Source organism: Dromiciops gliroides, chromosome 6 (assembly GCF_019393635.1).
Source record: "Dromiciops gliroides isolate mDroGli1 chromosome 6, mDroGli1.pri, whole genome shotgun sequence".
Taxonomy (NCBI): Eukaryota; Metazoa; Chordata; class Mammalia; order Microbiotheria; family Microbiotheriidae; genus Dromiciops; species Dromiciops gliroides.
This window is the reverse complement of record NC_057866.1, coordinates 244,125,106-244,192,434: the sequence shown is the minus strand read 5'-3', so window position 1 is coordinate 244,192,434 and position 67,329 is coordinate 244,125,106. Positions and strand designations below refer to the sequence as shown.

The 67,329-nt window shown below is 40.4% G+C and overlaps 2 protein-coding genes across 2 annotated transcripts; one reads left to right on the top strand and one right to left on the bottom strand.

Moving 5' to 3' along the window:
• Positions 1-15,464: 15,464 nt before the first annotated feature.
• Positions 15,465-30,089, top strand: TRMT10A (tRNA methyltransferase 10A). The gene is given in 14 exon segments (XM_043972344.1): positions 15,465-15,704; positions 15,789-15,894; positions 15,951-16,086; positions 16,393-16,555; positions 17,665-17,698; positions 17,701-17,750; positions 17,752-17,808; positions 17,810-17,823; positions 19,242-19,404; positions 21,392-21,463; positions 23,579-23,653; positions 26,982-27,131; positions 28,760-28,865; positions 29,504-30,089. Coding segments are annotated over 14 exon segments (1,602 nt in total). The 3' UTR covers positions 29,740-30,089.
• A 9,593-nt stretch (positions 30,090-39,682) lies between these two features.
• C6H4orf17 (chromosome 6 C4orf17 homolog) lies at positions 39,683-61,090 on the bottom strand. The gene is made up of 8 exons (XM_043972343.1): positions 60,964-61,090; positions 55,354-55,542; positions 51,144-51,208; positions 48,032-48,169; positions 45,422-45,503; positions 44,474-44,669; positions 42,692-42,735; positions 39,683-39,897 (listed from the first exon to the last, which is right to left on the bottom strand). Exons 1-8 carry the CDS (start codon positions 61,088-61,090, stop codon positions 39,683-39,685), a joined length of 1,056 nt encoding a protein of 351 aa, XP_043828278.1.
• Positions 61,091-67,329: the final 6,239 nt, after the last annotated feature.

Genomic DNA, 67,329 nt, shown 5'->3' with positions numbered 1-67,329 from the left:
GCAAATTGGTTTGGCAGACTAAAAACTCCAAGAAAGCCCGGGTTCTTTTCAATGAATGTCAGAATTCCAAGTGTGTTTCACATCTCCCTTCCACCCCCGCCCCTTTGCCAGTTCTGCCTTTCATATCCATTTTGGAGAAAGGCTTTATGTGAGATTTTTTGTTTGTCCATTTAAAGCTAAAAATATGCCTCTCTTCCCTCCCGATGATTTTGTTATTTAAAATCATGGGGGAAGCACAAACTTACCTTAACAGGATGCTGAGTCATGAGGTGAAGAAGCAAAGGCAAACAGAACAGCAAGAAGAATCATCGTTGACTCTGGTCTGGTCCGCAGCAGTGCATGGAGCTCAGGGCAGGCCGGCCTGCACCCACCAGGGAGCTGCTCTGATTGCAGCAAGCAGGGGACAATCCTTAGCACCTTTGACAATCGGGTTTATCTTCAGGCAAAGGGCAGATTCCAAATTCCATCCTCAGGGCCTAAGTTCAATAAAGTGCTCTCATACATCATAAGCCTGGGGAGGTGGGGGTAGGTGTTGCAGGTTTTACCCTCTTTTATGGGCTTCACTCTTTCTCTTTTCATTGGGGGAACTAGGCCAAAGCAATCTTGCTCTAGAGCAGCGCTTCTTAAACTTTTTCCACTTGTGACCCCTTTTTGCCCGAGAATTTTCTATATGACCCCAGGTATATAGGTATATAAAATAGGTACACATAACCTTTTACTGCTGCCAAATTTTTGCGACCCCCACATTCAGTTACAGGACCCCATGTGGGGGTGAGATCCAGTTTAAGAAGCTTTGCTCTAGAGCAAGAGTCCTTCACTTTTTTGCTCTCCCAGACTCCTTTAGAAGTCCAGAATTATGTGTTTATGTGAAAAAAAAATATATATATAGTATTACAAAGTCAATTAGTCAGTCAACAGGCACTTATTAAGCACTTACTGTGTGTCAGGCACTAGGAATACAAAGAAAGAGGCAAAAGACTGTCTTTCTCTCAAGGAGCTAACATCCTAATGGGGGAGACAACATGCAAATGTTTGAACTACACATACATATACACATAAATGTATATGCATCCGCATATATGTTGTACATGCACACACATGAATATGTGTGTATATATATATGTATATGTATATATGTGTATATATATATATATATATATATATATATATATATATATATAAAATTAATTGGGAATAATAAACCCAGGGAAGGCACTAGCAGTAAGAAGCTCAAAGGCTTCTTATAAAAGGAGGGATTTTAGCTGGGCCTTGAAGGGAGACAGGAGGCAGAGAAGAAGAGGGAGAGAGTTACATGTTGGCAGATCAGGCAGTGAAAATTCTCACAAACCAATTATATTGAAATATAATTATATGTGTGTATGTGTGTGCATATACATGTATAAAGGTCATGTATGTATGTGTGTTTATGTATTTAGGTCACAGATGCCAAGGTAACCACCCTAGAGAGAAAAAGGTGCCAATACAGTGAAAGAAAGAGCAGTTCCAAAGGCAGCCAGAGTAGGCTTCAGGAAATCTAGGCATAAAAAGTAATTCTCAATGAATCCACTTCAGTCATTTGGAGGAAATCACAGAGTTAGAGCTGGAAACAACCTCAAAGGCCATCAAGTTCAAGCTCCTTATTTTACACATGAGGAAACTGAGGCACAGAAAAGTTAAGTAAATTTCCCAGGGTCAGAAAGTATTTGAGGAAGGATCTGGCTCAGGTCTTCCTGACTCCTGCTCTACTGCCCTTTCCGTGACACCTCTTAAATGCCTGATGGGAAGGGGGATGGGGGAAGGGAAGAAGAGAGACGGAAAATAGGGGAAAGAAGAGGGAAAGAAAGGGGAAGGGATAAGAGGACTGGGAAAGTACAGAGAGAGGAAAGAGGGGAAATGAAAGAGAGAGTCCCTCATATCTTTGAGATATTGGCTGTAATATGAGTTCCACAATTTTAGGAGAAGTCTTAATTATACAATAGTGGGGTGCTATATCTATGGGAAAAAATTACACCACACATGCACGAAACACAACATGTCATGGATGTGGCTGGTGCCTCTGACTAAAAGGATCCCAGTGCCTCTTCAATTCTCTTTTCTGCAATCAGTGTATAGGAGAATGCCAAAAATGACCATTTGTCCAAAGGCAGAGGTAAATTACCTAGGCAACACACCTAGGGCTCCTGGGAACGTCCAGCATGACTTTTACCATCCTAAGCTGGGCCAGGGAGCCTAGCATCTGCCTTGATTAGTACCGGGTGAGGCAAAACTATATACTTTCCTCCCCCTCTTCCTTCTTCCTGTCCCCTGTAATGATCTGTGATTTCAACTCTATTCTACCATCATTCAAGACTCAACTTGGATGCTATCTCCCCTTGAAGGACTTCTTGATCTCTGGGGGCCCCATCCTAATTAGAAGTGATTCTCCCTCTAAGAAAATGTCGTAATACTTGGCTTATATCTCTCTTGTGATCCTTAAATTTTCTTCTTTACAGATTTAAAATTATTCATGTCCTTGCCTTCCTCTACTATTCTCCTTTGAGGTTTCATTTATCTTTGTAACCCTCCTAGGATCTTGCTCAATACGTGTTTTAAAAGATGAATGAATGAATGGAGAGAGGCTGATATCAATACAAAGATCCAACCCAAAGAAAGCACAGTGCTTGGACCCTGGCCTACTGAGTCATAGGTGACTCTGAGGGACAAAGGTTTTAAAGTTCCAAGAAAAGATGATGAAAATGTTTTGTTTTAAGTTTCTTGTAAGCAAGGACGAAACCAAAAGACTACTCAGAGTTCCCAAATACAAAAAAACAGGGAGAAAAAAATATACCCACACACATAACATATATACATACACACATACACACACACACACACACACACATATATATATAGACACTTACACACGCACATACATACAAACAGATTTCAAGAGCAATCTTCATTAGCTACTTGACCCCATTTTCTAGAATCTCAATCTTAGAACTAGAGGGGTCTCCACATCAATCAGTCACCCCAGGCACAATCTGGAGCTCTAACTGGCAGATGCCCAGAATAACCAGGACAAAGGATGGAAATGAAATAGAAGATATTGTTCAAAATCTCATAAAAGAAGAATATGAACCTAACTATCTCCAAATGTATTATATGTAAGACTAAAAGAAGACTGGAAAATTTGCTTTCAAGTTTCACATACATCCAGCCTCAGACACTTGACACTTACTAGCTGTATGATCCTGGGCAAGTCACTTAACCCCAGTTACCTCACCAAAAAAAATTATTTTTTAAATAAATATAAGGTTTCATAATACAATTTGTAGGTGTAGACGCCAAGTACAACCATTGCCGGTCCAACTACTCTAATGTCTAAGGTCATGAGGTTAAGCAAAAAGGCTGAACCTTCAAAAATAATGCTCCTACTGAAATATACAGTGATAAAAATGTTCTCCCTCGCACAGCAAGACCATAGAGGGTATAGAACTAACCTCGGAGCTGGGAAGACCTGAATTAAAGTGTGACTGTAAGACGCTGGCAGTTACTTAAGCTCTCATTGCTATGTACAACTCTCTAAGTATTTACCCCGTTGGTAGAGGAAGAATCCTCAATTTGGGAGTTCCCTTTACCAATGAAATCACAGATTCAGTCCCTAACCCTTCCCCAATGAATTATAGGGCTGGGTGGTTGTTAAATTGGATCACATTTTTATGGTGAAGTTATTTCATATTCTTGAATTGCATAACACTAGGCTGGATACTAGACATTCTGGGGGGCATAGGACTTTGTAAAATGGTTTCACTTACTGAAAAAACCTGAATCGTTCTCATGACTATCTCAGGAGCATTATGCTTTAATGTACTTCATGGTTAGACTATGTGGTATATAATACGTGTCCCTCTGTTTAAAGTACTCTCACTTGTCATACATTTCCAGAGTCCAACAAAATGAAGGCATACCCTTATTGCCTAATAAAAACTAATGATGTGTCTTTGAACATTTGCTCTTCAATAAAAATTCCTAGTTAGTCATTCCTCTGATGAGAGTATTTCAAAATGGATATGAGAATTTTCCCAACCGCTCTCTTTGATGGCAATAAATGTTGTAGTCACCTATCCTGGTTTTGCAAAGGGGGTGGGTAGGACGGTTTTTGAGTTCACAAGAAAGCCAATGACAAAAGAAGAATAAAAAAAATGGGGAGCTTTGCCAATCAGAGAGTCCAGTGCTCTGTGATCTCAGATGCAGTTAATTCAACTGGTTTAAATATCCTAATTCCAGATGAGCCTTCTTGGCCAGAAAGACCCCTTTGGGATCCCTGTAAACGCTTGCATAAACTCCACAACAAAATTTAAGATAAATGTTTGCATCTGATGAAATCATAGAGACAAATCCCAGTGTGGGAGTTGTTCCCCTTCCTTCCCAATAAATATGTCCACTTATATTATAAAGTTTTCACTTACTTAGCATATTTACTGTCATAAGAGCCCTAACAGATCTGGGCTTTATGACAAGAGGCCATTCCTTTAATGAGGTCAAGACCAATCCAAAGGCAAAATAATCCAAAGGAGCAGAGACAACTTTTTGTCTGCCATTGAATTAAAATGCTAGGAAGTACAGGGGTGGGGACCATGAGAAATGAGAACCAAAGACAGCATGCCAGAAGGGATGATACATTTAAGAAATGAACATATGCTGCTGCTCTACTGATAGACACAAAGTTGGACAGCTCATGAAACCACATGGGCCTGGGTAGTAGACTTCCTGGGGGAATTGGAATTCGCCCATATTTGGGGAAATGAATGGTAGAAGTCAGTCATGTCTCATCCAGCTGGCTCTGACATATGTCCTTAGAGTTATCACTGAAGGGGTACCAAGAACCCACACATGTGTGAGACATTGATCTCTGTGTGAAGTCCAGCACAGTGTTTCTGTACTGAGCAGCTCCTGAAGACAGGAGGGGCCGATCATCCCTCTTTGGAGGTGATGGATCACCCAGGTGTAGCTTGTCGGAGTACTTGCCCAATGCCCAGGTGCTATAGACTAGACTTTCCTTATCCCCAAACTGCAAGACAATTTTCTTCAATTACAAAAGGAGCAATGTTTATTTCAAGTTACTCACTCTCCTGCTTATCGTGCTTTCCAGGAGCTCAATGTTCCCAGGAGACACCTAATAAATCTTACACAATGCCATTAGGCCTGGGTATATAGGAATCTCCCCAAATTCACTGGTCCATGCAGGTATGATGTTAAGTGCCCAGAAGAGCCTGAAATCAGAATAATCTCCCCATTCACAGTGAAATTTCTTTTAAAAATCTGTCTATGGGGCAGCTAGGTGGTACAGTGGATAGAGCACCAGTCCTGGAGTCAGGAGGACCTGAGTTCAAATCTGACCTCAGACACTTAACACTTACTAGCTGTGTGACCCTGGGTAAGTCACTTAACCCCAATTGCCTCACCAAAATAAATAAATAGATAGATAGATGGATGGATGGATGGATGGATAGATAGATAGACAGATAGATAATCTGTCTATGGATAGTCCTACCACCCCCTTGCTAAATTTCTGGAAATGTGGCTCTTCCCTTTACCATTCTACTGAAATTGTTCCCTCAAAGGTCACCCATGAGCTTCTAATAGTCCAATCCAAAGATATGTTTTCCAGTCCTCATCCTCCTTAACTTCTCCGCAGCACCCCCAGTTACTCTGTGAACCAGTGACAATGGCTTCCTCGAACAAGAGATTTCATCTCCTAACTCTGGGCACTTACACTGGCCATCTCCAGAATCTGGAACTCTCCTCCTCCTCGTCTCTCCCTCCTGGCTTTGCTGCTGCATCCTTCAAGTCCCAGCTAAAATCCTACCTCCTCCAAGGAACGTTCCCAAGCCCCCTTAACGCTAGCTACTTTCCCTCTGTCGATCATCAACAACTTTCTAGCCTGTATGTGGCTATTTGCACGTTGTGTGAGCTCCTTGAGAAGAAGGAAAGTCTTTTGCCTTTCTTTGTATACCCAGTGCTCAGCACCGTGTAGAGTACATTGGAGGCATCTAATAAAGCTTTCTGGTTGACTGATCACTCCTTTCCTCTTCTTTGGACTTCTGAAGAACCTTCCTGCTGGTTCTCTTCCTGCCTTGTAGAGCTGCTCCTCACAGATGTCACAGGCAGTGAGGTCCCTTAAGGATCTATTCTAGTCCCTCATCTTTGTTTGTTTGTTTGTTTGTTTTCAGTGAGGCACATGGGGTTAAGTGACTTGCCCAGGGTCACACAGCTAGTACGGTTAAGTGTCTGAGGCCGGATCGTGAACTCAGGTACCCCTGACTCCAGGGCTGGTGCTCTATCCACTGTGCCACCCAGCTGCCCCCTCTAGTCCCTCATCTTACAGAGAAGTAAGCTAAGGTTTGGAAAAGGGAAACAACTTCTGGGAGCTGGGACATGAGCCCAAGTTTTTTGACTCTAAGTTCTGGGTTCTAAATCCCTAGATTCCAAGGGCCTTTGGATAGATTTCAGTAAATCTGTGAAGTTGGATAGGAAAAATTACATCTTTATTTCAACATAATTGATTCCTTTGGTAATACTATGTATTTTTTTTTTGAGGCAATTGGGGTTAAGTGACTTGTCCAGGGTCACACAGCTAGTAAGTATCTGAGGGCAGGTTTGAACTCAGATCCTTCTGACTTCCAGGCTGGTGCTCTCTCCACTGTGCCATTTAACTGCCCCTCTATGTATTTTATTGTATGCACTACAAACAGTGTTCTGAGAAAGGGTCTATGGCTTTCATCGCCAGAGGGGTCCATGCCATAAAAAGTTCAGAACTCCTCCGTCCCATCTCTCTCTGTTAGACTCTGCTGCTCCTGGCTCCTCTGCTGGTCCCTCTTCCTCGGCCCTGTAAGCTGGGTGTGTCTCCACTGCTTTGCCTTTAGCCTCTTCTCTTTGCACCTTCTCCTTTGGTGAACTCCCAGCTTGATGTGTGACTCTGGCCCGCTTCGTGCTTTAGACCACATCTCCAAAGGTCCCATGGGCCACCTCTGCCTAGATGTACCCTGTACCTCACACTCAACATGCACCAGAGTGGAGAGACCTCTGACCTTAGACTCCAAAGGCCACTCTGTGTGACCTCAAGTCTCTTTATCCCCCATCCTGCCATTTTTCTTCATCTGTAAAGTGAGGGGTGGAACAAAATGACCTTTTAAAGGTTCCTTCAGTCTCTAACTTCTCTAGTTTATGTCCCAAAACCAAGCTCATTATCTTCTTTGAAAAGTCTGTTCCTCTTGATTTCATTGTTGGTTGGCAGTACCATCACTCACCTCATCTTCATGTCTGAGGCCTTGTGTTGTCTTTGGCTTTTTTCTATCTCTCACCTCTCATATCCAAACAGTCCCCAACCAGTTTATTTCTTCCTCCATCCTGCCGATCTCGCCACCTCCACCCTGGTCCAGGCCTTAAGGACACTGGCCTGGGACTCATCATTCTAACATTTCTTTGTCTCTCCAAACTCTCCTCACCACACATCTATTTGCCCCAGGTAGGGATTGCTTAGATCACTCTTTGGCACAAATCCTTTCAGTGACAACACAATGCCCACCAAGTAAAGGTCAGACTCCTTTTACTCCCTTTCACACACTGTGCTCTAGTCCAGGGGTTCTTAACCTTTTTTGTGTGTTCAGTGCTGCTGAAGAGGTTAGTCTGGTAAGCCTATGAACCCCTTCTTGGAATAATGTTTTTAAATGCATATAGTATATAGGATTACAAAGGAAACCAATTATATCAAAATAGTTATCGTAATATTAAGAAAGCAAATGTACAGACCCCAGGTACAGAACCTGCTCTTCTTAAACATGAGTACTCACAATCCTCTATTCTGTGCTCTTTTTCACCCTGTTGTCTTTGCCCTGAGTGACCTCTCCCTTTTCCCCTCCCCTCAACGTGCCTACTGAATTCCTTCCCAGCCTTTAAAAGCTAAAACACCACCTCATTCTGCTGAACTGGAATTCTACCTCCTTCTATAACCGACACCTTTGAACTTGGGAAAGAGATAATTTTAAAAAATTATTAAGCATTGACTATGTGCCAGTCACTGTGCCAAGTGTAGGCAGTCCAAATAAAAGCAAACGAAACATTCCCTTCCCTTGAGGAACATAAGACTGACAGGAGGAGACAGCACCTCGAGGGGCAGTGGAAGCCAGGGAGGCACACAAGATGGTAAGTGGAGACACAGGACAACTGACTGACCGGTACTTAGTAGGAATGGTAACCGTGTGGATTTCCTTGCTCTCCTCAGTTACAGTTGGGAAGGGGGTGGGGAATGGGGTGGAAATGCAGGGAGCATGACACAGACAGGGACAGAAAGTGACCATGGTGGTCCTGAGACAGGGTAAGATAACAGTGAAATGCTCACCAATCAAAGTCCAGTGTCACAGGAGTGGGGCCTTTAGTTTCTGACAGAACTGGAGGCTAGAGAGCAGGTAGAGAATAGCCAAGAAGGAGGCACCAACAAGATTCACAGGCATGGCCCTTGATAGATTTGCAAGGCTTTATTTTTGAGGTGAAAACTGTTCTAAGGTACAAATGAAAAATACATCTCCCTGACTTTTTCAACAGGAAGACCTTGGAAAAGTCCAGGGGTTCATTTAACTTTGTTCACACAAAGTCAAAAGAAAATACATCGTATGAAGTCACTGCAATGAGATTCCCTTTCATATTACCTAGTACCAAAGACTGTTTCTTAGACCACTATGCTATAGAGAGCTTTGTTAACAGCGAGTGAAATATCTAAAGATGGCTGACTCACTCTAAAGTACATTTTTCCTCCTGTTCTTATCACTAGAGGTTGGCAGGAGTAAAACGTTTTGCCAGGTTAGAAGATTAATGAACTTTAGCCTATCAAAAGAGTTAACCTTGGACAGGACTATATCATAAACCCAGAAATGGATCAAGAAAACCAGGTATATGATGCCGAATTGGGATAAAGGGAAGCAGAGAAGGATTGGGAATATGGAATCAAGATCTTTTCTGCCATCTTGTTCTGAAGGTGAATTTGGTCTTATTTTATAACATGCAAGTTTAGCCTACTTTTTTGTAACAGCTATCTCTCTCCAAAGGTTTATATTAAATTTTGTAAATTAAAATCCTATTTCCAAGACTATGAAGGCATTTTTGTGTTTCAAGTCATCCAGGTTCTCACAATGGTTTTTTTGAGGGTAGACACTAAGACTTTGTCATTGAGGTGGACACTGCAAGAAGGCAGTCAGAGAGCATCCCTACACTGACAGCTGACACAACTCCATCTTTTCAGTCCTCTCAGGCTGCCTGGTGAAGAAAAGGCAAGAACAGAGGGCTTCTTGCTGTGTCAGGAATGAAAGACACTGGAATCCCAGAGACTAGGAGATTGGAATCCATAGTCTCCATCATTTATTCCTTGCTTTGCCAAAATACAGCTACTATGTAAGCAAGCAATTCTCAAAGAACAATTGAAACTACTAATAACCACATGAAAAATCTCTCCATATCACTGAGAGAAAAATGTAAATTAAGACAACTTTCTACCATATAAACCACCAAACTGGCAAATACACAAAGACGGAAATAGCGTTGGAAGAGCTGTGGAAAGAGAGGCACACTAATATGCTGTTGGCGGAGCCGTGCATTTGTCTGATTGTTCTGGAAAACATTCTGGAATTCCCCCCCCAAAAGTCGCTAAAATGTCCATTCTTTGACTCAGAAATCCCTGCTAGGCAGTGGTCCTAAGGGAGGACCAAGACAGCGTGATAGGATCACTATCTAGCAGAATTCTCCCCACCTTCTGTTCTTAGATAGTGTCTGGCACATAGTAGGTGCTTAATAAATGTTTATTGATGGACTGATTGATCAGTCGGGACGAGATGAATGTAATTATTGGACTATATGAAAATGATGAATGTGAAGGATTCAGAGCAACATGGGAAGACATAAAGTAAGCAGAACTAAGAAAACAATATAACAATGACTATGACAATGCAAAAGGTAGAAGAACAAAACTGGAAGGTTTTCTAACTAACAGTGTTTCTTAATTCTGTTTGTTATAACATACAAGATGGTAAAGTTTATGATAGGTAGGTGACAGATAGAGAGACAGACCTAGATATACAAAGACAGAAAGACAGACCAACCTTTTTTTAAACCACTATGTGTTAGACACTGAGCTAAGACACTGGGGATACAAATATAAGAAAATAAGATAACCCTTCCTCTTCATGAGCTTATGGTGAATGGGTAGGGGAGAGGAGGAGAGTACTTGGCAGTTGGGTAGGGAGGTGAGTCCAAGTCCAGAGAAAGAACTGAGTTAGGAGTAAAGTGAGGACGGAAATGTCTAGGACCTCTGAAAATGTAAATCCAGACTGGGATCTCACTAATCAGGAAGGTGGACTTCAAGGGACAGCCTGCAAAGACACAGAGATGGAAAACAAAAAGAACACAATGTTGCATAGAGATAAATGGCAATGTCTAGTGTAAACCTAAAAAGGGATCAACAAAGTATGTTTTTGGAAAGGTACTCATTGTAGATACGAATAGAGGACAGGGTTGATATTTATTTCTTCTACCACCAAGGAAATATTTTCAACACAAAATACTCATTAGCGTGTATTAACCTCTATTGTACTTAGGAGATTAATAGTTAAAATGCCAAAATGTGAATTATTTGGGGGGCTACCGCTTGGCCATCCACTCTCACCTTGACACTCTACTTTTGAAGCAATTCCCTGAACATCTGCATTTTCTGGCAAGCCAGGGAATGACTTTGGATTGTCTTCCCTTTGATGCTCATCCTTTCCTCCATGAGGAGTTGTAGTCGCTGCTGGGAATATTACCTGACTCTGCCCAATGACCCCAGACCTCTTGAGTCTATGAGGCATTGGCCAAGGCTGGAAATGTCCATCTCAGGATTGTTCTTCAATCACCTGTGCTAATGGAAACAAACACAAAGTAAAATCGGCAGCCAGGCCTTAAGAAATCGTCTCAGAGGGGCAGCTAGGTGGCACAGCGGATAGAACCCTGCAGTCAGGAGGACCTGAGTTCAAAATCCGGCTTCAGACACTTAACATTTACTAGCTGTGTGACCCTGGGCAAGTCACTTAACCCCATTGCCTCACTAAAAAAAAAAAAAAAGAATCAGTCTCAGAAACATTAGGCAAGCATATGCTTTGGCTACCAAGAATGAGTGATCACTTTAGCTGCCCAGAGTGAGAGGATGTGGAGGGGCTGGAGGAAGGACATTAGTCCAGGAGAGAACTGAGTTCCAAGCCACACATTTAGAAGTGAGGAATAAGAGTGTGAGGGTGGGTGTTGTTTCTCCCTTTAAAGTACAGTGATCGAGCAGCTCTTGCTGCTCAGTGGCCAGTCCTCTTTGACATAGTCCTCTGTCATAGGAAGCAGATGGAGGTGGCTTGTGGGAACCAAGCAGAAATCTCTGATTGCCTCTGTCTTATCAAAGAATTCAAAAGAAATAGCCAGAACAAAGGTATATATAGCCAGAAGGGACCCCAAGGACAGCAGACGTGGCCCCAGAAGAGGCCTAGATGCAAGCATGCTCCCTAGAAAGGCTGGTCACTTGTATCTATAAAATTAGGATGATACTGCTACTGAGAAAGAGCTGGGAAGTCATAGCAATTGGGGTCAAACCTTGACCTGAATTCTTATTACCTGTGTGGTCTTGGGCAAGTCACTTAACTTTCCTAGACTTCAGTTTTCTCATCTGTAAAACGAGAGGGTTAAACTGGAAGGCCTCTGAGGTCTCTTCCCATTCTAGATCTGTGATGATATCATCCAACCTCTCAGGGGTGTTGTGAAGATCGAATTTACTTAATGTATATAAAGCACTCTGTGACAAGATATAAATGAAAGTTATAAAAAAAAAAGGAAGAAGAGAAACCTTAAAAGATAAAAGATAAAATCTTGAAAACAAGAAATTAATTAATCAATAAGTATTTAAGCACCTGTCATTTGCTAAACACTGTGCTAGGTCTGGAGATAGCAATACAAAAGCAAAACAGAGAAATAAAAAGGGTATCCGATTCTGGAAAGAAATGCACCGTTCTCCACAAAATAGATCCCACATGGGCGCTAGAAACTATCAGTTTTCCTCATGCAGCTGAGCAGCTGTCAAAGGGAAACAGCTTTGGGCCACTACAATTCCAGCCTGAATTCAGTGACCTAGATGTGAAGGGCTGCGTGTCTGATTACTAATCCTTCTTCAGCAATCTCTGTGCTGATCAAAGAAGCAGTTGAAGGAAGCAGCCTACTAAGTGACCAGGAGTAAATCTAGGCCTGTGATGCCACCTATCAGTTAAATGACTACATGCAAAACTACATCACCTCTGCCTTTCTTCCTTTCCTAATTCAGCAATGTGTCTAATCAAATTTACTCCAAATTAAAACACAAAGTCTAAATTCAGAAGACCGTGCTATTTCTTACCTGTGATACAGCGAGAAAGTTTCAGTCAGAACTAAAGATAATAATATAATCAGTCATTCCTGAAATCTTGCACAATCACCCAGGAGGAAAAAAACTCCACCAATATACAGATAAGCAATATTAACCATAAGAGGAAGTAGTATAAACTATGAATTGCTCAAAAATGATAACCTCTTCAGAACAGGGTGTCCCCAAAGTCTTAGTGAAGTTTTCTTTTTTTTTTTTTTTAGTGAGGCAATTGGGGTTAAGTGACTTGCCCAGGGTCACACAGCTAGTAAGTGTGAAGTGTCTGAGGCTGGATTTAAACTCAGGTCCTCCTGAATCCAGGGCCAGTGCTTTATCCACTGTGCCACCTAGCTGTCCCCTTAGTGAAGTTTTAATCATTTAAAACTTCCCCCTTCTTTTTCTTTAAGCTTTCTTTCATGGGGGGTGGGGGAGCCCAGGGCAATGAGGGTTAAGTGACTTGACCAGGGTCACACAGCTAGTGTCAAGTGTCTGAGGCTGGATTTGAAAGAATCCAGGGCCAATGCTTTATCCACTGCACCACCTAGCTGCCCCTTTAAGCTTTCTTAAAACTGCAGTATGACTTTTGGAACATACTATTTTAAAAAATTAAATATATTTATAAGCATATATATGTATATATACATATATAAGTGTAAAGAGAGGAGGGGAGAGAGACAAAGAGCAGTGAAAGACAGAGACAGAGAGATAGAGATGGAGGGGGGGAAGGACAGAGACTCAGACACTTATTAGTTGTGTGACCCTGGGCAAGTCACTATACCACTGTCTGCCTCAGTTTCCTCATCTATAAAATGAGAATAATAGCACTTACCTCCCAGGGATGATGTGAAGATAAAATGAGACAATATCTATAACGCATTTTGCAAACTTCAAAGTCCTATATATACTAGTCAGCAATTATTACCTATTAGGTAGCACTTTTGCACAGACTGGCCCCCAGGAACTATTTCCTCCTCTTTTCTGCTAAGAGAATCCCTAGTCTCTTTTAAGACACTGCCCAAAAGTTACCCCCTACTGGAAATCCTGTCCTCTTCACCAGTGGCCAGTACCTTCTCTACAGAAATTACTTTGTATCTACATTATATAGATGTGTGTGTATGTGTATATATATCTATTTTTATATATATTTTTTCACATATAATATTTAATTTTCATTGTACATGTTGTTTTTCTCCAATAGAAGGTGACCTTCTTGAGGGTAGGAATACCTGTAGTTTTTGTCACTGTATCCTCAGCAGCTATCACAGTACCTGGCTTATAGTAGGAGCTTAATGAATGCTTGTTGAATGAGTGGGGCTTCAATAAATGTGGTTGACTGATATTCACATTCGTGGATGCCCATACCTGTAAATGAATGCAGGCATCCACATTTGAAGCTAGGAGAATACAGATCTCTAAGACCTGGGTTCAAATGCTGGCTCTGCTTTCCATGGGTGTGACCCTCATCAGTTTTACCTCTTCAGGGCTTCAACTTCCTAGTCTGTGAAGTGAGTGAATTTGACCCAGTGATCTGTAAGGACCCTTCTAGCCCTAAATCAACTCCTGACTTTAAATCTAGTGTCCCTTCTACTCCGTGAGCAGGAATGGTGGCAGGAATAAGCTAAGGTCAGGAAGCTGGATTTGAATGCTGACTCTGTCAGTAACTCAGTTTATAGGAATCCATAGAGCATGAGGCATGCTCAGACAGGTAGACATTCCAACCCCATAGTGAATGGGAATGCTATGGTTATTTAATATAGCATGTGCAAACTTTGAGCCAGCATAACTGAATTAAATCTGAATCTGAATGCAGTGTTAGTGGGACATACATGGGCTCATGGCACAGATGACTTGTGTCAAGCTGTTATATTTTGAATTAGAAGCCTGTGAATTCAACAAATAAATATCTGTGCATGTTATGTTGGGGACACAGTGCTGGCTAATGGAGAGTTTCCTGGCTTCCAAGCCAAGACCTAGGTTTGAGCCCCAACTCTGACATGCTGGTTGTGACCCCTTTAGTTAGTGCCTTTCCTAAGACTTTCCTCATCTGGGAATTCTTTGTATGAAAGATTATTATCCTTTATATCAAAAGTTATTTTTGTTAATCATTTATGGTATAATTAATAAAATCATATATAAATGTCATACATATTTTTTTTGTCTTTTTGCAGGGCAATTGGGGTTAAGTGACTTGCCCAGGGTCACACAGCTAGTAAGTGTTAAGTGTCTGAGGCCGGATTTGAACTCAGGTCCTCCTGAATCCAGGGCCGGTGCTTTATCCACTGCGCCACCTAGCTGCCCCTGATACATATTATGTAATAAATTATATGGTGTAATAATTTATTTCAATAAAACACTACCTAAGAAAACTGTGTGCTGATGCTGATAAGATTTGATGAAGAACTTGGGCAGGTCAATTCTTTTTTGTTATTAAAAACCAAACCATGACCACGTGGCACGACAGTGACGTCACATCCCAAGGTGTCTCATTTCTGAAATGGGTTTAATGACGCAACTTAAAAACCGAAATTGCTAAGGAAACCGAAGGCGTGATTATCATTTTTTTGTTTTGTTTTGTTTTAGTGAGGGAATTGGGGTTAAGTGACTTGCCCAAGGTCACACAGCTAGTAAGTGTCAAGTGTCTGAGGCTGGATTTGAACTCAGGTACTCCTGACTCCAGGGCCGGTGCTCTATCCACTGTGCCACCTAGCTGCCCTATCATTTTTTTTTTTTTTTTGCCCCTTGAAAAGCACAGTGGAGAAAGAGGCCTTTTGGAATCAGAGGACTCGGGTTCAAATGCGGGTCTATGCCAAGGAAGCTTAAACCTTTTCCACTCGCGACCCTTTTCCCCCCGAGACATTTTTACGTGACGCCCGGTATCCTTGCCAAATATTTAAACCCGCACAGTTCAGAGTAACGACCCAGGGTTACCACATCCCAAAAGCACCCGCCTACTCCGGGGCAGTAACCCTAATACACAGTTCGAGACACGCCCTCTCAGTCTTCAATCCCTGCCCCACCGCGCATGCGCACAAAGAGCTTCCGGGGAGGCAGGCGGAGGATGGACGAAAACTGGCGCACGGTGACGACGTCACACACACGCGCCCAGAGCGCCCGTCGCAGCCGTTCTGCGTCAAATTGCCGCCCGTGGCCTCCGAGGCTTCTGCCTCTGGGAGTTGAAGTCCCTTCGGAAAGTGAACTGGAGGGGAAGCGAAACTCAGCGTTAAGCGATCTGTGGGTCAGAAGCGGCTGCCGCTTCGCTCAGGTAAGGTGACTCACAGCCAAGGCAGGGGAAGGGGCGAGTACCCTCTGCTCAGCTGTGCTCTGCTGCTGCTGGCGCTTACCACAGGCCCGGGGCTTCCGGGAGGCGGGCGAGGCTCCGCGGGGGGAGGGGCCGACAGTGGAGACACGTGGCTTTGGAGAACTCGTGGTTACTCTCACCCCGCCTTCGGAACGTAACGTGCTCTGAGGCTCCACCCCCTACGTAAAGGAGGTGGTTTTTTTTTTAAAGGGCGTGCATTTAATCTCGCCCCGCCCCCGGAACAAACGGTGCTCCGCGACCCCACCCCTGATTTAGGGCGGGATTTCTGCTACTTTTTGCCCCACCCCCCTTACGGTACAAGAACCTCGAGGCCTCTACGTCCTGAGTAAGAGGCTCGAGTCCGCCAATGGGAGGCTAGCCTTAGAGGCCAACGTGCTTCCACCTTTCCCTTTGGCACTTTGCACAGGGGCGCCACCCTGGCGCAGGCGAGAGGGGGCGGGCAATGATGAGTGGTTTTTAGTTTCTTAGAGGAGCGTGTGCTTCGACTTCGCCCCGCCCCTCTTGTGTCCCGTGTCTGCGGCCCATGCTCTAGCTTTGTCTCTTTCCTTGGCTGTAGACTTGCCTGTATTATCTGCCTGGGTGGAAGGCTTAAGAGTCCCCCTAGCTTAACTTCCCCATTTTAAAAAATCAGAATACTGAGTCCCAGGACAGAAAGTGACGTGAGGACCCGTGGGATCATCGGCCTAGAGCCGGAGAGGGTCTCAGGCCATCTAGGACGCCCCCCCCCCCCCACCATTCTACAGCGGAGGAAACTGAGTCTTAAGGAGGTGAAGCGGCTTGAGGGCCGTAGAATCGTAGTTGGAGAACAAGAAAAGGAACCCCGCATTATAGCTTAGTACGGGTCCCAGGACCAGGCTCCCCCCCCTCCTCTAAGAGACCATTCTTTGGCCATAGCCCAACCCCATTTCTGTGTGACCTCCTGCTTCTGCAGTGACAGGACACAGTGGCAAAAAGGAAGGGGAACAGAGGAGGCTCGAGAATTAGCCCTAAATTTGAGGTGATTGCCGGACCTGGCCTCGTACTTAACTCCCCAAATGGAGGACGGCTCGCCCCTTCTTGTCTCCTCATCCCCGATCGCTCCCACAAGACTTTCCCCCTGTCTCCCCCTCGTGCCTGTCTCACCTGCAGAGGGGGTCCTTCTCTTTGCCAAAGAGAACCCCCTCTTCACGCACCCCCCTCCAACAGATGGCTCCCCACATTGTCCCCACTCTCTCACTTATCCTCAGTCTCTGACCACCGACTCACAGGGGTAATTGTGAGGATAAAATGAAACGACATGTACAGTGCTTTGCAACCTTAAAGTACTATAATCGGCCATTATTGATTAACTACTCTTCTGCATATACTCTCCTTTCTGTGTCTTTGTGATGCTGTTCTTTCCTGGTTCTCTTCCTGTCTGACCAGTCCTCAGTCTCATTTGCTGGATCTTCATTCAGGTCATGCTCACTAGCTGATTGGGGGTAAGGGTAGAGAGGACTCTCTTTTCCCCACATATATTCTTTCACTTGGAGATCTCATTAACTCCTGTGAATTCAATTAGCATCTCTGCAGATAATTCTCAGCTCTGTATCATCCTTTATCTCCCTCCTGAACATAATAACTCACATATCCAACTGGGCATCTCAAAGTAAATATTCCTTAAACCTCTCAACCTACCTTGTATTTAACTATTCTCAGTTTACATACTAGACTGGAAGAATGCAATGAAAAGCTTAAGTCTTGTCTAAACTTCGTATCTCTCTTAGCATATTAATGTTTGGTGAATTAATGGCTGCCAGGAAGAGAAGATTTTTGACTTGCATTTTTGTGTCTCTTAGCATTGACACAAGATTTCCTCTCAGGTATGTACAAAGACACCAAATAATAAACTATGTCGGACTGACATGCTCCCAAACCTCCTGAGTCAGATTGTGTGAAAAGAAAGCTGGACTCCAGTGAGATCAAGCAAGGAATCTGAAGCCAGGTTTAGACAAAGGAGAAGCGCCGGACGCACCTGTCCAAGCGACAGATGAAGAAGCTAATGAGGCAAAAGCAGTGGGAAGACCAAAAGAGAACTCCGCAAGTATGATTCTCAAAATCCGTATATTCTTTTACCTCTGAGTGTGCTCACAAGATCTGAGTGTTTCAACCATAGGTGACTTGCTGATTCAACTCCTGGGGAAATGAAGACTAATGTTAGGTTGAATATGGTAGCCATACACATTCCGGATTTGTCCTGCGCTGATCCACTGTGAGCAAGAGCGTGTTTTGTATTTACTCTTCTAACTTGATTTTGCACAATCATCCATTTTCTGTCATATACCTCTAAACGGCAGCTAGGTGGCATAGTGGATAGAGCACTGGACCTAGGCTTAGGAAGACCAGGTTCAAACCTTGTCTCAGAAGCTTACTGGCTATGTAACCTTGGGCAAGAAACTTAATCTCACACAGCTTCAGTTTCTTCATCTGTAAAATTGGGATAATGATAGTTCCTACTTCCTAAGGAAGGATGAAATAATATAAGTCATTATAATAAGTAATGGGACATTAAAAATGTAATTGAGTAATGCCAATAATGTATATACATGTAAACTACTTTATATGTACTATATAAATGCTAGCTCGTAGAAGTTATTAGTGCCCTTTTATGAAATGACTGGTGGGAATTGAACCATATTCTGTTTGCATAAAATTTAAAAAACGTTTAATTGCTTTGCATGCAGATCAGTCTTTGGACAGAGGCCTTGTTTAGAACCTTTGCAAGTTCGGGCAGCTAGGTGGATAAAGCACTGGCCCTGGATTCAGGAGGACCTGAGTTTGGGTCTGGCATCAAACACTTGACACTTACTAGCTGTGTGGCCCTGGACAAGTCACTTACCCCTCGTTGCCCTGCAAAAACCCCAAAAAACAAACAAACAAAAAGAACCTTTCCAAGTTGAAATATTGAAACATAATGTCGTGGTATCTGATCAGTTATGTGAAGGGTTAGGAAGTCAATCAGATAACGTAGATGTAGTTAAAGAAAAACTAGTTGTTTGAAAATCAGCCTTTTGCGCCCATTTCCAGATCGGGTGTTTACTGAGCTAATCTGGCCATAAAACATTTGAAATATAGCAATAGAATTTTAAAATTCTGGCTTAAGTAATCTGGGAGTATGGAATGCCCCTGAGAATAGCAAACTATGGAGTTTGCTGAGCAGAATAAAAGACATAGAGCTTATTTTATATACCCCAATGTAGTCACATGTGGTTACTTTTGACCTGACATAGATGTGATTTTTTTTAATCTTTGATATCTTAGCTGGAAAGTTTTATCATTAACAATTTCTTCCATAACCCCTGTACACATTGTATATCACTATTCTGCTGACTCCGGTGTGGAAAACTGCTCCATTTCATCGAAGCACGGCCTGAGACATCTGTAAAGGGATGTTAGCTTTTATTTTTTCTTCCTTGTCTTTTTAGCATATGACAAGAGAGATTTCTCATTAACCAATTTTAGGCAAAAACGTAAGGAAAGACGTCAGAGAAGAAAATTGGAACGCCAATCTAACCTGGAGTCAAACTCAGATGGACATGACAGGAAACGGTTTCGAAGCGAGGCTGTTCCCAGTCCACTCCGCCTCATAGTTGACTGCAGTTTTGACAACTTAATGGTCTCAAAGGTATCATGATGAAATGTCAGCTTTTTCATAGACAAGCCTTTGGAATTGAGTTACTTTTAGGATGGGACCTTGCCTGGTGAATCATTCTTGCTTTAGTACTTTACTTTCACAACACTTTGAAATAGTGCTTCCTTATTTTGAAGAATGTGCCCCACACCTTTAGGGAGGAAATTCCTGTCATGGAAGTTCTCTTCACTGATGCACGTTAGCAACTTGTCTGAAACTTAGACCCTTTGAAAGTTGCCTGAGGAGACACTCAGAGGTTAAGTGAGCTGTCCATGGTCCCACAGCTGGTACTGTATGTTAGAACTGGACTTGACCTAGGCTTTCTTGATTTTAAGGCCTCTACCCACAGTATCTCTCAGATACATTTTCCTAAGTCAGAATAAATTACATAATAAATTGCATTGCTTTTCTACACCTATGAGTGTAAATAGGTTGTATAATGACTAATAAATACTATTCTTCATGGAGATTTTTTTCTACAAATAGTCCTAATCTATAAGTAGAAAATGATGAAATATGCATTTCCCTCCCCATTGCATCTTGGAAAGATAGCCTGATAAACGTAAACCACATTAATAGAGATCATATTTTAATTACTGAACCGAGGCAGACAATAAACAAGTACTCTGTGCTTGCTGTGCGTCAGGCATCGGGCTAAATTCTGGGTATACAGAAAGGGTAAAAGACAGTCCCTGCTCTCAAGGAACTTACAATCTAACGGGGGAGACAATCCGCAAATAAGCCTATGTACAGAGAGATTAAAAACTGGATTACTTGGAAGTAATCACTAGATACATAACAGTAGAATTAAGGAGAATTGGAAAGAAGATGTTCTCAGAGTTGACTGTAATTTCTTTTGGTGAAATGTGAGGCAAGGTTGGGGGTGGGGGAGAGGGGCAGGCAGAAAGAAACTACGGGATGAATAGGTTTGGAAAAATTGCTATGGTGAGTTAATTAGTGAGGTGTAAAAATTACCTTGCTGAGATTGAGATTATGTAACATAATCTTGGATCCATTCAACACAAGTTTTGTGGTTTTCTCTAGCTTTGTTCAGCAACATGTGAGTAAGAGTGAAGGTAGAGGAGGTAATCCAGTGCATGGATTTGGCAGGGCAAGATTGGCAAGAAAATAGTGGGTTCAAAAGGAAAGGATTGCATAATTCCTCTGATGACCTACTAAGGGATCAGGATAGAGAAGGGATGGAAGTGTGGCTGGTGAGGGGTCACGGCCTGGGAAAGGACTGAGGGAGCAAGGGATCGGCGATCACAGTGTAGACGAAGAAGTGGGTTTAAAGTTGCGAGGCAGTTGGAGATGGCGAATGACAACGCAATATGATTGGATAAGGGAATTTAAGAGTTCATGAACATGGTAGGAGAACACATGTAGGTGAGGGCAAGATGGAGAATATGAGCATCTCTGTGGTATCTGCAGTTAGATAGAGGAGCAGATTAAGGGAAATGAGCAAACTGAGGACCCAGGAGATTCGGATGTTTGAAGGAGCATTGAAAATGTAAAAATAAAGGAACACATTTCCCCAGTGATACTTAAAGGGAGGGCAAAAAATTTTGGGAAAAGTCAATAGCTAATTTTGTCCTAGACAAAAACATAAAGTAATAAGACTTTGCAGAATAACATAATTTGTTTAGTGATTACATGGTTAATATTGCAGGACATTTGTATGACGGTCATTTAGATGAGTTTGCATGCTGGGGGGCAGCTAGGGGGTGCAGTGGATAAAGCACTGGCCATGGAGTCAGAAGGACCCGAGTTAAATCTGGCTTCAGACACTTGACACTGACTAGCTGTGTGACCCTGGGCAAGTCACTTAACCCTCATTGTCCTGCTGTCCCCCCCAAAATTTGCATGCTGCTCCAACTCTTGTTTTGATAGTAGACCTTCCTGTTGTTCTAAAGCAAGGGAATAACAACAGTGGACAATTGAATTTGGGAACTTTGTTCTGAAATGAATATTTTGTTTGTAGGATATTAAGAAACTTCACAAACAGATTCAGAGGTGTTATGCAGAAAACCGTCGAGCATCACATCCTGTGCAGGTAAGTTCCAGGAATTTAAAATAGGCTTTAATGGGGGTTTTTGTGCTATTGTCACTTAAATGTCAAAAGGGTATGATGGCATTTTTGTGCTATTTCTAGTCCCTTGTGATATAAAATGTATTGGGCAAAATTCAAAATCTAATCTTTTTTGATGTCTGCATTAATTCTAAGGGAAAGATGATTTAAACTATCTTATAGACTCTCACATATGTGATGTGCTTTTCTCTGTCCTTCATTGTCCTTTGTGTCCTTGTACTGTTTTTCTTTTGTATTTACTGTCTACCTATTTGCCTTCCAACATTTATCTCCTTTCTGCTTAGGTTATATTACCCCTAGTTTATTTGAGCTGTTCTTTTTTTTTTTTGCAGGGAAGTGAGGGTTAAGTGACTTGCCCAGGGTGACACAGCTAGTAAGTGTTAAGTGTCTGAGGCTGGATTTGAACTCAGGTCCTCCTGAATGCAGGGCCAGTGCTTTATCCACTGTGCCACCTAGCTGCCCCTGAGCTATTCTTTTTGACTATATTTTGTTCTCATTTGGTTTTTATTTCCTGGGCGTTGGCAGATCCAGTATTGGGTCAGTTTTGGGTCATTTTTTTTCTTTCACTTCCTGCTCAAGACTGAGTTTCTAAAACTAATCTTCCTGTTTAGGCTCGGTGTCTTTTTACTTTGCTATATATCTTTGGAATTTGAAAGGTTAAGTACTACTTACTCCTTTGGATCACCCTCTAGTGAGTGGGATTTAGATAGAAGGAAATGGGATGTAGTCCAAAGAGTGCAACATAAATTGGATTCTGGAGTGGCATAGCCAACAAAAGGTTGAGCAAGTTAACCCAAGACAACCTAGGAGGTGAAGAGAGCTCTGTGACACTGGGGCTGGGGTTTACCTGGAGCCTGTGTGACAGCAACACCAGTGACGGGCATTGGAGATGGCAACAGCAGCAGCTTTGGGAGCTCTCAACCCAGCAACAGTAAGGGCATCAGGTGATTGGTTAGAAAGAGACTACCAGGACCCCTGTGCTAGCACTGGACGCAGGACGGGATGCTGCTTGGCAACTCTATCTTCTATACCTACAACCAGATCACAGCTCCAGGGCAGAGAGGAGTGCTTGCTTCCCAAAGGAGCATGGGCCCTGAGGAGCAGTGTCACTTCTGGTCACAAGGGAGCAGGGCCCATAAGGAGCAGTGACCTGCAGATTGCAAGGGAGCAGTAACTGCACCTCTCCCTGGATCATGCCACCTTGGAAGCACTGAAAACTTCCAGTCTGCCAGAACTCACTCTGAAAACAACAGTACAAAAAAGCCTAAAGCACTTAGCACAGTGCAGTCCCACTTCTACCTCTAGAACAGAGCCTAACTTTAACACAAAGTGAAAAGTCAAGAAATAGGCTGTAAAAATAAGCGAATAACAAAACAAGCAAACAAACAAACATCTTAAATTCTTAAAGGAATATTTTTTAAAGGAAAATTTAAATGAGTAATAAAACTATACTAGTGGGGGGACCTCCATTTTCCCCTCTAAGAGCTAGATAACTCTAAAATAAATAATAAAGCAGTTAAGGAGAGGAATAGAATTTTAGAAAAATTAGATATGATAGATCTCTAGAGAAAGTTGAATGGGAGGGGCAGCTAGGTGGTACAGTGGATAGAGTACTGGCTCTGGAATCAGGAGGACCTGAGTTCAAATCCAGCCTCAGACACTTGACACTTACGAGCTGTGTGACCCTGGGAAAGTCGCTTAATCCTGATTACCTCACTAATATATATATATATAAAATTGAATAAAATTTTCTCACAAGACAGAAATTGGACTAAATCCATAATTGAATAGAAAGGAAACTAAGCCAACTCCAGAATTGAGTCACAAGATGGAGTAAGTATAGTTCACTCAATTCCCACAATTCCCTAGGGAATTGCATGGGAGGTAGTAGCCAATTATCAGGATCATAAAGAAAAACACCAAAGGTGAGGAAGCACCATTTAGATTTTTCCTGTATGTCATTGATGGAAAAATGAGGATTTATTAGATAACTATAATACAGGGCCCAAATATTCACTGTTCTTTTTCTGCTTCTTTTTTCTCCAATCTCTTGTCTCTTACGCCATGATTTTCATCTAGTATTATTTGACCAGCCATGGAGGTCAGCTGAAAAAGATCATGGATGAAAATGACAAAGGATGGGTCAACTGGAAGGTAATTCAGGCAGGGTAAATGTCTAGCTTCGTATATGAGTATGCTTAAGTTTCTACAGTTTCTTGCCTAAATTGTTGTGTGCATTATGCTAGAGCTGAGCCTGATAAAGGGATAAACGTTGTCTTTGGCAACAACATACTTAGTGGTAAAGGATCACAGAGGCAATAATTTAGAGCTGGAAAGGAAGTTGGATTTAGTCTGGCCCACTGATTTATAGATGAACAAACTGAGACCTAGGGAAGTTAAGGGATTGTCCCAAAGACGCATAGAAGGGCTTATAAGTGCTATAGATAGAAAGACAAAAATGAAACAAGTATTGTCAAGGACCATATTTAATCAAAGTGATTACTTTCCACTGGAATAGACAGGAGAGAAAGATCAAAGCAAGAGGGTTGGTATAATACAGAGAAAGTATAACAGTAGGGGCCACTAGGTGGCATTATCTCTGCTCTTTGGGATGGAGTTCTTCATTGGAACCTAGAAGACCTTTGGTTTTAAACCTACTTCTGCCACTGATTTGTGTACCTGAGTTAGTTACTTAATATTTTTTTTTTCTGGGGCAATGGGGGTTAAGTGACTTGCCCAGGGTCACACAGCTAGTGTCAAGTGTCTGAGGCCGGACTTGAATTCAGGTCCTCCTGAATCCAGGGCCGGTGCTTTATCCACTGTACCACCTAGCTGCTGCCCCCTAGCTACTTAATTCTTCTGTTTTTTATTTCTAAATTATCTATTTTTAAAAGGATGTTTTGAATCCATTAGGTAATAGATGTGAGAGTGCTATATCATTTCCGTACAAAAGGTACTCTGAATCTAAAATATATTTTGCAAATCTTAATTTTGAGGAAAAATGCATTTCAAAGCTGAATGATGGGGGCAGCTAGATAGCGCAGTGGATAGAGCATGGGCCCTGGAGTTCAAATCCAGCCTCAGACACTTAACACTTACTAGCTGTGTGACCCTGGGCAAGTCACTTAACCCCAGTTGCCTCACTAAAAAAAAAAATAAAAAGCTGAATGACATAAGAGCCTAAGTGACTCGCCCAATACATAGATCATATTTGATCCCAAATCTTCTCATTTCTAAGCCCATTCCCCTTTAACCAAAATTCTACCATGTTTGTAAGATGAATAAATAATCTGCTTTGATTTTGTACCTGGTCTCCAGGTTTTAATTCTTGCTTGTTTTCCCTTTCATATTTTAAAAACATTAATTATGCCCTCCTGTACATATGGCTTCATCTCGGGTATCATACAAAGCAGATTTAATAAATGTGGTCTGTTCTTATTAGAAGTTTAAAATAGAAGTCAGGTAAAACTAACAGAGATCATTTCACAAAGGAACAGATAAATGTGCTGAATAAAAAACCAAAGACAAAAGGCAAGTCTATAACCAAATAAAGTAGAATTCTGTGTAATGTTTGTCTTTTTTGGCCCATATTCAAGATAGTTCATTCATCAGAAGACTCATTCTTAGAACACTTCGACCTATGACACAGTTCCGATGAGTCCAAGTTTGAGGCTTCCATATAATTTACGTTGTTTGCAGATAGTGGAACAAGTGAATTTAATGGATCAGATTGAAGGAAGGTCATGAGAATTTGTATTCATATGGGCTAATTTATGAGTTAGTCCTGGGAAACCCTTGGGAGGAGCTGTCTAAGTAGCTGGAGAGAGAGAGCTTGGGAAGCTGGGAAGTTGAATATTGTACTATGCCAGACCTGAGAGAAGGCCCTGAAGAAGGTTCGATTTTTAGGAGAAATTGAATAAATTTGCCTGGAAGGAACAAAGAGGCCAGGCTTACTCCAGTGCTAGATTCAGTTATTCGAGTGACAAAAGGCTTTTGATGATAATAATAGGCAACTACAAGGAAATGAATGACAGCAGTGTCTGGTGAAGAGCTTCCAGCAGAGACAGAAGATCTTGTTAAAGTGATAGGAAATCCTGTCAGGTCTTGAGAGAGGGAGGGAGAGAGGTCAAAGGCAAGACCTCTCTGGACCTCGTTTCGCTCATCTGTAATTACAGATATAACCATAATTACAAAACTAGGGAAATACTCTTAGGAGACTGAAGATTTTTTTTTCCCAGTTTCTCTAGGGTTGAGGGAGGAAACCACACTCTGCAGGACATGACTACAGACATGGAGAGCAGGTGCAGAATTGGAGTTAAATTTAGATAGGCGTAAAAGATCATACATTAATTCTGAGGAAAAAGAGAGCTGAAGTGTCCAGGGAAGGCTGCTTCATTCTGGTGCAGGCCTCTGTTGTCTGCAGAGGCCACTCCAAATATAACAAGAGGCCTTGGTAATCCTCCCTGGTGTGTTAGACTTGAAGTCTGTCCCCTCTTTTAGCCCTTTATAGCTTTGTTTAGCCTGCATATGTTTGTCCAGATCTTTGGGGATCATTGGGTTTTTTCCTGATAACACCTTTTTGGAGTTAATGAATTCAAACATTTACTGCTAGCATCTACTAAGGGCATCCTTCAGTGCCTCCTTATGGTATGGTGCTGACTTTATGAAGACTGTACCAGCAGAGCATGAGCTATAGCCAGCTCTGCACGGCTTGAAAAGCTTCAAGTAGAGGCCTCATGAATAGGCTCTGTGTGGTGTCTGTTTAACAAGGACCAGCCTCGCTGTGCTCAGTGTGCTAGCCCTGAAGACCATTTTCTAAGTTGCAGCATGACACGGATAAAATCACAGCCTGAAAGCCTCTGAGTGGGAAGTATCATGCCTTATTTTATTTATCCTTCCCAAACTCAGTTCAGACAGTTGTTAAAAGGTGATTCCTTTGGCCTCCTGGCATTTTGGACACATTTTAAATGTGTTGAAAGTTTTTAAACTTTTCTGTCCACTGGCATAGGTTTGTATTTGGAGAGATTTACAAGGTCTTTTTACAAGAAGGGTTTGTATAGGGAAGTAATGGAAGATGAGAGCGGAAATACCCATTTCTGCCCTGAAAGCTAAGTTAAAAGACTTAAACTTTACCTTGCCGATAATGGGGAACCATTGGATGTCTGAGCAGGAGAGTGAAATGATGAAAGAATTAGATACAAAAGTTATTTCGACCTCAGGATACAGGATGGTTTAGAGTAGGAAACACCCAGGTGAAGGAAAACAAGTTCGAAGGTTACAGTGGTCATTTGGGCGAGCGGGACTTGGATTGAATGTGCCCTCCATTTTGTAAGGACTTTCATCTTACTGTGACAAGAAGTGCTTTAATCATAAAGCACGTTCTAGAGTTTGGGACAAGAAAGAGAAGAAAGTGTTCCCCGCTGAGTTTGCTCTAGCTAGATGACTTTTTGGTTAATAATTTCTCCCACTTCGTGTCTTCAAGGATATTCACATCAAAGCAGAGCACTATAGTGAACTTATGAAGAAGGAGGACCTGGTGTATCTTACATCAGATTCCCCTAACATACTGAAGGAACTAGATGAATCCAAGGCCTACGTGATTGGAGGACTGGTGGATCACAATCATCATAAGGTGATTATGCTCTTACTTCAAAGTACGGCCTCAGACTCATCCGCTGGGTGGCCCCGGGCAGCTCTCAGCCCGGGAAGCTGCAGAGCAGATGCCTGCCTTTGAGGTCACAGATTCAGTGCCCGAAGAATCTGCTTCTGTCTAGCCCTTGGCGATGAAAGAGAGAAGACAGTTCTGGGTCACTGACCCTGGAAGTGTCCATCTCGTACTGGAGTCCTTGCTTTTGTTGGCATGACCCAGTGCATTTTTGTTTCTTCTTGCTTTGTCCTGGTTTCACTTAGCCTTCCATCAGAAAGTCTATTTATATTATAGAGCTGCTTTTCCCAGAGGAAATCATACAGTACTTTGCCAATATTCTTAAAATCATTTAACTAAAAAAGGTATTTATTAAACGAATGAGGAAAAATTTGTACAGAAAGTAAAAGTAGCCTATCAATATGATATGTCCAAAAAAAATAGGAAACAGTTATTTCTCTGTAACTCCTCAGCAAGTGTGTACAATGAGCTTTAAACTCTTTGAAGCCTGCTCGTGCTGTCTCCTTAAGCATAAGTGAGAATAATCCTTTTAGTTCTTCTTTTGTGGCCATATTTATTTCTGTTGTGTCTTTTTCAGTTAAGAAATATTTTAATTCATCTATTTATAGTACACCTTATAATACACACTACCTGGTTAATGCTCAGTAATCTGTATGCTGGTTATCCGGTATGTGGGTAATTCAGGGACTTGGCTTCTATTTTTCCATCTGCTCTTTGTCTTTTTGACCATTTTAATACTTTTCAGACTCCTGCCTCAAGGCTTTACAGGGAGCAGAGAAGAGTTGGAATTCATATCAGTGAGTTTGGCTAGTAGCTTTGATAAAATTTTCTTGGGGAAGAAAACAAAAACTATAAAGCAAAAAATCTTTTTTTTTTTTGGATCCAAAATGATTTGTATATTTCATTTTTCATGCTGTTTCTTTTTTTTCTTTTTCTGTTTTTGCCCATTCTTGCTATGTGCAGGGTGTCCCAGAAGGCTTAGTACTGTTTTAAGCTTCAATAGCTATAATATGATTTCAGGAACTATTAAAATCTATTTAATCTTTAATAGGTTAAAACCTCCCTAAAACTTTTTGGGACATCCTATAAAATTGAAACACAGCTGTTTGCATCCTACATTGTATTCTTTTTTTTTATTGCTATAAAGATTAAAGTTCATTTTGTATCACAAATATGTACTATTGCTAGAGAAAAGGAATAATACTTCTGTAGTAATTCAGTACGTTAGACTATATAGTGTCTCAAAAGTCTTGGTGAAGTTTTAAACTTTAGTACCAACTAGTAACTTGGAAGGTACAAAAGAAACAAGAGATATGACTTGTTCTCTTATAGGCCCAGGTCCGATTAGAGCTTGGGAGACGCATTACATTCTAAAAAGGAAGATTCTAGGAAGGAAGAATATCTTAATGTTAGGAGTATCTTTCCCAATAACGGTAAAAGAAAATAATGACAGGTTTTCCCAGAAAGCATTCTTTTTAGTCTGCATGAAGGCCTTATTTGTTTGCTTAGGGTCTGCTTAGGGTTCTCCCCCAATGCCCCCAGACCGTGATTTGAAGTAACATGTTCCTATGCTGATTATAGTGTTCTCATTACAGGGTATCACGTATAAACAAGCATCAGAGCATGGAATTCATCATGCACAGCTTCCCCTTGGAGATTTTGTGAAAATGAATAGTCGAAAAGTTTTAGCCGTTAATCATGGTAAGTTCTGAAATGATTAAGCAGAAAACGTCCCGGTATGGACAAACCCATGTGCAAAGAGTTTCAAGGCTGTCTCTTTCAGCCTGGGTTGTGATATGCTTGGCGTGCATTACTTAGCTCCGAGATATAGTTTACCACCTCCTCTCTTTTCAAGAGAGGGCTCTACAGGGTATAAAGACATCCACTGGGGCCAAGTGACTTTTTACAAGACTGTGCCATAGAGGTAATAATCCCAATTTCTTTTTTTGTGTTACATGGGAAGAAACTTCAGCTACTACCATCTGGCAGTGTTTGCTCCATCGTAAATAAATTCTTATATGACATATTGAGAAATGTGATGGGAGCAGAAGGAGTAAGGGGAAGAAAGAAAAGGAAACTGTTTTTATATTTATTTGCTTAATTGATAGGGAAGAGGATTGACTTTTGGAAAAACTTCTTGAGTTCGGTAACAGAAAAGAAAGGGGAGGATCATGAGTCTCAGGGGAAGGAAAGGTCCCATGCTTCATTCAGACCCTGACCTTTGGAAGTCAGCATGTCCTATCCTGAAGTATAGTAGAAGAAAAACATTTTTACAGAGTGTGGGAAATATTCTAGATTGCTCTGCTGAGAAATCTGTTGTTGTTTTTTTTCTTCTATAGTTTTTGAGATTGTATTGGAGTACCTCGAGACGAGAGATTGGCAGGAAGCATTTTTCAGCATCCTTCCTCAGCGGAAAGGTGCTGTCCCTGCAGACAAGGTCTGCAAGAGCTCTTCACATGAGTGCCCCGGTGCCAGGGATGAGGAGGAAAGTGACTCTAGTGAGGAGGAAAGCGAAAATGTGCCGGCCCCAACGCTAGAAGGAGAGAGGCAGGACAATGGAGCCAATAGCACGTAACCCTCAGCAGTAGCAGCTGCCTCCAGCTTCTCCCGTATGTTAAGGAAAAGGAGAAGACTCTGCTGGCCTCAGGAAAGAAAGCTGCATTTCTGAGACACACTTTGTTTAGTTGTATCAGTTATTTTAAATGGAAGAGCCCTTTGAAGACTGACTAAAAGGTGACAGTTTTTTCATGAGTGCCTAAGGAATTAATACTTAATAATTGAGCATTATATAAATGGAACATACAGGACTAGATAGAGTGCTGAGCCAGTTTGCATCTGTCTAGCACCTATCTCACAGGCTTACTGTGAGCATCAAAAAAATAATAAATTTGTAAAGTGCTTTGTAAACTTTAAAATGTTATATGATAGCTGTTATATTATTATTATTATTATCCCCCCCAGTCCTCCAGTATTTGCCTTTCTGTCCTTTCCCGTGAATGCTCTGTCTGTCCTCAGTAGCTGTCTGAACCACCTTACAGTTTTCTCTGGTGGCCATGTCAGTGAACACTCAGGAAGCCCATCTGAATGCTCTGCCTGGTGGATTGGTGTAAATTCATCTTTGATCTTATATGTCAAGTGATTACTTTTTTAAAAAAAAGAAAAGTGAATTGTTGCATTTGTTTTTCTCTCCATCAAATCCTGCTGTAATTGTTCTTCCCTTTCTTCAAAGGAAAAAAATTGGCCCCAGGTATGTGTAGTTTCTATCACATGGGACAATTCACTCCTAGGTTTCTCCCCTTCCCTTCTCTCTGGTACCAACCCAGCTCCTCAAGTTCTGTATTTTTTATTTTTTTTTAATCTACCCTCTGTATTTTCCAAACTAGATTTAAAATCTCCCCCTTCCCTTGCCTGGCCCAACCCACTCCCATGCTTATCTCCTCTTTTTTGTATTGTACTTGTCTTTTTAGTGCAGTCATTTAAAACTGTTGTTTGCCTTTGCCCATAGCCCCCAAGAGGGAAGCTCACCAGATCCCTATTTCCCCTCCCCCTCCCCCATGTCTAAATAACTGTGTCTTCTTCCTTGCCTTTTTTGCCTTGAGAATCTTTTTTTAATGCTGTTTCAGTTTGACTTTTTTTCCCCCTAAGTTGACCCTAAGAAATATTGGGATTCTCAAAGGTCATAAGTCTTTTCTTCCTCTGCTTATAATCTTGCCCGTTTGAAGCCCATTTTCTTTACTTTGCTTAATTTCTTTTGCTGGATTTGCCCTTGAAAAGCCCTGCACAGCCTTGGCTTTCTCAAGAAGAATCCTCGCATGTTGTCCATTTCTGAACACTCAATCTTGTAGGCTAATTATTGGGTATAGGTCTTTTTCCTTTAGGGTTTGGTTGATTATTTTTAACCCCTTTCCTTTATTGTTGATAAATCCTGACATTATAATTAGAGTTCTTTATAGTATGCCCTGTTTCACTTTATAGTTTTTTGTAATATTTCTTCTTTGACCTGAGAGTTCTGGGGAGCTTGACAAGCACAAATTCAGGTGTGTTCACACACACACACACACACACACACACACACACACACACACGAAAAATGACTTTTTCCCCCAACATCAGATCATGTTACAATAGCTCTAATAATTTTCTCTAATGGTGCTAACTGTGTCTAACCTGTGGGTTTTCTAAAACTTTGGTTTTAATACTTTTGGGAAATTTTCACCTGATTTCTTGAGATATCATGTTCAGATTTTTTGGTTTCATTGTACATTTGGAGGAGTACATTGAGTCTTATATTACCTCTTCTTATCCTGTTTTTAGTTCAGTTGTTTTTTTCTAGTTCTCACATATTCTTTTTTTCTTTTTTAAAAATTTAATTTCTTAAAATTTTTTTCCAATTACATGTAAAGATATTTTTTGAGTTCCAAATTTTTCTTCCACCCTCCCTTCCCTCCCATGCCCCAAAGTCAACAAGCAATCTGATATAGCGTATACATTACAATCATGTTAAACATATTTCTATGTTAGTCATGTTGTAAGAGAAGAAATCAGAACAAAAGGGGAAAAAAAGCAAGAAAGAATAAACAACTGCAACAAAGCAACGACAAAAGTGAAAATAGTCTGCTTCAATCAGCATTCCTACTCCATAGTTCTTTTTCTGAATGTGGAGAGCTTTTTCCACCGTAAGTCATTTGGCATTATCTTGGATCATTGTATTGCTGAGAAGAGTTAAGTCTATCACAGTTGATCATCACACAAGGTTGTAGATACTGTGTGCAATATTCTGCTCATTTTACTTAGCATCAATTCATTTAAGTCCAAGTTTTTCTGAAATCCATCTGTAACCCGGTGTTATGGCAGTAATGCCAGGTAGCCCTTAGTGTCAAGCTCAAGTGCTCCCCCTCCAACCCTGCTCCCAAAGCCTATTTGATTGTCTTTCCTGCTGCTGGACCTGAAACCACTGGGGCCACTTTGAGGAAGCCTGTGTCAGGAGCAGAGAATGGAGATTCAAGTAGAACAGATGGGGAGGGGAGGAGGGCTCATGGGGTAGTCTGCCCTACCTGATGGGTAAAAGTTGAAAGCAGGTTTAAAACTGTAAACTTCTCCCATCTCTGGAACCCTCCCTAGGGGAAGGCGGGAATTGGTTAGTACAGGAAGCCCAATAATATGCTCTTGTTTAACTTTTCTCATTTTATATGGGAATTATACCTTGTTGGGCATCCTCTTGAGAGGCATATTTCCCTATTTCTGAGGTGTTGCACAGGGGCGAAAATGCTGGGTTTCACTGGAAGCTTCATTCAGTCATCTTCCCCAGAAGTCTATAAAACATTTAGCAAAATAGTGCCAGCTTGGCAGCTCAAAAGACTCAAGGTTTATTTGGTTTGGGTTGGTTTTTCAAATGGATAATGAACCTATCTCACTCAGGTTTCCTCGATCTTGCCACAAAGTGAGGATTACTGGGGTACATTCGATTGTTACCTGAATTTGTGTTCAAATGTGGGTGGGGGTTTTGATAGCTTTATCTTCAAAAGATTAGTTTCGGCTTTGACTTGGTTTGCCCGATTTAGAAAGAAAAGGATCTTTTGTTGGTAATTTTTCTGCCATCTAGGCTTTTCTCCAATACATCTTATAAATTCTGCCACCAAATTCTGGTCACATTTGGAAGCTAGTTCCATGTGTATGTACCTTATCAGTGTTGCTAGCCAATATATATGTATATACTGATATTATAGGAAGGATGTATAAATAATTGCTTCTGCACCCAATTTCAAAAATGTTTTATAACCTTGTTAATCTATGATAACAAAGGTGGTGTATTACATACATCCAAGACAATAGTTACATGTATATATGCCATACACAATTCACAACTAGAGAGTACTTATGTACTAAAATCTACAAAATATCCTAGTATTTCAGATATAAGTGGCTAAAACATGCATATATATATATATATATATATATATATATATATATATATATACATGGGGGGGAGCTACCTTTTTTTTAAAAAGGTGGGATTAAACAAACTATGCATCAGTAAGTTCCTGTTATTACGTACAAAAGTGGGGAATTTAAACATTGTATGCTTTCAGGTTTAAAGTACTCTTCCTCACAGGTGATGCTAGAGTACACTAATCTTTGGAATAATATAGTTTACCTTTTGGCTCACTGCTATCTTAAACTATATACAATGCTTTGAAAGAGAAAAAAATTAATGAGATTTTGTATTTGTTTTTATATCTTTCCTTTCTGGTTAACTTTTTTTTTTTTTTGGTGAGGCATTTGGGGTTAAGTGACTTGCCCAGGGTCACACAGCTAGTAAGTGTTCAGTGTCTGAGGCCGGATTTGAACTCAGGTATCTCCTGAATCCAGGGCCGGTGCTTTATCCACTGCACCATCTAGCAGCCCCCATGACATGTCCTTTCTTGACAAGACAGTACTACTGATTTGATTACTATGCCTAGCCCAAGAGGTGGAAAGCTGAGAGGGGGTAAGGAAGGGTGCAAGAATTTATGCCTACAGGTAGATGGCAAGATGGCTTGGATTGAGGACTGGATAGGATGTGAAGGTGATTTATAGTCTAGTGTCTTGAGCCACCTTGACAATCTAAGGGGCTAAATGGGCTAGTTTGCCTTGATTCATCATTGCAGTTGGCAAGAGTTCTGTTATATTTCCCTATATTTACCACTGTGTATATATAATCATTCTTTTGGCTCTACTTTTTATTTATAGGTCTTGCTTATTCACTGTTTTCCTTTAAAGAACTACACGAATGCCAGCTTTTATCATTATCATTATTATTCCATTGATCTACTTTTCAGTTTCCCTCCTATATCAGGTACATTTTGATCATTTCTAATATAATTTGAGATATTGTAGTTCCAAGAAGTAGTTCCTACTCCAAAAAGATACAAATCATCTTAATGAAACTTTAAAAAAATTGTTTTGATGTATTTAATTTTGTGTACTGCAATCATTTACCAGTATACCCTTCACTGAACCCAGCTTTAGTTAAGCAAAATCTTTTGCATTTGACAGCATATTGAACATCCTATAGGTCCCCCATCTCTTTACCCAGAGGAGCGAAATATGTTTCACCATCTGTTTGTGGTTTTGGTTCTACCTGATTCGTCCTTTATCAGTTCAATAGAAGTCATTCTATGCTTCTCTGGGTTTGTCCTTTCTTGCTTAGGATCATAGAAATACAGATTCAGAACTGGTAGAGACCCCAGAGGCCATCTAGTAGAGCTCCCTCTTTTTACAGATAAGAAAACAAAGCCAGAGAGGTTAAATAACTTGACCAGTGTCACACAGATACTAAATATCCAAGTTGGGATTGGAACCCAGATCCATTGTTTCCAAAGGCAGTGCTCTTACCACACTACCTCCTCCATTACATTTACACACCAACATTATATTTACACACCATTTCAGACACTCTCCATTTAATTGATTGCTGCTTTGCTTCCAGTTCTTAGCTACCACAAAACATTCTGCCATCAATATTTTTTGGTATATATGGAACCTTTCCGCTTTTCACTTCTTGATGAAAGCATATTTCTCCACTAATTCCAAATGTCTTCCAGAATCTTTGGACTGTTTAACAGCTCTGCTAAACATGGTATATATATATATATATATATACACACACACACACACACACACACACACACACATATATATATATACACACACATATATACATCTATATATATATACATCTATATATATACACATATATATATATATGTGTGTGTGTGTGTGTGTGTATCTTTTCATGGAACCTTTAACTATTTCCAACTTTTATCATCTTTACCAGTTTGATGAGTGTACGGTGAAATCTCAGTTCCTTTAATTTCCATTCCTCTTCATTAGTAACTTAGAACATTTTTTTGGGGGGGGGGGGTGAGGCAATTGAGGTTAAGTGACTTGCCCAGGGTCACACAGCTAGTAAGTGTTAAGCGTCTGAGGCCGGATTTGAACTCAAGTCCTCCTGAATCCAGGGCCAGTGCTTTATCCACTGTGCCACCTAGCTGCCCCTAGAACATTATTTTCATATGACTTTGATAATTTGCAATTCTTTTGTAAACTATTCACTCTTGAAAACTTTCACCACTTTAGTGAGGAAAAGGTTTTGATTTTATATATTTGTAATAGTTCTCAATCTTGGATATCACATTTTTATAAAAGATATTTGATTAATATATTTCTCCCACTCAAAAGTTTTTTGTCTTATTTTAACTGCATTTATTTTGTTTATGCAGAGTCTTTTTAATTTCATGTAATCAACATTGCTTTTTGTGATCCCCCGTATCCTTTATTTTGTTATGAGTTGCCCCCAGCCATAGATCAGAAAGGTATCACTTCCTTTTCTTGCCTTTTCTCTTAGGATATATGTCAGTCACATCCATTTTCAGCTTCTTGTGGCATATGGTGTAATATGTTGTTCTTTATCCTGTTTTCTGCTAAACTACTTTCCTCTCAGTTTTCCCAGTAGTTCTTATAATTTTCACGGTTGTTTGGCTTCTAGCTTCATCAATCCTGAACTCCTATGTTAAGTTGCTTCTTCTGGATCTTGTTTAATTTGTTAACACTGATAATTCCTCTATTTTAACCAGTAGGAATGAGTTTTGATGGGGTAAAAACAACTCAATTCAGTAGGCATTTGTTAACAGTCAACTGGGTGCCAGGGACTGTGTTTAGGGCTGGGGGACAGAGACAAAAAAATGAAATAATCCCTTCCTGTACTAAAGGAAGTTACACTCCACTGGGGTGGAAGACTGGAAAAGGACTACACAATAAAATACAAAATAATTTGTGGATATTAACAACTGGGGAATCAGAAAACTCTCTTAATAAGGTAGCAGCATGAATTCTTCAGCCATGAAGGGAAGTGATGGAGTATTCCAGGCATGGGGGACAGCTGATGCAAATGGAGATAGGAAATATAATTTCATGTATGGGGAATGATATTCCCCAGTTTGATGGAATAGAGAATGTGTGGGGGCAAGATATTCAGATTATGGAGGAGTTTGCATTTTGTTTTAAGGGTAATAAAGCCACTGAAACTTAAACCAGCAGAGAAACATGATTAGGAATATTTAACTTAGTGTCTAAAGGAAGATGTAGGGGTGAGATTAGATATAGTTTGAGAAAGTGTTCATTCCTTCCCCACCCCCCATTATTTCCCTTGGGATTCTAGGCTTTTTGTTCCTCTAAATGAATTTTGTTATTTTGCCTAGTTCTAAAGACAAATCCCTTTAAACAATTTAATTGATAGGGACTCTAAATTACTTTAGGTAATCATATTGTTTTTACTCTATTGGTGTGGTTCAACCATGAATAAGGAACATCTTTCAAATTATTTTTGTTTCTGAAAGGCACGTTTTGAAGTTTTGCAGTCAGGTCAGTGTGGTAGATTAGGTTTGAGCGTGGAATGAAATGAGACCTTCTAACAATTACTAAAAGGAAGTTTGCTTAGCCTAGAAGGGAAAGGACTCTTCAGCCAAGGTACAGTATTGATTCTTTTGGACATAGCTTCCCTCACTCGTTGTTGGCTGTGCTGATCTATCTGCCCTAAAAGCCCGAGGGAAGAGCTAATGATTCCTTGAGTGCAGACATTTTGTCATTAGGCCAACAAGAAGCTATATCAACAATCCTTAGTCCCTGAGCCGTGTAAATCTCAAGGATAGTTTCATACCTTTTTAAAGGGAAAACTAGCCTATCCTTTATAGCAGATGTTGCTGCGACCATACCCCACCTCTTGGTGACAATTTACTTTCACAACTTCGGTGGCTGTGGTAGCATTATTGGACCAACCCTAACCTTTCAGAAATGGAATAATAAAAGGAAAACAACAGAAATGAACCCCCCACCCCCCTCCCCTGCCGAAAAAGACAGAAACAATTTAATGGCCCCTTGAAGTATGGAAAACAAAGACCAGGAATCTCAGACTCTGTTACCTCACTTGAGAAAGATCGAATCTTTGGTCTTAATCAGGTCTGTGTGGTAGGTGACATCAAATATTTGTGTGGGTTTGGATCTCAATGTAAAGTAAGGATGAGCAGGAACAGAACCAGGAACATCAGAAATACAGTGTAGATGCTTATGCTTCTGGCCCAGTCACTGATCCTCATCATAGTTAGGGGTCATCAGTAACTAGCCAGTCCTTTCCCTCTTTCATATATCCTGTCCAGAACCAGGATTAAACCCAAGAATCTCTCTGTTCCCAGCTCACCAGCCAGAACCTCCCCCTCCCTGGGAGTTCCATAATTGATGGGGTGAGGGGAGTGGGAGATGCTAAATCTGCTGAGAGCCTGCCCTCTTGCAGAGAGGGGTAGACAGTTTTACCTTTCTCTGTCACTGAATATCAAGCCACCTCCCAATAGCACTGCCTTTTGATCCTCCGTGCCCTCTTTGGGAAATTGTTCAATGACCACTGGGTACTCTACTGATGACAATGAGTAAAAGTCTCCTTAGTTCCAGATTAAAGTAAGCAAAGCCTATCTTTTCAATGGCCCATGGCAATAGTCACATCTCTACCCACTATGCAGCCATTGGAGCTACTGCCTGATTCCCCACTATGGCAGTTCAGTGCTGGCATTTAGTTTTTTATAGACTCTTTTGGTAATATTCAGAAAAGAGCCTCTTAAATACTCTATTTTATCTAATGTTTTTTCCACATCTATCGATAGAAACATCATTTTTGTTATTAATATATGAATAAGACAATACTTTCCCTAATATTAAAGCATTCTTATATTCTGCATAGAAATCCAATTGGGCTAAAGCAATTTGAAAATATATTAGTCTAGTCTATTTACCAATAGTACATTTTCTTTTCTATTTTTGTCTCAAGATTCATCCATGTTGATGACCCATAGGTTTCTTGTAGTACTGGCTTGCTTAATATGAAGCAATCACTGTTGATGTGGACTTACTGTGTACCTCCCAGTTGGGAAGTGAGAAAAAGGTTGGAAGTGGATGGGAAATAGAGGGCTGGGGTTCCTTCTTTAAGACTGGCAAAACACTTGACAAATATATTTTTATCCTCTCAACAGCCCTGGGAAGTAGTTGCTATAATTATCCCCATAATTATAGATAAGGAAACTGAAGTAGACAGAGATTAAGTGACTTGTTCAGGGTCACACAGCAAGTGAGGCAGAATTTGGTCTGTCGCCTGTGCCACTTAGTTTTGTCTTTCACTGACATTAAGTCACAACCTCTCTGGATTTTAGTTCTCTCATTTGTAAAAGGAGAGAATTAGATTAAATGTCCTCTAGAGATTTTCTAGCTAAATCTGAGGTTTAGGAGTAGCATCAGGATTATGCTGCTCAAATACTTATGTAAACTATTTCTACTCTCTCTGATAAATGATTTAACCCTTAATGAAAGGAAGGAAGGAAGGAAAGAAAGAAAAAAAGAAGGAAAGATGTATTAAATGTTCACTCTGTTCCAGGCACTGTGCTTAAGCACTATACAAATATTATCTCATTTGATCATCAAAACCACCGTGGGAAGTAAGTGTATTGAGTAGTTCTTTTCTACTGAGCCTTGAAAGAACCTGGTTTGGACCAACATAAGAGATGCCAAGACAGATAAAACAGCATTTTCCTGTTTAATAGAAGACTCCTCTGACCAGCCAAAGGTATTTTATGAATTGCAAAGGTCACTTTATATTTATAACCAATAACTTGCTCCATTATAGGTGTGTGAAAGTTAAAGATTATGGGGAGCAGATGACCAAGTAGTTGGTATCAAACGAAAGTCTTTCATTGTACTCTATTTTTTTTTTAAGTGAGGCAATTGGGGTTAAGTGACTTGCCCAGGGTCACACAGCTAGTAAGTGTTAAGTGTCTGAGGCCGGATTTGAACTCAGGTACTCCTGACTCCAGGGCCAGTGCTCTATCCACTGCGCCACCTAGCTGCCCCCATTGTACTCTATTCTGCACTGAAAGTAACCCAAGAAAAACTGAAAAATAGTCATTGACTTGAGGAGGGTGAATTGTGTCCTAAGACATCAAATAAGCAACTCTTCCAATGATATGCAGTTAAAAGTAGGGGAGGGGAGGGAAAGAAGCCCTTTGTGACCAGCCTACTCCATGAGATTCCTAATCATTTCTTCTTCATGAAGACACTGAACATGGACAGGGGCTGTGGAACTGACTCAGACCTGGTTCTTGCTGTGACCACCAGGGTCCTCTTCCTATGTAGTGAGTCTGTAAACCATGAAAATAGAGCATATGTGCACATATATGTTTTATTTCATATATATTCAAAATTAACAGACTAAAAATAATTAAACTATGTTTAACATTCAGATTTATCTATAAGTATAATTTACCAATGTTAGAGGACTAAAATTTGGTACCCCAGGAAGTAGTCCATGCTTGGTTATGATAGGCCACCTTGAAAACAATTTTTTGAGTAGGAGTAAGAATGGATGAACCTGGGGTTTCTGAGAAGGAAAACCAGAACAGGTTTTCTCTCCTTGATATTTACTGCTATGAAGTTCCTTTGACTTAAAATTTTAAAAGATTATAATTAGTGGGTCTGTGGGAATATAAGCTTTGCTGCTGATTCCTGGCCTCTATTGCTTTTCCTGCTGAGTGAGTGCAATAGTTTCTCTCCCAGATCTTCAGATTCTTGGCAGGGGGCTTCGTTTTGCTGAAATATTCTTCAATGGCATCTTCGAGCTTGCTTCTTTCTTTAATGGACACAAGCTTAGCCTCAGCCTCTGAAATAGAACAACCCAAATAAGGTGACATGGCAACTGAGACTTTGTAAATTCAGTTTTGAGTCTCCATTAAGGAAGCAGATAATGTGCAACTCCATGAAATTGATCTAAATGGAAATTCCCTAGAGAATTGATGCTAGAAAATTTTAAACTGACTCCCCCTCCCCCCAAAAAATGTTTGCATGGACACATTTTTAAGTTTAATCTGCACTGTTAACATTTTTTCTCTCACTTTCTTAAGCCTAGAACATCAATAAATTGAGCCCTGATTTGTAGCCTTTGCTGAGTTCCAAGGTGTAAATGCTCATGATGAAGATTTAACAATTGGCTATTGAGAGCCAATCAGAGCTGGTTCCAGCACAGCCCTGCTCTCATCCTTTTTTTTTTTTTTTTTTTGGCCAACTGTCTCTCTCCAAGGTAATGTTCAAATAAAACAATTAGTTTTACCAGTAGGGTTAATAATTTTATTGTTTTTGTTTTTGTTTTTTTGTTTTTTGGCAGGGCAATGGGGGTTAAGTGACTTGCCCAAGGTCACACAGCAAGTAAGTGTCAAGTGTCTGAGGCTGGATTTGAACTCAAGTCCTCCTGAATCCAGGGCCGGTGCTTTATCCACTGTGCCACCTAGCTGTCCCTAATGATTTTATTATGAAAGTTTCCAGTCTATATGCCTCATTTTGCTCAGATAGTATCAGTCTTATTAAGCACTTCAGAAAAAGCCCAGTGGTGACTTTGATTTCTAATTATACTGAAAAGATTTCTCTATGTTATATGAATCACTTGCCTTAAAGAACCCAGACCTTCCTTTTATTGCCACTGAGTTTAGAATGAGAGAACAGAGTGTAGAATTTTAGATTTAGATTTGAAAAGAGGATTTGAAAAAAGGAACTTAAAAGCCATCAAGTTCAACCTTGATTTTACACATATGAGGAAAGTGAGTCCCAGATGAGTTAAGTGACTTACTGCAGGTCACACAGGAAATGTCAGGTGTAAGATTTCGATCTAGGTCTTCTGCCTCCAATCTTGTCTCTGAGGTTGTTAGGCTACTCAATTGGATTATGCCTTGTAAGGCTATTTCCAATTGTGGAAATAGCTGATGGGGGATGGATCTTAAGGGGCTGATCAAGTGTATTCCAGGAACATTTGGAATGATATATGTGGGACATGGGTCAAACCTGGAATGGCCCAAGGAAATCTGGGTTAAGGCAGATCCAGGGAAATATATTTGGGCCCTGTGACATCTCTGGTGTAGGTATAAAGGACCTTGTGAAGATTGGGCCCATTCTCTTGGGTACAGACTAGGAAACAAAACATTTTCTGGTATGTGGGCTCATCTTGTTATTTTATCATCACATAAGTCACAGAGTTAGAACCCACCTCTGTGGGAATCAGACTTTGACCACTCTGCTGGATCTCTTTATTCTTTCCCATGCCTTGGTTCAGAGTGCACTTCAATGGGACTTAAAATTGAGCTGGTCTTTGGATTGGAACCAGGTGAGGCACAAACATCTGCTTTTCTCTCTTTATTCTGTTCAATATTGCTGTCTCTTTCATGGTACTTCTGGGGCTTTCTGGCTGATGGTCATGAGAATCATAGAACATTAGACCTAGAAGGCGCCTTTGGAAGTCCATTCTTCTTGAAAGAAAAAGTCAAATATATATATATATATATATATATATATATTTGGACATGACCAATGTGGGTATTTGGGTTGGGGGGAGGGGTGCGGTTTGGGTAAATTTTTTTTAGTGAGGCAGTTGGGGTTAAGTGATTTGCCCAGGGTCGGTCACACAGCTAGTAAGTGTTAAGTGTCTGAGGCCTGATTTGAACTCAGGTACTCCTGACTCCGGGACTGGTGCTCTATCTACTGCACCACCTAGCTGTCCCTTGAGTAAATTAAAAAATTTATTTTAGACTTAAAAGCAAAACAAGAAAAGAAAAAAAGTTTGCACGTACACAGCAGAACATGGATTCAGTGTAAAACAATACATTTCCATTTCAAGAAAACCTATATAATAAATGCTATACAATATCTTCAGATATGCCTGCCTATTTGTTTTGTTTGTGCATATTTGTTACAGGATTTTGTCTTCTTTGTATTTATTTTTTAAATGGGGGAGGGGTGAAAGGAGAGAAAATACATTTTTGCTCATTGAAAACAGTTAAACTCTGAGACCCGTCACGATGGTCTTTTATTAATTTAATAATGTCTAATTAATAATAAGTCCCATTTATTAACTGAAACAGGCAGCAGTTAAGTGACTTGCCCCGGGTCACACAGCTAGTAAGTCTCTGAGGCTGGATTTGAACCCAGATTTTCCTGACTCCAGGTCCAGTGCTCAAGATACATCGAATTCTTCTGACTCTTCCTACCTATGTGGCTTTGGGCACATAAGTATTAACCTACTTGGGCCTCTGCTTATCTATAAAAAGAAGAGATTAGATCAGAGAGCCTCTGAAGTTCCTTCTAGTTCTAATGCTGTGAACCTAACACTAGACCTATAGCTTTTGTTCTTTCTCGAAGATCTATTTCAGGGTTTACCTTTCAAAATGGTCAATGCAACATTTTTATTTATGGCAAATTCAACAGGTGGTTGTATCTGTCTCTTCACTTCTTGGAACAGCTTTTATTTCAGTGTCTGTCTCTTCAAAACTAAATATTTTAAGTTTTATAATATTGTCCATCTTTTCAAAACTAAATATCATAAATACTATAATATTGTCCTTCCCATCAGTAGGACTCCTAATGTCCTTATTATAATATCTTATCATTAATATGTACAAATGATACTTCACCTTTTCTTGATTCTTTACTTTTTTCCAGTTTTTGGCTTGGGACTCTAAATCAGATAGATGAAAAGGGCAATGAATTTCACACACATGTTACATGCCTACACAAGCATCCTCCATAGATTACAGCATTGCCTGAAGTCTCAGTGTTTACAAAACATAGCAATACCATCTCTGGGGTCTTTGTCCTAGATAGACTTATAACTGCCTTCTAGTCAGAAAATCTAACACTTTTATAGTAGATAAATAGTTATTTGGGTACATATGATGAAGGTCAAAGTGTTTTAATGTTTCCAAACCCTCTGATGTCCATAGAAACCTCAAGTTATGATAATATTGATTTATTACTTGGGGGAGGGATTCAGGGTAGAAAGGTTAAGGCAAGGTATAACTGTAAGGTTACAGTACTGTTTTATTAAAAGAAAAAAATACTGCCTCAATTGATAATTATTTCCCCCCAAAAAGCAACTTTGTCATAGGGCAAATAACACAAAAAGGAATTCTCACATACCTCTATCTTCAGTTTCTTTTCCTTTTTCAATATGCCTTTCTGAGAGACATGATTTTATTTTTCCATTGGCTTCTTTCCCATAAGGCCTTCCCAAAACTCATTTTTTATAGGAAAGTTTTTGTCCTATTTGCATAAGCAACACCAGCAGTTGGAGTTTAGATAGATGCTATTTTTCTACTAGACCACTTTACCCATGGGGAATGGGGAATGTTTTCTTAAGCCGAAAGGGTAATCTTCCCAATTAATAATGTAGACACCATCTTTGGCCAGTCACTTAACCTCTTGGTGCTTTCAACAACTTTCTAAGACTCCAAGTTGCAGAGAAATCTCCAAACTGCATTTGTAGAGGGAGCTTCTTCAACAGGGAACTCCTTCTGTTGGTGAAATCACAGATCTGTTCTCTATCCTTTATTCTCCATTCCTTTGCTTACTTTGCTTTTTGGCAGAATATGGCATCTCTTTGTGTGGGAATAATTTAAACCATATCTAGGCCCTATACTATCACTTTTATATTCCCTTTTCTTCATTTTTAGAGCAATGTGCATTATTTTTTTTTTGTCTCCTGTTCAGGTTTTCTTTTGCCTTTCAACTTAGGAAAGAGATGATAGAAAAAAAAGCTGCTGGATTAGATAATTTAGTGAAAAGATTGTCCCCTGAATATTGGAGAGAGGGAATTCAAGAATTTTTAATATAAAAGCCCTGTTACCTAAAACAAAAATTCATCTATTAAGTAAAGGAGAGTCTTTTAAACCCCTGACATTCATCCTTCTCAAAAGATAAAGTCAAATATATGCATGTGTATGTGTGTATATGTATGTGTATGTGCATATGCATGTGTACATGTGTGTATGTATATATATATGTAAATACACATATATATTTGCACATGAGCAATGTGGGTATTTGTTTTGTTTGACTATGCATATTTGTTATAGGATTTTGTCTTTTTTTTTTAAGATGGAGGTGGGAAGGAGGGAAAATAGATTTTTTTCATTGAAAAAAGTTAAATTAAAGCCTAAAAAAATTCATGGTCAAGCAGTTAAAAGGAATGAATAGCCTCTTTTTAGTTACAGAAGTTCATGTTTTGAAATAGGTAGCATAAATATTACTATTTTTTTTTGGAGACAACTGAGTCTCACAGTGGCCCATTAAGTACTTGGTCCATGACTTTGGACTCTGACTTCCAGAGCCATTCTCACTACTCCTGACTTCCCTTGGATGTCCATCAGCTGCTCATAAACAAAAATCTAGGCTCTTCATGATGGAGCACTAATTACCTGTTGACTTTAGATACCTCTTCCTTGGCTAGGACTGGAATCTTGCTCTCTGAAAAAGGAGTCATGCCAGCTTTGTAGGTGGAAAATGATTTTTCTTTCTCTTTTCCAGGGCTCTTTTGGGGGATGTGCTCTCGGTTTTTCATTAAGTTGATCTCAGAGAGCTCTGAATGGATCAAAGCTGATACCCACTCTTTTTCTGATTTGAAAGGAGAAATAAAGCTGCAATCATAATTCAGAAATAGACCCAACACAGTATTAGCTATTTCTGCCTAGTTCCTGGACCACCATATCAAACCTTAGTTTCTGTGGTTTTGTATTGTAGTAATATGCAGAGAGTGGTTCACACTCCAAAATCATCTGTTACTGTTGAATCAGAAGGGAGTCATAGATTTAAAATGGATGTGTTCTTGATGTTCATTGAGTCTAAACCCTTCATTTTTACAGATGAATAAACTGAGGCTCAGAAAAGTTAAGTGACTTGCCCAGGGCCCCACAACCAGTGAATGTGGTTGGATTTGAACCCAGGTCTTCGAGACTCCAAGTCATTACTCTACTCATGATTCATGCCACCTCACATAATATACCTACCAATGACAATGGCCTACATGGTGTTACATGAGGAACAGCTAAAGATTCCTCCTGTCCCTCAAATATGTCCCCTAAAGTCTGTCTTTTATTTGGAATTCCCATAGAGGGACTGGGGGCAAGAGGTAATGAGAAGCCCAGGTCATTGAACTAGAAGCCCATGTAATCTTGGAATCATCTCTGATACTCCACTGAGAAGGAAGTTAATTGATACAGGTTTCCCTTAGAACCCCAGCAGGAAATCAGCCTTTATAAATCCATGGTATGGGAGCCAAAATGTTCCCAGTTTTACGGGCCCCTCCCTCAGGACAGAAAGTAGCCCATGGTTTTTTTGAACAGCTTACCTGAGGCTAATGTTCTTACCTTTCACACTTGCATGGAGTAGCCACTTTAGGAGTTCTGCCAGGGAGTCAGTTTGTAAGATTTCACACAGCTTTGACAGAATCTGAAAGAAGCACATTTTCCATAGTCGCCTGGGACACAGCCTACCCTTTCACTTGTTTGTTGTCTGGCAGAATTCATCCCTGACCATTCTACCAGTAAGAAGAGCCATCAGATATCACCTGCCTGACAGAATGTAAGCCTTTTGAGGGTGATTGTTTCAATTTTATCTTTCTATCTACAGGGCCTAGCGCAAGAGCTTTTAACCTGGAGTCTGGGAACTAACTCTTGATATTTTGATAATGAAATTTCAATATCATTTCTTTTATAGTCCTATGTATTTTATTTTATATATTCAAAAACATATTTCTGAGAAGGGCTCACAAAGAGATCCATGACACAAAAAAGGCTAAGCACTCCTGGTTATTAATAACTGCTTGGTGATTCATTGGTTGTTTTTATTTATTTATTTGTTTGTTTATTTTTATTGGTTGTTTTTTAAATAGTATTTCCCCCATTATATGTAAAGACGATTTTTGACTTTCATTTTTATGAGATTTTGAGTTTCAAATTTTCTCCCTCCTTCCCTTCCTCTTCTCTCTCCTCCCCTCTCCCTTACCTAAGATGGTAAGCAATTTGATATAGGTTATATATGTTCAGTCACATAAAGCATATTTCCATGTTAGTCACATTATCAAAGAAGAAGCAGATCAAAAAGAAAAAAATATGAAAAAAATGGTGAAAATAGTAAGCTTAGATCTGCATTCAGGTGCCATCAGTTCTTTCTCTGGCTGAGAAGAACTAAGTCAATCATAGTTGATCATCTCACAGTGTTGCTGTTACTGTGTACAATGTTCTCCTACTTCTGTTCACTCACTTTCTGGAAAGCTATGCAAACAATACATTGAGTTTAAGGGTCAAACATTCCCAAGCAGAAAGTTAGTGTATGTCTCCATGTTAAATTTCAGGCTTAGGGGCAGCTAGGTGGCGCAGTGGATAAAGCACCGGCCCTGGATTCAGGAGGACTTGAGTTCAAAGCTGGCCTCAGACACTTGACACTTACTAGCTGTGTAACCCTGGGCAAGTCACTTAACCCCCATTGCCCTACCAAAAAAAAAAATCAGGCTTAGAGTATTTGGGATTGTAGTTTAAGTATGATTCTAGATTGGTGGAGAAAATGATGATTTAATGCAGGGTGGAGTCGGTGTGAGAGCTTTAGAGAAGAGAGACATTCCTCTTTCCTTCAGGAGAACCACAAATGGTTCAAGACTCTCTTTGGAGAGAGACAGGCACATTCCACCTGGATTGGGGGGCAGTGAAAGATGGGGTGTGGAGAGATTAACATGTATAAACTAAGTAAATATAAAATATATACAAAAAATATTTGGGGGAAGTACAAAAATCTGAGGGAATCAAGAAAGACCCATTGAAGTGGGTAGAACTTGAACTGTCTTAAAGGGAGCTATGGATTCCAAGAGGAAGGAGATGGGGCTGTGTGGGGAATAACTTGTACATAAGCACAGAGGTAAGAGATAGAATATCATATTTAAGGAACAGCAAGTTGGACATTGGGACAACTCATGTGGGCAGTATGCACCTTCCATGTGAGGTAGAAGATCATAGAATCAGAACTGGAAGGGAATTTCAGAGATCTTGTTGGACCCTTTCATTTTACAGATGAGGAAACTGAGTCCCTCGGGATTGATTCCTATCGGATGACTGCTAACACTATGACTATAAATTATTTGCCAAGGAGGTAAACTTGTAATATGACCCTGTGGAAACCATGCACCCATGATTGGACAGGACCTCCCAGAAGACACCCTCCTCACAAAGGGTGTCCCTGAAAGATGCTGTTTTTACACCTCCCTACTTCCATCCCTTTCTAGCTGATTTGCTCCCGTCCTGCTATGAGGCAAGAAGCCTATCACTCACATCTCTCAGCCACACTAAACCAACCCTCTAAAACATACTCATATACACAAGCAACTCCCAGAATCTTCCTCCTCACAAGTGTTCAGTGCACGTGGGGAAAAATTACAAGCAATCCGGGCAGGTAGGTGGAGCAGTGGATGGAGCACCGGCCCTGGATTCAGGAGGACCTGAGTTCAAATCTGGCCTCAGACACTTTACACACTTACTACCTGTGTGACCCTGGGCAAGTCACTTAACCCCAATTGCCTCACCAAAAAAAAAAAATGACAAGCAATCAATCTGTTTCCCCTTGTTTCTTTGCCTTTTTACCTCTTACTATTCCATATAGATGACACTTTATCTCCTCCCTCTGTATCTTTGCACTGGTTATGCCCCATTCTTAGAATATACTTCCTCTTCATCTCTGTCTTTTAGCATCTTGTTTCCTTAATGAAACTCATGCACCACCTTCTACGTGAACATTTGTATGTATTTGTCCCTAGTTTATATATTCCTATATGAATACGTAAACTATCTCCTCTGTTAGAATGTAAGCTTCTTGAGGTCAGGGAGTGTCTTTTATGTCCTAGCAGGCACCTAAGAAATGCTTGTTGGTAGAGAAATTGATTTATATATAGGTTCTTTCATTATAATAACAATGGTAACTATAGCTCTTACATTTATTTCCTGATCCAGGTAATTCGGTATGCAAATTGTCTTGCCTCTCACTTCCTTCTTGGGATTAATGTGTTCAGAGATCATAGGACTTTTGCTTGCCTTTGGGTATGAACCATGACTTCTGCCCCGGAGTTCTTCCTAAATCAAAGGCATAATGCAATCATTACATTTTTACCTCCCATTGGAATTCATGCTAAAAACAAAGAAAACATATGAGTAACAAAAGATATATGCACATGTGAATTCACACACATATAGCTGAGTACTGAGGTGGATAGGGTGCTGCATTATTTGGACCTGAGTTTGAATCTAGTTTCAGATACTTATGAGCTGCATGACTCTTGGCAAGTCACTTGACCACTGTCTGCTTCAGTTTTCTCATCTATGAAATGGGGATAATAATAGCACCTACTTCCTGAGGTTCTTACAAGGATAAAATGAGCTAATATTTGTAAAGTTAGATATATAAATGCTATCTATTATTGTGGTGGTGGTTAATATTATTAAAGTTTCCTATTTTTTTAAGCACAAGAGTTTACTAAGCCAATGACCATTTATGCCAGAGAAGAACTGAATGAATTTTCAGAAAGTAGCTACAACTACACTGATTAGCAGAACGAATGAATGACCCATGGAAATAGACTGTGATAATGATCATAAATACCAAGCAACAGTTTCCATAAACCATGGAGAAAAATAGGGGATAGGGACTATTTCTATGTTTTCACCTATCTAGGAAACTCCCAGGTAAGAAAAGTCCTTCTACCAATACAATTCTACACCTTCTCTTAAGGTCAAGGCACATAGGCAGTATATATTAGAAGAAAGACTTCTTTAAAAGAAGAAGAAGGAGGGGCAGCTAGGTGGTGCAGTGGATAGAGCACTGGCCCTGGAGTCAGGAGTACCTGAGTTCAAATCCGCCCTTAGACACTTAACACTTACTAGCTGTGTGACCCTGGGCAAGTCACTTAACCCCAATTGCCTCACTTAAAAAAAAAAGGAGGAGGAGGAGGAGAAGAAGAAGAAGGAGGAGGAGAAGGAGAAGGAGGAGAAGAAGAAGAAGGAGGAGGAGAAGGAGGAGAAGAAGAAGAAGGAGAAGGAGAAGGAGAAGAAGAAGGAGAAGAAGAAGAAGGAGGAAGGAAGGAAGGAAGGAAGTAGGCATTTGTCAGGGAAGGGGGATATGTAAATAATGAGACAGACAATGGCATCCTATGGATCTGGACCTGGTGTTGTTCCTGAATATACCATGCTGCTTCTCTTTTCTTTGTGATGCCTTTATTCTCCAGTCCTTGAAGCCCAAATTCTGTTTTACTTCTTCCCTCTCATTTTACAGATGAGGAAACTGAGTCCCTCCTGACTGATGCTAACACTGTGACCTAGTTCTCTCCTGATGCAAAAACCCTAGCAGTATTTTGTAGGGAAAGTATGGGATCTTATCTGTCTCTCCCAACTTCCAGTGCTCAGCTACTACAATGTGCCGGGCCAATCATGTGGTTGTCCTACTGTATGGAGCAAACTGCCTCAGTTTACCCAAATAACTCGAGGAGACCACCAAGTCAAGCAGAGACAGATTTATTACATTCCCATAGGAATGGGCAAGCTCAGTGCCTGAACCGCTCCAGCTAATACATGCCTTGACCTTATATAGGAATGTTGGTCAGAGGGGAAGTCCCCACGCACACTAGGTCGAGCTCACAATCTAACATCCAATCCTGTCTCACCCAGGGTGCGTGTTCAGCTTGCGATCAATGTATGGAGACATGCATACGTGTTCCAGGAACAAGGGGGAAAAGGGAAGGGGGAACAAGGTCAAACCAAAGGAAGAGGAAACAGGGGAGTGACAGTCAGATGTTTCAGATCTCACAGTTCCCACTGACTCCCCTCTCCCGGCCCCTGTCTCTAAAGATATTCAACCTGAATAACAGGAAGAGTCACTCAGGTGCTTCAGCATTGTTCTGTAGTCGTGTTAATTCTAGAAGGATGACAGGGTTAAAATTTATCTTCGGCTATGTTGGGAAGAAAAGAATAATCCATTGTTGGGGACCCCAGGGCCAAGGGGATTCTGCTCTGAGAAAAAGAGACATGTCACTTAACATCTGGTCTCAACTCAATTGCTGCATGCTGTGCCGAGCCCCGTCCTTTCTTCTTGAGTCCCGAGTATTGAATTGATGGGCAAACTCCCTGATCCACTGACTAGGGTTCTGACACATGATGGATTGCAGACAAAACTAATATGTAGCTGACAAGTGGGGAGACTGAGCAGAAGTAAAAATACTGTTAATTGGCAATAAAACTTAAAGGATACAGTGAGAATTTGACAAGCAATAAACTTCTAAACTAACTATACTGGGGCAGGGCTGGGTACCTTCCAGACCCCATCCTCAGAGTTTAATCTGACTCAAATCCATAATCATATCATACACTACCAAGATGGAGAAGCATAAAAGCTGTGTGTTGAATTCATCTGGAGGACAAAGCCTTTGGAGCAAACGTACCCTGTTTAATAATGTTGATGAGAGTCTAGTCGAACCCCTTTTGGGGTTTCTATAAGGTAACAAGTGCTGTCCTACAAAATGTAATTAGAGGAGTACATAATTTTTCATAGAAATGAGGGCATGGATGGTATGCCCTCTGTGGTTTCATCCTTATGGTAGTTTGGTGATAAGAGTACTGGGCTAGAAGTTAAGAAACTTGGGTTCCGGGGCAGCTAGGTGGTGCAGTGGATAGAGCACCAGCCCTGGAATCAGGAGGACCTGAGTTCAAATCCGGCCTCAGACACTTAACACTTACTAGCTGTGTGACCCTGGGCAAGTCACTTAACCCCAATTGCCTCACTAAAAAAAAAAAAAAAAAGAAAAGAAAAAAAAAAAGAAACTTGGATTCCTAGAACTGGCTCTTGAGATAACTAGTTATGTGCCCTTGGGTGAGTGCATTGAATATAAAAGGATTAAGCCTGTAAATGTAAGTTAATTTTGTTACTATTAATATCACTATTATGATTCCATCCATTCCTTTGTTAAGTTTTGAGAAAGGTATGTGAGAGAAAGGAAATGAAAGGCTAATAATCCACAGAGAGATAATTGGACATAGATAACTGGTAATATTCTCTTACCTTTTTAATCTTTAAAACACCTTCACAACGATCATCAAAGAAATCTTTTGTTTCTTTACAGGGCTCTGAAATTGAATTGGAGGAAAACAGCTTGGGGTCAAACTGTAAGGGAATTTTGTGCTTATGTGGCATGGTATCCATTCCCTTATCTTGCAGATGAATCACAGAAACTAGCACTTAGTTGCTATGGTTATGATGGGTTCCATAAGTAGCACCACTATCCTTCTAGGCATCCTGGTGTAGACTCTTGGGATTATCTTTGGTTCTTCATTATTCCTTACCTTCCATAGCTAATCATAATTCTATTCCTATAATATCTCTCACATTTGCCCCTTTGTCCCTATTCACAAGATCACCACCTAATTCAGGTCCTCATCCACTCTTTTAAAATGAATTTTTTATTTTTAAGAAATAAGTTTTATCGGGGCAGCTTGGTGGCTCAGTGGATAAAGCACTGGCCCTGGATTCAGGAGGACCTGAGTTCAAATACAGCCTCAGATACTTGACACTTACTAGCTATGTGACCTTGAGCAAGTCACTTAACCCTCATTGCCCTCCTCAAAATGTTTTATTTATTTTGTTACTTATATCACCACAATTTCTCCCAGTATTCTTCCTTCTCCTCTACTCTGAGCTAATCCATATAGTGAATAGTGTTTTTAAAGACAAAAAAGAGAAAGATGAAAACTTGCACAAATTCATCAATAAATCAAAATAAGTGTGAAAACAATTACAATGTATGACACTAGTGAATCTCCTTCCACTGACAAGGGATAAGATGGAGGCACCTTCTATTTCTTCTTTTGATCTAGGTTTATTCTTTTTTTTTTGTTTTTTAGTGAGGCAATTGGGGTTAAGTGATTTTCCCAGGGTCACACAGCTAGTAAGTGTCAAGTGTCTGAGGCCGGATTTGAACTCAGGTCCTCCTGACTCCAGGGCTGGTGCTCTATCCACTGCGCCACCTAGCTGCCCCTAGGTTTATTCTTTAAAGTGCAACACAGAAGGGCAGCTAAGTGGCGCAGTGGATAGAGCACCGGCCCTGGAGTCAGGAGGACCTGAGTTCAAATCCGGCCTCAGACACTTGACACTTACTAGCTGTGTGACCCTGGGAAAATCACTTAACCTTCATTGCCCTGCAAAAACAAAACAATTTTTTTTGCAACATATACTTTTGATTTTTGGTGGTTATTCTTTCCATTGTTGTAGTCACTGATTATATTGTTTTCTTGTCTCAGCATGTAAAGGCCTTTAAAGTCTGATTTCAATTTTATCTGACCAAAATTGTTGCAAATCACCTCTTCCCCCAAACTCAACTTTCTAGTGAAGTTGTCCTACTTGCAGTTCCCTAAATATGATATTCTATCTCTTGCCTCTGTGCTTATGTACAAGTTATTCCCCAGGTAGTCCCATCTCCTCCTCTTGGAATCCATAGTTCCCTCAGTTCAAGTGCTACCCATTTCAATGGGTCTTTCTTGATTCCCTCAGATATTTATACTTCCACCAAACATTTTTGTATATATTTTACATTTACTTAGTGTATGCATGTTAATCTCTCCAAATTCCACTTTCCATACCTCCCTCACCTAGGTAGAATGTGCCTGGCACACAGCAGGTGTTTCATAAACTCTTGTGGAATTAAATGTATTTCAGGAATGAAAGGGTCGTACAGAACTTTTAAAGCAAGTTTTTGGTGCCTTCACTTTAGTGCTTGGGAAATAGTTTCAAAGAGATGCAAAGTGAACTGCTTGGTTCAAATATATTGGAAAATAGATTTAAAATTCTGAAATCAATCCAGAAATCATGATGAAAAATCCTAAGATATTATCAATCCCCTCCACTGAAATCCTACTCAAATGATTCATTGCATGTGTGATGTGAGATTCTCAATCTATGCCAGGGGAGAGTAGGCTCTGTTGCCCCCCACCCTTCTTCAGCTGGAAAATCATCAAGTCCAAGTGGAAAATTGATGGTGTGTTATCAGGGGACCAACCTAGCTACATTGTAAATGGCCCATTACTAGGTGATTGAAGTTTGAAGAGTATCTTTGAAGGCTCCAAGACACTATGAATGGTGGTTCTCTAAAGGAGCTATTATTGGGACATTTCTCATATTTTGTCATTTCCTCCCTAGAGGCTTAACACCCTAGAAGGGGGAAGGAAGGGGAGGGAGGAAGGAAGGAAGGAAGGAAGGAAGGAAGGAAGGAAGGAAAGAAGGAAAGAAGAATGGAGGAAGGAAGGAAGGAAAGGAGGGAGGGAGGAAGGTAAGAAAGAGGAAAGAAGGAAGGAAGGAAAGAGGAAAGGAAGAGAAGGAACAAGGGAGTGGGAGGAAGGAAGAAAAGAGGAATGGAAGAAAAGGAGGGAAGGAAGAAGGGAGGGAGGAAGAAAAGAAGGAAGGGAGGGTTGGAGTCAGGGAGGAAACTACTATTAAGTGCTTACTGTGTGCCAGGCATTGTGCTAAGTACTAGTTCTACAAATACAAGCAAAAAAAGACAGTCACTGCCCTCAAAGAGTTTATATTCAAAGGAAGTTGAAATGGGTGAGAAGAGTGTACTCAATGCAAGGGACCAGGATTTTGAAGTTTAGAAAGTCGGACATAGCACAGGGAGGGGCAGGATGGTGAGTCGGCCTGGACCCTTGCACAAAATGGAAGCTCCGGGAGGCACTCACCTTTGAGGTACCACAGCAAGTTAGGGGTTCCTGAGCCAGAATCAGCCCAGCATAAGCAGCCGGAGAATGGGTTCAGGCCAAGTGCTCAGCAACTGTCTTAGGCACAAGGAGCAATGAAGTCCAAAACTTGCTACTTCTAATGGTGCATTCCTATCAGTGTCATTTTCCTCTTCGATGAGAAAACAATGAAACTGACTGTTCTTAGTTCAATTAAACTCTTTCATTATTGATTAAAAACCATAGCAGTAGGGGCAGCTAGGTGGCGCAGTGGATAGAGCACCGGCCCTGGAGTCAGGAGGACCTGAGTTCAAATCCGTCCTCAGACACTTAACACTTACAAGCTGTGTGACCTTGGGCAAGTCACTTAATCTCAATTGCCTCACTAAAAACAAACAAACAAAACCATAGCAGTAGAGGCAGAAGGAACTCCAGAGACCATTGAGTCCAACTCCCTTCCCTCATTTTACAGCTGAGGAAACCAAGGCACAGGGAGATTAAGTGACTTAGCCAGCATTGCAGAAACAGTAAACATGCTGGGAGACTTTGTGGAATATTATTATTTTAAAATGTTCTGTTATGAAAATTATGAAATTTTCTGTTATTATGAACTTCACAACCATCAACAAATGTGAAGATCTTCTTGTACAAACCAGAACAGAAAGAGATTTCATATGGTTCCATTACATATAGCTTGTTTTAAAAAAACTAATATTACTTATAAATATTATTTATTGTATTATAATTCATCTTAATTCATTATATTATGTTATATTGTATTGTATCATATTGTATGTCATACCATACCATACTGTACCATGCCATACCATAAATATATAAATTATATTATATATAAATATTATATATTAACATTATAAATTGTCATTCTAACATTGCCCTGCTTGTCTGAGTCCCCTTCTGCATTTGCTTCTGCTCTCTTCTGTGTATTTTAAAAGTATTTCATTGGCATTCTTTTCTTTGTTTCCATCTTTTTGGAGTGTTACTCTCCCACTCCTCCCATGTACTCCTTAACATCTCCTTTGGCCAAATAAAAGCTCACCCTTGAAGCAAGTATGGTGATGCAAAACAAATCTAGAAATTAGCTGAAAATGTCCTAAAACAATCTGAAAATGTATGTCTCATTTGGGAGGTCTATTTTTTCTATTGATAGTAGCTAAAGAGCATTTTCTGTGGGATGGGGGTTCAGCCAAGGCAGAATATACTGAATCTGAGATCTAATAGGAAAGGGATAATACGCCCCCCCCCCCCCCCCCCCCCCCCCCCCCCCCGCAATGAGGTTAAGTGACTTGCCCAAGGGCATATAGCTAGTAAATGTCAAGTGTCTGAGGTCGGATTTAAACTCAGGTCTTCCTGAATCTAGGGCCAGTGCTTTATCCATTGAGCCACCTAGCTGCCCCCAGGGATTATACTTTTAAACTCTTGTAGGTCCTGTTTTACTTCTAACCTGGCAAAATATCGAAAAGTAATTTGCTTTTGTTCTCTTGAGTTCCATCATCTATTCCGTCATCAAGTCTTTGGTGACTTACCAGAACTGGGCCGAGGGGGCATTTTCATTTTGTTTAACCCTGGGTTATGGAAGGAGCTGGAGTTGTTGGTATAGATGACTTTGCTGAGTGGTGGCATGTCCTTCTCTGGGGTGGCCAAGTGACTGACCTCATACAGCGCTTTAAAGAAGTTTTCATCATTCACAGCACAGATGGGTATGTTGTTTAAACCTAGATGAGTGGAAAGAAAAAAGAACAACAACAAATCACTAACTTTTTAAGACGTTGGTTTTCAGGCTTCCTCTAGGGGGACAAAGACAAATGTCAATATTCCAACCAAAACGAATGAAAAGAATGGAGGTTTAAGTAAATGGGGAAGCTCCTTATTTCAATAACAGCAGCAGCAACAACCATATTTTTAATGATAGTTATTGTGATAATTTCCAAAGTTCTTTTTACTAATCATTTTATCTTCACCACAACCCTGAGAAACAGGTGCCATTGCTATTCCCATTTTACAGATGAAAAAACTGAGGCACAGAGAAGTTAAGTGACTTGTTCTGGGTCATACAATAAGTGTCCGAGGTAGGATTTGGTCTCAGGTCTTCCTGATTCCAGAGTTCCATCCATCCATTGGGTCACTTAAAGAATGCAAATTGTACCTATGTGGCTCTTTCTTCCTCCAACATAGATCACATCCTCTCTATACTTTAGTTGATTCTCTTAATGAGGTGCTGTGGCTGAAATATTTCAACACTTGGTGGCAAACTTTGTGATGATTCTTCCTTGAAACTTACCAGAGGACCATTTCAGATGAAAGAAATACATTCTATGATCAGGTCTATACAAAAATAATTAGGCAACTATATAGGCTGATTAATGCTAGATAGGGAGGTCTGGAAGATATATACACAACCAGTCAACTAATCTGCCAACCAATCTACAAGCCTTTATTAAGCACTTACTATTTGTCAGGAGTTTTTCTAGGTGCTAGAGACACAAAGATAAATGGAATGTGGTGCCTGCCCTTAGGCAGCCTTATCTTCTTAAGACTAATCAGCCAGTACATCATGAATGAAAACTAGGTACATTGTTGCTTTTAGACTTAAAGGGTGAAGACACTGTGAGGATACTGTATCTTTAACTCAAGCAGCAATGTCCTCATAGCTTCATCCTAGAAGAATTCTGAGATGCACATGGAATATTCCTTTCCTAGAAGGATCGTAAATGACACCCTTAGGGGGAAGGGAGGAGTAGCTAGGTGGTGCAGTGGATAGAGCACTGATCTGGGAGTCAAGAGAACCTGAGTTCAAATCTGGCCTCAGACACTTACTTGCTATGTGACTACCTGATTGCCTCCAAAACCAAAACAAACCAAAACACAGGCTCAGAGCTGGAAGAGATTTTAGGGATCAATCCAACAACTTCATTTTATACAAGAGAAAACTGAGCCCCATTTAGGTGAAATGACTTATCCAAGGTCATACAGGAAATGAACAATAGAGCCAGATTTTAAACCCAGGTCTGAAGAGTTCAAATCAATACTCTTGGAAACTGTACCTTGCAACAAGATGACAGCTATGAAGCCAGGGAGAGCTTAGCCCAGCCCAGTGATTCTGAACCACACCTCACTGGCTGCTATTGATCAAATCCCATTTTCCACCCTCCACTGCCCATTTCCCTATTCCCATCACTTTCAATTCAACCCCCCTTGCCAACCTTCTACTTTAACCTGTGCTCTCTGGAATACCTGTTCTATAGGTAACAACTAACTTTCACTCTATGCTCTCTTGCTCCCTCCATCTTACTGCATTCACTGGGAAATGATTCCTTCCTGATCACCCAGTTTCCCTGGCTGCCCTGTCCAGTGCTGGTTTCACTTTTGCTCAAACTCTCTCTCCCCTGCTTCCCCCAACTCAACTTAATCAACTTGCCACCAATCGCCCCCCACAGGCCCTTCTTCCATTGCTATTTCTCAGTCTCTCCTTTGAAGTTCATTCAATCCCTACTTATCTCCCAAACAAGATTCTGATAGCTGCTGTCTACAAGCTTCAGAACACTTTCCTTCCTTCCTCAATGAGTTCAATGCCTGGCTGTTTTTTCCTCCCCAACTTCTGCCCTCATACATGGGAATTTCAACATACTTATTGCTACTCTATTAAATACTTCCCAGTTTCTCAAGTCCCATCCCCCTTTATACTATTGAAGATCTAAACTAATTTTCTTTCCCCCTAAGCCCTCCTCCTCTCCTATCTTCTCTATTACTGTAGAAGGTGACACCATCTTCCCAGTTCCTTAGGCTCACAACCCAGGAGTCCTCTTGTACTCCTCACTGCCTATCACCACTCCCCTCCCCACCCCATATTCAAGTTGTTTCCAAGGCCTGTTTATTTCATCTTTGTAACTTCTCTCAAATAGGCCCCCTTTTCTCATCTGACTGCCACCACTCCAGTGGAGAGTCTCCTTATCTTATTCTTGGATTATTGCAATAGCCTGATGGTGGGACTGCCTGCCTTAATTCTCTCCCCACTCCAATCCATCCTTCATTCAGCTACTAAAGTGATTTTCACAAAGCACAGATCCAATCATGTCATCCCCTTACTCAATAAACTCCAATGGCCCCCTATTCCTTCCAGGATCAAATACAAAATGCTCTGTTTGCCATTCAAAACTTTTCATAGCCTAGACCCCTCCTACTTTTCCATTTATTCTTTGATCCAGTGACATTGGCCTTGAACAAGACACTCCAACTCTCAGCTCTGAGCATTTTCTCTGGCTGTCTCCTATCCCTGGAACTCTGTCTCTTTTTCCTCTGCACCTACCAAGCCTAATAGATCTACTGAACTCTCTTGCTTAAAATTCCATCTTTTACTGGAAGCCTTACCCAACCTCTCAATTCTATTGCTTTCCCTCTGTTAGTCATTTCCTATTTATCCTGGATATAGCTTGCCTTTTATATATTTGTTTGAATATTGGCTTCTTTATTCGATTGTTAAACTCCTTGAGGGCAGGTTCTTTTAACTCTTTGTCTCTCCAATGATAACACAGTGCCTGGAACATAGTAGATGCTTAATATTGGTTATGGATTATTCACTCCACTTTCCAGAGAAGAGTTTTCCTATTGTTCTAAACTTCCCAGAAAATTGACTTCTCAGATGAGAACTGTCAGTGAATTTATGTTACCTAATCTCAACTGGGCCTTCATTGAAGCATGGCAGGGTTTTTTTGTTTTGTTTTTTAACACATCCTTAATCAGTTTACTATCCCACTTAACCCAGTGGCCTGTCCAAACTTTTCCATTCCTTCTCAAACCTTCCACTCTCTTAGCTGAGCATCTTGCTTCATATTTCACTGAACAAAATTGAGGCTATTTGTATGGAGCTCACTCTTTCCCTTCCACCATATCGCATACTGTTCAGAAGAATTCTTCATCTCTTTCCTCCTTCACTTGTTTCACATAAGGAGGTGGCTCTTCTCCTGGCCAAGGTAACTCCTCTACTTGCAGGAGTGATCTTATTCCATCCTGTCTTCTCCAATAGATCATCCACAATCTTTCACTTATCTGAAATCTTTCCCTTTCTACTGGCTATTTCCCTGGTGCCTACAAACATGCCTATGTCTTCCCCATCCTCAAAAAAACCTTACTTGAGGTGTTTTTATCAATCTAACCCCAATAGCTATTAATCTATATACCTCCTCCCCTTTGTGACTAAATCTCTTGAAAAGCTCATCTATCTACAATAGATCTACAATAGATGCCTCTGCTTTCTTTCCTTTCATTCCTACTCCCGCTTCCTTTTACTCCCTCACCAATCTCTACCCCACAGTTAGTTTAAAGTTATACTGTCTTCTATCCTGGAATCCATTGTCAACTTGTCCTATCACCCCTCATGCCTTGTTATATTCCAACTCTGGATTACCCCTACTATCTATCTCCTGTGATCCACCTCATATGCTTCTGAGTGGTGCAAGAGGAAGTCACAGAACCATGCTAAATGGGTCTACTTTAGATTTATGTTATTACTTCAATTGGGCCCTCATTACCAAAAGGTTGTGAGCAGATAAGGAATTTTCAAAGTTTTGGGTAATGGAAGATTCGGTCCTCTCAGCCCCTGCCTTCTTTGTTCCCAGTTAACGGCATATAATATACTGCCCTTCCAATCGGACTGCCATTTTAAAGTGCCTTTTGTATGCAACAATCTAGTGTGAGGTACTGGCAAAGATGATAAACTCAGTATGGCACTTGCTGAGATTAATTGCTAGTGAGGTATTCAGGTAGCAATATCCTATAGGTAGTGGGAAATATCAGTCTAAAACTTAAGAGATAGGTCAAGACCAGAAAGAGATGACAGTTGAAGGTATGAGATCATGGAGATATAAGAGAAAAGGGACAAGAAAAGGACCTTGAGAACATTCACCTTAAAAAACTAGGAAGAGGATCTCCTAAGAAAGACAAAAGGAATGGTTAGAGATGTTGAGCTAAGTGAGTATGATGTATCTGAAATGAAAGGAGGATAAAATGGACAGAAGAAATTGTGGCCAATAGCACCTCAAAATTCAGAGAGATCAAGTAAACTAAGTATTGGATAAAAGTCATTGGGTTGGTCATTAGGAGGTCACTGGTAACACTTTAGTCAGAAGTTACTTTTAAGAGAATGGTGGGGGCAAAAACTATAACAAGAAGTCAAAGAAAAAAATGGGTTATTAGAAAAAAAGATATTGGAGGTTTACAACTTTTTCAAGAAGCATTGTCATGAAAGAGAAGAGAAATGAGAATATAACTGGATAGGAGAGTCAAGGGAAGGCTTTCATTCATTCATTCATTCATTTGAACTGGAAAGAACTGTCTGTAATCTAGTAGAAAGAACCAGGAATGGAGGAGAGATTGAAGTCATGAAAGAGAAGGTTTAAATATAGAAATCATGTAAAAGACAGAAATGAATGGAAACAAGGGCACAGGTATTAGTTGTAGTGAGAAGAACACATATGTCTTGCTTTATGACAAGAGGGAAGTAACAGACTGGTTGATGTTGAGACATTATAAAGAATGTAGAGATTGAAATGAACCTTATATCCAATGACCTTTGTCCTCTTAACGATATAGGAGATAAGGCATTTACTCTATGAGCAAGGGTTGTGATTGTAGGAGGTGACATCAGCTTGATCTTGTGACTCATGGGATCATAGACCTAGATCCAAAAAGATCTCAGACACTGACTAGAATCTTTTTTTATATTTGAGGAAGCTCAAGTTTAAAGAAATTAAAGCATTTGGGTCAGAGGCTGGATCTGAACCCAGGTCTTTAACTCTAGGCCAAGTGTTCATTACTAATTGAGGCCAGTCTTTTCATATGCTTCTGTATTCCCCACAGTGTTTCCCCACAACATATCAGTAACTAATGAATATTTGTCATGTTGAAACAAACTGGGTTGAAAATACCAGTGTTAGCTAAGAAAAAGGTCTGTTTTCACATTTCTTCTTTAGTGTGATTGTCATTTAATTGTTTTTTATTGGTAAAGACATATCAAAACCATTTATCCCTTTTGAAACTCATACCATTAACTTTTCTTGAATTCTAGTAAAAAGCATAGTTTTGCTCTCAGAATTATTAGGCAGTTTGTAGATCACTTCCATGGCACTAAGTCACCTTACCTTTAATGTGACAGACTCTCCGGGGATGGGGAGTGTGTCTGACCAGAAAACAATTTGTATTTCTACTGATGTGAGAAGTATCATGGCCAATTAATGGGTCAGGCTGGGATTTGAAGTTTATGTTCATGGTGTGGCTTTTTTGCTTTCTCCAAGTCACCACCAAACTTCTGGATCAGCCCCGCCAGGAAAGGACTTCCACATTGGATGGACCAGACACTGCAATCACAGAATGATATCAGGCATCATAACCAGAAGGTGCATGATACATCCTCATTCTTTTCCCACATTTCTGTAGCTATGATCTTCTCTTTCAGTCTGATGACTGACTCTCCACATTCTGTGGCACAGTAAAGTTCTATTTTCACTTACCTCTCTGGCAATTTCATTGACAATTCTCATCTGAGAAGTAAAATTTCTGGGAAGTTTAGAACAATAGGAAAATTCGTCTCTGGAAAATTTGGAAATTTGGAGAGAAAACAGAAAAATATGTAGTGCTTGTCTTAAAACATGCTTTGTACATTTAGTCAATTTGGAAACAACAGTTATATTTTAGTGTTTCAGAATCAGAAGGGAAATGGTCCAGTGGGAAGAACACTTACTTGAAAGAAAAAGTACCCCATTCAAATCTTGGCTCTAATGGGTATTATCTGTGACTTTGGACATATTACTTAACTTTCCTCTGGATTCACCTCAATGTCCTTATCTGGAAAATGAGGAGGTTGAAGTAGGTGGTTTCTGAGGTCTCCTTCATCTCTCTAGAACTATGATCCTGTGAATTCACACAATTATTCTGACTTGAAAGGTCAGGAAGCCTGATCTCCCCATTTAACAGATGAGTAAATGGAGATCCAGAGAAGTAATTTACCTTAGGTTACCCAAATAGTAAATAGCACCAGGACTCAAGCCCAGGCTTTCTAACTACAAGCCCAATGTTCTTTCCACTAAAGTACCCTGCCTCTTATTTTCTTATAAAATCATTATTTTTTTTGTTATAGTACATTCAAAACTATAGTTTATTTGGATCATTACAAATTTGCCTAAGTGGCCTTTAAAATGTTTCTATTGGAACTGGAGCTACAAGTTGTTGATCTTCTGGGAGTCTCTATTTTTTAGCTCTGGTCAATTTATAAGAAGTAAGGAAAACAGAAAAACAGAATAATAAAACAAAATGAAGTGATTATTTCAATGGGTGAGACGATTGGGGTAAGGGGGTGTGGAGAGGAGAAATTCTATTTATAGCTGCTTATAATATATAGTAACTATGATGCTTGGGGATGATTCTAAAGATAGAGAAGCAGAAGGAGATCTTAAGCAAAGTGGCTAGATCTATTAGCCCTGGGCTCCTCATGACCTTCCTCATTTCCCATAAGAAAGTTTTTTTAATGTCTTCATGAGGCTGCTTCTATATCACAGTAGAAAGCTGCCCCAAAAAGCATGTCAGAATACATCTTTTATTTGACAATATTAATATATTCCATACTTAGACTACACACAGTGTAGAAATCCTTTTCTAGGTCTTCATCTCATTGGGGTGAGGAGGTAGAAAGACATGTCTGATTCGTTAGCTTGCAAAGAAACACAAATCTATAAGCGTGCCAAAACTTAGTAATGACGTTTCCTCAGAATGAACTACACATGACTTTTCAAATGTTCAAGTCTCACTTCACAGATGAGGCTTGTTTTGATCTTGGTGAAAATCAAGAATGAAAGCATCAGATTAATAGGAATTTGATTATGATGTACATGGCCAAGAGCAATCACTTACAGAGCTGTTTGAAGTTTTGCAGAGGGCTTTATGTGGGTTATTTGACACTCACAATAAATGTCTGAGATTGGTGTTATTACCTGCCCATGGTCAGCCTTGGTAGGCAACTTGCCTAGGTGAAGGAAAACCCTGATTTTAAACCTCCGATGCCTTGCGGCTATACCCATATATAGGAAAGGTTTCCAGAGTTAACCCTGAGGAAAAATCAGGAGTCGGAGTCCCTTAGGCAGTTGGATATTGAACATCATGTCCCTCTGGCAACTCCTGCGGAGGCACTGGTGCCAAACTGTACTGGCTCTGCCTTTCCTTTGGATCCACCAATGTCACAGAGAGGGAAAACCTGCTGCATGGGCAACAGCTTGTTTTCCATATTGATCTGCCCAGGCCAGTGCCTTGGAGAGGACACTCCAGCTACTCCTCATGGGGTAGATATAACACACAGTCACACTGTGGCCTGTGGCTCTTCAGGGGGCTGATCCATGGTTGTCAGCAACTGGTGGAGGCCTACTACTACTACTAGGTGTTATTACTATTCCCATTTTATAGATGAGAAAACAGGTCAAGTGAGGTTAAGTGACTTTGCCTAGGGTCATACAGCTAGTGAATGTCTGAGGAAGGACTTAAACTCCCGCATTTCTTTTCTTTTCTTTTCTTTTTTTCTTCAGGGCAATGAGGGTTAAGTGACTTGCCCAAGGCCACACAGCAAGTAAATGTCCAGTGTCTGAGACCAAATTTGAACTCAGGTCCTCCTGAATCCAGGGTGGGTGCTTTATCGACTGTACCACCTAGCTGCCCCCCATAATATTCTTAATTCCAACAAATTAAGCGTCTTTTGGAGTTGTTTCAGCTTCTCTATGACCCCATTTGGGGTTTTCTTGGCAAAGATACTTAAGAGTGGTTTGCCATTTCCTTCTCCAGTTCATTTTACAAATGAGGAAACTGAGGCAAGCAGGGTTAAGTGATTTGTCCGTTGTTACATAGCTAGTAAATGTTTAGAAAAATATATTTTCATAACCGTCTCCTACAGAGTGAGAAATTCACAGAACAGATCAGAGGAGTTAGGAAAATACAGCTCCATTTTATTGTAAAGGGGCATTTACATGTGGATACTCCTTCCAGAGAAAGAGCTCAAAATTCCTTTGTGGGTGAAAGCCTTCTTTGTTTGGTCATCCAAAGTTTTAGGTCTTTATTGGTAAATCAATCAGATCCAGATTGATTAACTTTTCATTTTTCCTGCCTTGTTAGTACAGGATATCATCAGTTCCATTAGCAGGATACAAATCAGTTTGACAGTTCAACTTAAAAACAAACAATATGATAAGAGTATATGATTCAAAAGGGGTTGTCACAAATAAGAATACCCAGATATTTTTACAAGAATGGTTCCAGCAGACAAAGGTGTTTGTTACAGAGCCATAAAATCTAACCAATTATCCTTGGGAAAGAAGTCACAGCAGATGGGAGCTTATCTGCTGGCTATAAACTCCCAGACATTTGGAGAGATAAATGGTAAGCAACACCCCCAATATCTCTGGGGTTTGCTTGACACCCACTTGTACATTGTCTGGGTTCAGTTGGAGGGCATTTTGACCTTGTTAAGCCAAGGTTTCATAAGATTCTTTTGGATAATAAGGCAGCTCCATCAAATCCAGGTGGTATATATTATTAATTATTAAATTATATATATATGTATGTATATACACACATATATACATATATATATATAATCTCATTTGTATCCAGATTATTAAATTTTGAATAACATAATTGTCTGAGGCCAGATTTGAACTTAGGTAGTATTGATTCCAGGGCCACCTGGCTGCTCAATATTCTTAATTCCAAAAAATTAAAAACTTTTACCTTGTAGTAACAAAGTGCTATCTTTCAGTTCCTTTGTGGAGCTGAAGTTTACAGGGCCAGAAGAAAGCTAGTTCAAACTTCCCCTCAACCCTAAAACTTTCAGACTTGTTCTTACTCCCCATGTGGCCAGAAAGTAAACACAATATATTTCTAAGCTCATTGATTCTGGAAGCAGCTGGTAGTAAATCAGGAGGTCTAAATTCTGTCCCTGACCTGCTACTGCCATTGTCTAATCTAATTCTAGAGCTCTGTAGGTTTAAGAAAATGGATAGGAATTGATCCACCGATCTCTCATCCTATCCAAACAGTATTATTTGGGTGCTTCCATTTCAAGGAACCACACTAAGTTCTAAGCCTATAAAAACAAAACAAAGAATAAAAGTTCCTGCCTTCAAGGAGTTTACTTCCTACAGGAGGGATAAGGTTCATTTTTGCGTGTGAACATCTTGGCTGCTAAAAGGGGCAGGACAAAAACTGGTTATCACAGAAAACTGATTAAAATAAACTTGCAAACATCAAACCTTCAGAAAAGAAATGTTAGAGAGAGACACAAACTTTCTAAGGGGCAGTTTTCTGTCTGGTTGATTTTTCTAGCTGGGCGCACTTTAATGAATACACTGAGAGGAGAGCAATGTAGCTGTCTAGGCTTCGTGATCCATCAGCTCATTGGCAGGCTTCCGTTTTTAGAATTTTAAAAGTTACAACAGAAATTGTAAATCAAATAACTTTGTAGATAGGGGAAGATAGTACATGGACTGTTAGGTCCATACTTTACAGAAAGGTAGAGTTGTTAGGTTTCACATCATAAATTAGAAATGAAAGAGGAGGGGCAGCTAGGTGGCACAGTGGATAAAGCACTAGTCCTAGATTCAGGAGGACCTGAGTTCAAATTTGATCTCAGACACTTGACACTTACTAGATGTGTGACCTTGGGCAAGTCACTTAACCCTCATTGCCTGGCAAAAAAAAAAAGAAAAAGAAAAAAAAAGTTGTATAAAGAAGACAGGGCACAGAAATTGGCAGGTCCTGAGCTAACAGGACCTCTTTGCTAGGAGACGGCGATGATTAGAAAATAGACGTTGCTTTTCTGAGAGCTGATTGGCTGCTTGGAGGACAGCTGAATCCTGCTCTATGTAATCTCTAGCTCTATAGACTGAGATAAGGGAAACTTCTTAGTGGCCTATGTGGGCCTCTACTGCTTTTTCAGGGAGAATAAGAGAGAGGAAATGACTGGCTTGGCATCCACTTTGCTTTTCTGAGAACTAACTGGGCAGAGAAGTCTCCTACTATTTGGAGAGCTAGTCGTGAGGAAAGACTGCATGTCCCTAACATCATGTACAACTTGATGGGAAGACTCCATTGAGGACCATAGCAGATCTAGGAAGCTCACCAGCTCTCTGCCTGGAAGGAACTGCTTGTCACTGACAGAGTAACTTTTTTTCAGCATGCTTCCAAGAATGGCTGTGTGTTAAAAGAGTTTGTCACTGTGCTAGCATCTTGAGAATAGCAGAGAAATAGCTGTCTTTCAGAAGAACTGTGAGGACTAGAAAATGTAGCAAAGTAATAGTTCCGCCCTAAGAGGCAGCTAGATGGCTCAGTGGATAGAGCACTTGGCCTGAAGTAAGGAATATTTGAGTTCAAATCTAGTCTGTGTGACCCTGGGCAAGTCACTTAACCCTGTTTACCTCAGTTTCTTCATCTTTAAAATGATCTGGAGAAGGAAATGACAAACCTCTCTACTATCTTTGTCAAGAGAACCCCATGGATAGTATGGTTCATGGAGTCACAAAAAGTCAGACATGGCTGAATAACAAGAAGTTCTGCCCTGTAGATGACACATGTTGCAGACTATCCCCTAAAGGGAACTAGACATCAATGCCTGCTATTCAAATTTTTGAGTTGCCCCAGGCACATGGGTTGGTTTCTTTACTCATGTGTCTCTCTGCTTAAGTTTCTATAACTTTGTGTTTATTTTCCTCCATGGATATTGTGTACATTAATGGGAGAATGTAATCCTGGTTTGTGAGGACAGTTATATTTTTTATTATTCTACTTTTGCATTCTTTTAAGTAAATGTTATAACTATTATTGCTTCTACTCTATTGCTTAGTAAATGTTTTGTGTTCAAGAGTTAATAGTGAGGGGCAACTAGGTGGCACAGTGGATAGAGCACCAACCCTGGAGTCAGGAGTACCTGAGTTCAAATCTGGTCTCAGACACTTAACACACACTTACTAGCTGTGTGACCCTGGGCAAGTCACTTAACCCCAATTGCCTCACTAAAAATAATAATAATAATAATAATAATAATAATAATAATAATAATAATAATAATAAAAGAGTTAATAGTGACAAGTAGTAGAAGTATACTCTTACACACCAAATTTACCCCTCTGATGTATAAAAAAGTTCGGGAGACATAGTTTCTGGGTAAATTAATCATTTTTATGAATATTGATAGCATATAATTAATAAAAAGGTCAACTGCACTCTCAAATGTCAAATATCCCTCATGGAACCCATTCAATGATTATATGCCCTTGGAAGAGTGAGTGTTCCTGAGAGTGGAAATCAACTCTGATTAGTTAGCAATTAATGAGAAAAATGAATATTATAATGAGAGATGGGTTTATTTTAACCAGGGCCTGGGGGATGTGACTGATCACTCAGTCTTGGTCAAAGATACATATCTATACCCACACCACCCTGACTAGGATAATCTAGACAAGGCGGAGAATCTA

Bases quoted from the DNA above. Each gene is read 5' to 3' on its own strand.
- C6H4orf17 (XM_043972343.1), bottom strand. From the start codon at position 61,090: ATGAACATAAACTTCAAATCCCAGCCTGACCCATTAATTGGCCATGAT. The intron at 45,504-48,031 runs GTAAGAGCTATA...TGCTTCTTTCAG, and splicing joins ACCTGGATCAGGAAATAAAT to ATTCTGTCAAAGCTGTGTGA. The intron at 39,898-42,691 runs GTGAAGTATCAT...GTTCTATTTCAG, and splicing joins AAGTAAAGAATCAAGAAAAG to AGGCTGAGGCTAAGCTTGTG.